The sequence below is a fragment of the Mesoplodon bidens genome (genome assembly GCF_964165515.1).
Source record: "Mesoplodon bidens genome assembly, chromosome: 1".
Lineage (NCBI taxonomy): Eukaryota > Metazoa > Chordata > Mammalia > Artiodactyla > Ziphiidae > Mesoplodon > Mesoplodon bidens.
The window spans coordinates 229348992-229409939 of NC_138176.1; the positions used below are offsets into that span (position 1 = coordinate 229348992).

General features: G+C 37.2%; 2 protein-coding genes across 4 annotated transcripts; one reads left to right on the plus strand and one right to left on the minus strand.

Moving 5' to 3' along the window:
* Positions 1 to 31459: 31459 nt before the first annotated feature.
* On the minus strand, positions 31460 to 49824 carry PLRG1 (pleiotropic regulator 1). Of its 3 annotated transcripts, none has more exons than XM_081240871.1 (16): positions 49662 to 49824; positions 44921 to 45721; positions 43440 to 43546; positions 42268 to 42410; positions 41516 to 41569; positions 40556 to 40649; positions 40260 to 40341; positions 38807 to 38905; positions 37976 to 38068; positions 35737 to 35886; positions 35545 to 35646; positions 34945 to 35047; positions 34114 to 34222; positions 32978 to 33117; positions 32310 to 32503; positions 31460 to 31736 (listed from the first exon to the last, which is right to left on the minus strand). In XM_081240871.1, the coding sequence occupies exons 2-16, from the start codon at positions 44927 to 44929 to the stop codon at positions 31677 to 31679; spliced, it is 1539 nt and encodes a 512-aa protein (XP_081096997.1). In that variant the 5' UTR covers positions 44930 to 45721; positions 49662 to 49824; the 3' UTR covers positions 31460 to 31676. The 3 variants fall into 3 exon arrangements, with proteins under 3 accessions (XP_081096997.1, XP_081096996.1, XP_081096995.1); XM_081240870.1 differs by having other exon boundaries at positions 49230 to 49824; XM_081240869.1 differs by lacking the exon at positions 49662 to 49824 and having other exon boundaries at positions 44921 to 46467.
* A 2774-nt stretch (positions 49825 to 52598) lies between these two features.
* Positions 52599 to 60270, plus strand: FGB (fibrinogen beta chain). Its single transcript, XM_081224778.1, has 8 exons — positions 52599 to 52722; positions 55362 to 55553; positions 56033 to 56216; positions 57158 to 57385; positions 57916 to 58029; positions 58377 to 58502; positions 58720 to 59005; positions 59612 to 60270. The coding sequence occupies exons 1-8, from the start codon at positions 52618 to 52620 to the stop codon at positions 59841 to 59843; spliced, it is 1467 nt and encodes a 488-aa protein (XP_081080904.1). The 5' UTR covers positions 52599 to 52617; the 3' UTR covers positions 59844 to 60270.
* The last annotated feature ends 678 nt before the right edge of the window (positions 60271 to 60948 follow it).

The window sequence follows — 60948 nt, forward strand, 5'->3', positions numbered from 1 at the left end:
TCAAAATCTATTAAAGTTAAGCTCTTCACTTTAAAGTGTTGGGCAGGGTTTCCATTATTTCAAAATGACTTTGAAAATTATGATGTGTGTTCTAAGTGAACAAAACAGGTGAATGGATGACCCTTAAAAAAAAGATTATCAAAGTCCTAAAAAAATAATTAGACTCTCTCATATGGTTTATTTAAAAATTTGGCTTGTCAAAGGGGTTCAGGTTCTCAGTCCTGAAAAAAAGAAAAAAAAAATCAAAGGCCAAATGGACAATGCAAAATTCCTTGGGGGTTGTTAAAGGCCTATTACTGAAGGAAACAAGGGAGGGAATTCACATTTACAGTGAACCTATTATTGCCAGGTGTCATCATAAAATTCCTTTTTCTCTGGAATTGAAAATAGCGCAGATGGGACTTCCCTTGTGGTGCAGTGGTTAAGAATCTGCCTGCCAGGACTTCCGGGTAAGATGGCGGAAGAGTAAGACGCGGAGATCACCTTCCTCCCCACGGATACACCAGAAATACAGCTACACGTGGAACAACTCCTACAGAACACCTACTGAACGCTGGCAGAAGACCCCAGACCTCCCAAAAGGCAAGAAACTCCCCACATACCTGGGTAGGGCAAAGCGGAGAGATTCCCGCACAGAGGATCGGTGCCGAGCGGCACTCACCAGCCCGAGGGGCTTGTCTGCTCGCCTGCCGGGGCGGGCGGCGCTGGAAGCTGAGGCTCGGGCTTCGGTCAGAGCGCAGGGAGAGGACTGGGGCTGGCGGCGAGAACTCAGCCTGAAGGGGGCTAATGTGCCACAGCTAGCCGGCAGGGAGTCCGGGAAAACTCTGGAGCTGCCGAAGAGGCAAGAGACTTTTTCTTCCCTCTTGGTTTCCTGGTGCGCGAGGAGAGGGGATTAAGAGCGCTGCTTAAAGGGGCTCCACAGACGGGCGCGAGTCGCGACTGAAAGCGCGGAGCCCAGTGACGGGCGTGGGACGCTGGGGCTGCTGCTGCTGCCGCCAAGAAGCCTGTGTGCGAGCGCAGGTCACTGCCCACACCGCCCTTCCGGGAGCCCGTGCAGCCCGCCACTGCCGGAGTCCCGGGATCCAGGGGCGGCTTCCCAGGGAGAACGCACGGTGCGCCTCGGGCTGGTGCAACGTCACGCCGACCTCTGCCGCTGCAGGCTCGCCCCGCACTCCGTGCCCCTCCCTCCCGCCCGGCCTGAGTGAGCAAGAGTCCCCGAAGCGGCTGCTCCTTTAACCCTGTCCTGTCTGAGCGACGAACAGACTCCCTCCGGCGACCTACACGCAGAGGTGGGGCCAAATCCAAAGCTGAGACCCAGGAACTGTGAGAACAAAGAAGAGAAAGGGAAACCTCTCCCAGCAGCCTCAGAAGCAGCGGATTAAAGCTCCACAATCAACTTGATGTACCCTGCATCTGTGGAATACATGAATAGAAAACACATCATCCCAAATTGAGGAGCCTGGAGTCAGTGCTGTGCGTCTGAGGTGGGAGAGCCAACTTCAGGACACTGGTCCACAAGAGACCTCCCAGCTCCACATAATATCAAACGGCAAAAATCTTCCAGAGATCTCCATCTCAACATCAGCACCCAGCTTCACTCAACGACCAGCAAGCTACAATGCTGGACACTCTATGCCAAACAACTAGCAAGACAGGAACACAACGCCACCCATTAGCAGAGAGGTGGCCTAAAATCATAAAAAGTCCGCAGACACCCCAAAACACACCACCAGACGTGGACCTGCCCACCAGAAAGACAAGATCCAGCCTCATCCACCAGAACACAGGCACTAGTCCCCTCCACCAGGAAGCCTACACAACCCACTAAGCCAACCTTAGCCACTGGGGACAGACACCAAAAACAACGGGAACTACGAACCGGCAGCCTGCAAAAAGGAGACCCCAAACACAGTAACATAAGCAAAATGAGAAGACAGAAAAACACACAGCAGGAGAAGGAGCAAGGTAAAACCCCACCAGATCTAACAAATGAAGAGGTAATAGGCAGTCTACCTGAAAAAGAATTCAGAATAATGATGGTAAAGATGATCCAAGATTCTATTTCCCAGATCCAAAATCTTGGAAATAGAATAGACAAAATGCAAGAAACAGTTAACAAGGACCTAGAAGAACTAAAGATGAATCAAGCATCGATTAAAAACACAATACATGAAATAAAAAATACTCTAGATGGGATCAATAGCAGAATAACTGAGGCAGAAGAACGGATAAGTGAGGTGGAGGATAAAATAGTGGAAATAACTGCTGCAGAGCAAAATAAAGAAAAAAGAATGAAAAGAACAGAGGACAGTCTCAGAGACCTCTGGGACAACATTAAACGCACCAACATTCGAATTATAGGGGTTCCAGAAGAAGAAGAGAAAAAGAAAGGGACTGAGAAAATATTTGAAGAGATTATAGTTGAAAACTTCCCTAATATGGGAAAGGAAATAGTTAATCAAGTCCAGGAGGCACAGAGAGTCCCATACAGAATAAATCCAAGGAGAAATACGCCAAGACACATATTAATCAAACTGTCAAAAATTAAACACAAAGAAATCATATTAAAAGCAGCAAGGCAAAAACAACAAATAACACACAAGGGAATCCCCATCAGGATAACAGCTGATCTCTCAGCAGAAACTCTACAAGCCAGAAGGGAGTGGCAGGACATAATTAAAGTGATGAAGGAGAAAAACCTGCAACCAAGATTACTCTACCCAGCAAGGATCTCATTCAGATTTGATGGAGAAATTAAAACGTTTACAGACAAGCAAAAGCTGAGAGAGTTCAGCACCACCAAACCAGCTTTACAACAAATGCTAAAGGAACTTCTCTAGGCAAGAAACACAACAGAAGTAAAAGACCTACAATAACGAACCCAAAACAATTAAGAAAATGGGAATAGGGACATACATATCGATAATTACCTTAAATGTAAATGGACTAAATGCTCCCACCAAAAGATACAGATTGGCTGAATGGATACAAAAACAAGACCCATATATATGCTGTCTACAAGAGACCCACTTCAGACCTAGAGACACATACAGACTGAAAGTAAGGGGATGGAAAAAGATATTCCATGCAAATGGAAATCAAAAGAAAGCCGGAGTAGCAATTCTCATATCAGACAAAATAGACTTTAAAATAAAGACTACTAGAAGAGACAAAGAAGGACACTACCTAATGATCAAGGGATCGATCCAAGAAGAAGATATAACAATTGTAAATATATATGCACCAAACATAGGAGCACCTCAATACATAAGGCAAATACTAACAGCCATAAAAGGAGAAATCGACAGTAACACAATCATAGTAGGGGACTTTAACACCCCACTTTCACCAATGGACAGATCATCCAAAATGAAAATAAATAAGGAAACACAAGCTTTAAATGATACATTAAACAAGATGGACTTAATTGATATTTATAGGACATTCCATCCAAAAACAACAGAATACACATTTATCTCAACTGCTCATGGAACATTCTCCAGGATAGATCATATCTTGGGTCACATATCAAGCCTTGGTAAATTTAAGAAAATTGAAATTGTATCAAGTATCTTTTCCGACCACGATGCTATGAGACTAGATATCAATTACAGGAAAAGAGCTGTAAAAAATACAAACACATGGAGGCTAATCAATACACTACTTAATAACGAAGTGATCACTGAAGAAATCAAAGAGGAAATTAAAAAATACCTAGAAACAAATGACAATGGAGACACGACGACCCAAAACCTATGGGATGCAGCAAAAGCAGTTCTAAGAGGGAAGTTTATAGCAATACAATCCCACCTTAAGAAACAGGAAACATCTCGAATAAACAACCTAACCTTGCACCTAAAGCAATTAGAGAAAGAAGAACAAAAACATCCCAAAGTTAGCAGAAGGAAAGAAATCATAAAAATCAGATCAGAAATAAATGAAAAAGAAATGAAGGAAACGATAGCAAAGATCAATAAAACTAAAAGCTGGTTCTTTGAGAAGATAAACAAAATTGATAAACCATTAGCCAGACTCATCAAGAAAAAAAGGGAGAAGACTCAAATCAATAGAATTAGAAATGAAAAAGGAGAAGTAACAACTGACACTGCAGAAATACAAAAGATCATGAGAGATTACTATAAGCAACTCTATGCCAATAAAATGGACAACCTGGAAGAAATGGACAAATTCTTAGAAATGCACAACCTGCCGAGACTGAACCAGGAAGAAAGAGAAAATATGAACAGACCAATCACAACCACTGAAATTGAAACTGTGATAAAAAATCTTCCAACAAACAAAAGCCCAGGACCAGATGGCTTCACAGGCGAATTCTATCAAGCATTTAGAGAAGAGCTAACACCTATCCTTCTGAAACTCTTCCAAAATATAGCAGAGGGAGGAACACTCCCAAACTCATTCTACGAGGCCACCATCACCTTGATACCAAAAACAGACAAGGGTGTCACAAAGAAAGAAAACTACAGGCCAATATCACTGATGAACATAGATGCAAAAATCCTCAACAAAATACTAGCAAACAGAATCCAACAGCACATTAAAAGGATCATACACCATGATCAAGTGGGGTTTATTCCAGGAATGCAAGGATTCTTCAATATACGCAAATCAATCAACGTGATACACCATATTAACAAATTGAAGGAGAAAACCATATGATCATCTCAATAGATGCAGAGAAAGCTTTCGACAAAATTCAACACCCATTTATGATAAAAACCCTGCAGAAAGTAGGCATAGAGGGAACTTTCCTCAACATAATAAAGGCCATATATGACAAACCCACAGCCAGCATCGTCCTCAATGGTGAAAAACTGAAACCATTTCCACTAAGATCAGGAACAAGACAAGGTTGCCCACTCTCACCACTCTTATTCAACCTAGTCTTGGAAGTTTTAGCCACAGCAATCAGAGAAGAAAAGGAAATAAAAGGAATCCAAATTGGAAAAGAAGAAGTAAAGCTGTCACTGTTTGCAGATGACATGATACTATACATAGAGAATCCTAAAGATGCTACCAGAAAACTACTAGAGCTAATCAATGAATTTGGTAAAGTTGCAGGATACAAAATTAATGCACAGAAATCTCTTGCATTCCTATATACTAATGATGAAAAATCTGAAAGTGAAATCAAGGAAACACTCCCATTTACCATTGCAACAAAAAGAATAAAATATCTAGGAATAAACCTACCTAAGGAGACAAAAGACCTGTATGCAGAAAATTATAAGACACTGATGAAAGAAATTAAAGATGATACAAATAGATGGAGAGATGTATCATATTCTTGGATTGGAAGAATCAACATTGTGAAAATGACTCTACTACCCAAAGCAATCTACAGATTCAATGCAATCCCTATCAAACTACCACTGGCATTTTTCACAGAACTAGAACAAAAAATTTCACAATTTGTATGGAAACACAAAAGACCCCAAATAGCCAAAGCAATCTTGAGAACGAAAAATGGAGCTGGAGGAATCAGGCTCCCTGACTTCAGACTATACTACAAAGCTACAGTAATCAAGACAGTATGGTACTGGCACAAAAACAGAAAGATAGATCAATGGAACAGGATAGAAAGCCCAGAGTTAAACACACGGACATATGGTCACCTTATCTTTGATAAAGGAGGCAGGTATGTACAGTGGAGAAAGGACAGTCTCTTCAATAAGTGGTGCTGGGAAAACTGGATAGGGACATGTAAAAGTATGAGATTAGATCACTCCCTAACACCGTACACAAAAAATAAGCTCAAAATGGATTAAAGACCTAAATGTAAGGCCATACACTATCAAACTCTTAGAGGAAAACATAGGCAGAACACTCTATGACATAAATCACAGCAAGATCCTTTTTGACCCACCTCCTAGAGAAATGGAAATAAAGACAAAAATAAACACATGGGACCTAATGAAACTTAAAAGCTTTTGCACAGCAAAGGAAACCATAAACAAGACCAAAAGACAACCCTCAGAATGGGAGAAAATATTTGCAAATGAAGCAACTGACAAAGGATTAATCTCCAAAATTTATAAGCAGCTCATGCAGCTCAATAACAAAAAAACAAACAACGCAATCCAAAAATGGGCAGAAGACCTAAATAGATATTTCTCCACAGAAGATATACAGACTGCCAACAAACACATGAAAGGATGCTCAACATCTTTACTCATTAGAGAAATGCAAATCAAAACTACAATGAGATATCATCTCACACCAGTCAGAATGGCCATCATCAAAAAATCTAGAAACAATAAATGCTGGAGAGGGTGTGGAAAAAAAGGAACACTCTTGCACTGCTGGTGGGAATGTGAATTGGTACAGCCGCTATGGAGAACGGTATGGAGGTTCCTTAAAAAACTACAAATAGAACTACCATATGACCCAGCAATCCCACTACTAGGCATATACCCTGAGAAAACCATAATTCAAAAAGAGACATGTACCAAAATGTTCATAGCAGCCCTATTTACAATAGCCCGGAGATGGAAACAACCTAAGTGTCCATCATCGGATGAATGGATAAAGAAGATGTGGCACATATATACAATGGAATATTACTCAGCCATAAAAAGAAATGAAATTGAGCTATTTGTAATGAGGTGGATAGACCTAGAGTCTTTCATACAGAGTGAAGTAAGTCAGAAAGAGAAAGACAAATACTGTATGCTAACACATATATATGGAATTTAAGAAAAAAAATGTCATGAAGAACATAGGGATAAGACAGGAATAAAGACACAGACCTACTAGAGAATGGACTTGAGGATATGGGGAGAGGGAAGGGTAAGCTGTGACAAAGTGAAAGAGCGGCATGGACATATATACACTACCAAATGTAAGGTAGATATCTAGTGGGAAGCAGCCGCATAGCACAGGGAGATCAGCTCGGTGCTTTGTGACCGCCTGGAGGGGTGGGATAGGGAGGGTGGGAGGGAGGGAGATGCAAGAGGGAAGAGATATGGAAACATATGTATATGTATAACTGATTAAATTTGTTATAAAGCAAAAAATTAAAAAAACCAAACCAAAACAAAACAAAACAAACAACAACAAAAAAAAGAATCTGCCTGCCAGTGCAGGGGACATTGGTTTGATCCCTGGTCCAGGAAAATCCCACATGCCACAGAGCAACTAAGCTTATGTGCCACAACCACTGAGCCTGCACTCTAGAGCCCATGAGCCACAACTACTGAGCCCATGTGCCACAGCTACTGAAGCCCGCGTGCCTAGAGCCCATGCTCTGAAACAAGAGAAGCCCCCACAATGAGAAGCCCGCACACCACAACGAAGAGTAGCCCCTGCTTGCCACAACTAGAGAAAGCCCGTGCACAGCAACAAAGACTCAATGCAGCCAAAAACAAATAAATAAATAAATTTTTTTAAAAAGAAAAAGGTCTCACACTTCCTAATTTCAAAACTTACTACAGGGCTTCCCTGGTGGCTCAGTGGTTGAGAGTCCGCCTGCCGATGCAGGGGACACGGGTTCGTGCCCCTGTCTGGGAAGATCCCACATGCTGTGGAGTGGCTGGGCCCGTGAGCCATGGCCGCTGGGCCTGTGCGTCCGGAGCCTGTGCTCCGCAATGGGTGAGGCCACAACAGTGAGAGGCCCACATACCACAAAAACAAAACAAAACAAAACAAAACAAAAATCGCTACAGAAATCAAAACAACGGTATCGGCATAAAGACATACACCAGTGAAATAGAATAGACATCAGAAATAAACCCTTCCATATATGGTCAAATGATTTTCAACAAAGCTGTCAAGATAATTAATGGGGAAAACATAGTCTTTCACAAATGGTATTAAGAAAACTGCATCTCCAAAAGCAAAAGAAAGAATTTGGACCCTTATCTTATACTACACACAAAAATTAACTAAACATGGATTAAAGACTTAAACATAAGAGTTAAAACTTTAAATCTCTTAGAAGTAAACACAGGGGAAAATCTTCATGACATTGGATCTGGCAATGATTTCTTGGATATGACACCAAACACACAGGCAACAAAAGTAGAAATAAATAATTTAGACTACATCAAAATTAAAAACTTCTGTATATCAAAGGACACAATCAACCGAATGAAAAGGCAATAACTGGAATGAGAGAAAATGTTTGCAAATCATGTATCTGATAAAGGGTTAATATTAAGAATATACAAAGAACTCCTCAAAAACGAAAAAAATGCCAACAATACAATTTAAAAATGGACAAAGAACTTGAATAGACATTTCTCTGAAGAAGATATACAAATAGCCAACAAGCACATGAAAAAATGCTCAACAGCACTAATAATTAGGGAAACACAAATTAAAACCATAATGAGATACCACCTCACACCCACTAGGACAACTACTATAAAAATAAAAATAAAAGCAGAAAATAAGTGTTGGCAAGGCTGTGGAGAAATTGCAACCCTGGTGCACTGCTCATAGGAATATAAAATGGTGCAGTCACCAGGGAAAATAGTATGGCAGTTCCTCAAAAAAGCAAAAATAAAATTACCATATTACCCAACAATTCAGCTTCTAGGTATATACCCAAAATAAATGAAAGAAGGATCTCGACAAGATATTTGCACACCCACGTTCATAGCAGCAGTGTTCACAACAGCCAAAAGGTAGAAACAATCCAAATGTCCAAATGACCATTGACAGATCAATGGCTAAACAAAATGTGGTATTACACACACTGTTAAGGTCAAATACAAAAATGACCAAATTTGAAAATTCCCTGAGCAGACAAAAACCATTTAAAACACATAAGTGAAACAATTTAGCTTATTCTTTAAAATGAGCTTTACTTGTGCTGCTTCTTGTAAATGTCACTGAACATCATAATCAAAACTTAAGCTGTTCCCCAAAATTGACATGAGGCAACGACTTTTAACGAGTCCCCTATCACCAGGAAAACTCTAATGTTATAACCGATTATTGTAAGGAATAAACAGCCTCTGCATTTTCACTATATATAAGCTGTCTGTAACAATATATCTCTGAGCTTCTTTCCACTCTTGGTTTGAGAACACCCAGTCTGTGAACTGTTTTATATGCACAATAAACTCTTACTAAATACTATTGTATTGATTGGGTGGCTTAATTTAGCTATTTTTGGGTTTTTGACAATACATGGCATATTGTTCAGCCTTAAAGAGAGAGGAACTTCTAACACATTCTACAACATGGATGAAACTTGAGGGTATAATGCTAAGTGAAATAACCCGGTTACAAAAAGCCAAACACTGCATAATTCCAATTGTATCAGGTATCTAGAATAGCCAAATTCATAGAGACAGAATTTAGAAGGGTGGCTGCTGGGGGCTTGGGGAGAAAAGAAATGAGGAGTCATTGGTTAATGGGTACAGAGTTTCCATTTTTCAAGATAAAATGAGTTCTGGAAATTGGTTACACAAAAATGTGAGTGTACTTAATACTATTGATGTGTATACTTAAAGGTGATTAAGATGGTAAACTTTATGTTTATTGTGTATTTTATCACAATTAAAAGAAAATTAGAATAAATGAAAATTTGTGGGGAAATACAGGATGTTAGTGACAGGAGGCCCTGGCTTTTGAAAACAAAAATAAAGCACTGTCCTAAATATCCCCAGGGGAACAAAACCTTGAGCACAGTCAGTAGGATCCTGATCCATGTGAGTTAAAGCAAGTCTAGTGTGAGGTAAAGGCTCTGGAGACTGAAAACGGTGTCAGGTGTCTCCAGCTGATACTGATTTCAATACAAGAACAGAAGTTACAAGATTTGATTCCCAAGTCTTTCTCCCATTTACTTACTTTACAATCATAAATAATATATATTAAATTTTTACCTATCATATAAAAATAAAGCAACCAGCATATTTAAAATTTGTTACTTGAAAAAGAGCAACTTGAGGAGGAAATGAATGAGAACCAGGACTTGAAAGCAAAAGAAGGGATTCACCTTGTTATAAAGCAGAAACTGACACACCATTGTAAAGCAATTATACTCCAATAAAGATGTTAAATTTAAAAAATTTTAAAAAGGGAGTTTAAGTAGGGGTTTATCTACCAGGTCCTGGGAAGTCCAAGGACGTTGAGGATACAGAGAAAGTTACAGCAAACGACATGAGGATAGAAAACCTTTGAAGAAAAGAAGTTTCATTAAAGTGTTAGAAAGATTTTTTTTAATGTTTTTCACTTTGTTCTGAGAAGAGTGTGAAATTTTTGCTGATGATTCTATAAGGTTGGCTGGGAATTTTTTTAAAAGTAAAGCTGGTGTCAGGCTTTGCTTTGGATATTTTCACCTATATATGTTTTTCTGCCTTTAATAAAGTAGTATGTATATTTTATTTCAAGAGATAGCAAAGATCACATTTTTATGGGTTAGTGTGACCAAATCAGAAGAATGTTGTGGTTTATTCAACTTGTCTCCTTATTTAAGGTAAAACAGTTAATCCCAGAGAAGTTAGATCTCTATTCACTGCCTGGGTTTTGATGGAAGGATGAGGGAGATGAGGATTCTGCAGGACGGGCAGGAGCTGGCGGAATGAGCATTCACTGCCCTGTGCGCACCCTGCCCACAGACAGGCCTCTGCGGGCTTTACACCTTTTGTGTGAGGAGAATTCCCAGATGCCCACTTCCACTCCCCAGGCTGCCCCAGGACTGGAAGAATGGAAACCCTGCAGTGCATGCAAGAACCAGGGGAATTCGTAAACTGGTTATCCTGAGAAAGTTGATTTTGTCCACAAGTGACTTCCACCCTGTGCTGGGCGTGGGACAGGGACAGGGAACAATGGCAGGTGGCATTTATATTTTTCTCTGTTTACCAGGAGACTTATAAATGGAACTCTTCCTTTCTTATATGCCATTGTTAATAAGTACAGACCTCGGAGATTTAAAATCAGCTACCTGTGAAATTAAACTAGAATGAATTTTTTATTACTATGTCAAATCCAAGCCTCACTTAAAAAGTATTTAACAGAAAATACTTAAAGGAATATCTTACCATTTTCATCCCTGATTCAAATCAAATTATAGAATAATACTAACCCATTCACTCTCTCCTTCATACATATTTATCAACAAGGCAATTTTATTATCAAAAATTGATTTGTCTTAGTACCAAGCAATTTACAAACAGACTAAATGTGAAAAGCCTTCTGCACTCTGATCATTCGTTGACAGGCAAGTGACTAGATTCCACAAGTAAATGACAATGTGTGACTAGATTCCACAAGTAAATGACAATGTACCCATCCAAGTTTAAGTTTAGAATCCAATATAAAGCTACAATTATGGTCAAGTGCTTGAAGAATTTTTCCACTGATATGAGTTTCTAACCCATGTATCTCACTCTTCTGTTACTATGCTTGATAAAAAAAAATTCTTGCTCACTAGAATGGACTAATACTTAGGAAGTTCCATCCCTGGTTGCATAATTTAATAAATTAAGAATTGATAAAATGAGCTAGAAAAATTAATAATATTACAAAGCAGTAAAATTTAAAATTAAGTCTATGGCACATTTGAAAATCAAGTATAATTTTTTTGCCCACACTGTAATTCCTATACACCCGAATAGTAATGTATGTTACATTGTAGCCAAACTTCTGTTTTTCATAAATGATTTTTCAAAATTCAGCAATGATTGGAAATAAATATGTACATATATATGCACATTTTGCATACAGTTCCAGAGGTTTCCCAGCTGAAATGACTAAAAGAAATAAAAACAGAGGAAACTCTTGTCTGTGCTGAAAGGAAGGAAGGAGGACAAGTCAAGAAATGTTTGCTGATGAATGAGTGAATCATGAGAAGATCTACTGTCTTATTAAAATAGGTAGTAGATAACTTGCAATAGTCAGACCCAGAAATAAGATAGTTACTTCATTCCATCTGGAGTACATGCCTGCAGCTCTTTCTACTAGTGTTTGAAGTTTTGTTGATCATAAGTGAATATCAAATTTGTCAAACACCAGCGGAGAGCAAAAAGGGGGTGGCGCTCTGACCCCAGTAAGAGTGAACTCTGGTCCTTTCTCCCAGTCACAGACTCATTCTTAGAATCTTGTTTCTTTTTCCTCACCAATACTCCCAATCATGTCACTGCTTGAGACTTTTACTCCATCCTGCGTTCTTATAGCTGTTGTGGTATCCCCACCATCTCATGGACACTCTCCACATTTTGTTCTTTTAACATTCCCAATATAAGGGGTTGGTTGTAAAACATCTCCACTTTACACCCTGTAAGAGTGAAATGAAAAATTCTACTACTAGTTCCGTATGGAAAGCAATAGTTTCACTCACTTCCAATGCCACCAAAGGCATTGGAAGCAGTGTGACTGCAAATAGCTTTTAAGAGGATGGGAGACATCAAAGCTGTATATTCAAATCTCTGGTTTTCATACATAAAATGGTGTATTAAAAGTTGATAATGTCATACTTACTTTTTGGCAAGATCTATTGATACTATATTCATGAGTTCTCCTTTTGAGAATTTTCTTTTGAAGTAGGCATGCTCAATACAGAACAATACTTCTTAGGGGATTTGATGGATATTTTTCTTTTGTTAGTATTTTTTAAAGTAAACAGAAACTACACTGTTAGTGATTTCCTTGAGCAAATGTGTTTTCATATTACCACAGTGTTAGGAGATATCCTGGTGGCAGGTACTTGTAGTGAGATAATATCATAAATTTTTAATTTCTGTGTTTTTCTTCCCTTGCGTCCTGACCTTTCAACCATCACTCAGAGGCAATCATATTGCCCAGAGGAGAATTAAGATTGTTAGAGCAGAATTTCAAAGAGAAAGAAACTATTTGTAATATTATTTTTGACTCCCAAACTAGGATTTTAGATTTAAAAGAGAAACAGAGAAGGAAACAGGGGAACAGAGCAGAGTGTTTACAACATTTTCAAGGGAGAGAGTCAACCAAATGCCAGCTGTAGTCCCTGGCAGCATCAGGAAGCCAAGCCAACACTGGGGACCATCCCTCGTCATTCCTGTGAGCTCATCATCTTGCCCCTGGGAGAGAAGTTACAACTTCCTTTCACTGTGGTCTGCACCTTGACCATGGGTCATTCAACAAAAGACCCACCCACCTCCCTGCCCTGAGACTTTGATGAGCTCCCATCTGTATTGCCCCAGATGAGGACCCACTTCTCCTATATCTGTTAAGATTCAATAAGGCTATATATAATAGAAAAGCTGAAGAAAGAGTAGTTTAAGGAAGATAGAAGTTTATTTCTCTATCATATAATAGAAGTCTAGAGGTAAGCAGTCCAGGGCTGATATAGCTGCCTGTGGTCATAAAAACCTCAGGCTTCTTCTGCTGCATTGTCTTAGCTCTGGCTACCATCTTCAAGGTCACCTCTTATTCCAAGATGGTGGCTGGAGTTGCAACTATCACATTGCATTTCTGATGGAGAAAGGGTGAAAAATCCACCCCTCCCAACTGAGTCAACAACTTTTAATCATCCTTTCTGGAAGTCCCACACATTTCTTATTAAATCTCACTGGCTAAGACTTTCCGCTGTGACTGCACATAGTTGCAAGAAAATCTGAGATGTGATGAATTATCCCTTCTCCCCACAAAAAAAATAAGGGTTCTCTTACAAAGAAAGAGAAGAGAATGGATACTGGATATTAACTCACAGTCTCTATCATATGCCTTTCCCCTCAAAAACAAACAAACAAAAAAACAGGGTCTTTGAAAGGGAATTGGTTAGAATCGAATGTAGAGGTACATACCTGTGTAAGAGGCTGTATAGTGTGGAAATTCAACCTTGTTTCATCATAAATAACCAAGTAAATAAGTTTCCATTAATATCTTTAAATAATTAAACAGCAATTAGCAAAGTCAAAGATTTGAAGTGTATTATATATTTATGTATTTTACATATGTATATGTATATATATATATATATAATATATATATATATACACATATGTCTATATGTGTAGATTAGCATATTCTGTAGCATCTATCAGTATAAAGGAATAACAGCTACCTTTCTCATTTCCAAATAAATGTAAATGAAATGTACATTTTTGGAAAGCTTTAAATTTTTTTTCCAAGTGATTTTTTTCTTTTTGTAGGAGTCTTATTTTTGATGTAAGAAAAAAATCTTAATTAACATCAATCTTGGATGGAATTGCAGCACTAAATAGACAATTCAAATTGCTATAGTCTTATTTAATGGAAGAATAAATTCCTGTGAGTGGCATAAAAAATGTGCTAATCTATACAGTATAAATGTATATATATACATATATACACATATGTAAAAATATATATATATATACACATATGTAAAATATATACACACTGTGTGGAAGAAAAAAAGCATGTGGTGTGGAAAGACACTGAAACACATTTTGTAGGGAAGCCTGTAAGTAGCCCGGATGCCTCTTCCAAGACTGTGGATGGTGTTGTACAGGGACATCTTGATTTGTGTCTAAGCAAAAAGAGCTGCTTTGCCAATGGCCTTGGGAGAGATAAATGTCCTGGCGTCCAGAACTAATTTACCAGCTCCAGCGAGAAGTTGGAGTGAAGAACCTGCAACATTTTTTAGGCAATTATAAAAGACGTAAGCAGCAGTGACTAAGAATCATGGATATCACTGTATCCAGGAATTAATAAATAATACTTATAGAGTGTTTACTATTTGCCTGGCCCTGTTATGACCACTTGACTATTTAATAGGCCCAGCAACTCTATAGGAAGGTACTATTATCACCTCTCTTTTATCAGATAGGAAACTGAGAAACAGAAAAGTTCAGTAACTTGCCCATGGTATGTTGCACAGTTAATCTTGGCAGGGCCAAGCATCAAACCAGGTGGGTGCTCTGTGGGCTGTGCTCTGAACCACTGTCTTCTCATCTTCCTGACACAATCATCAGGATGGTGCTGAAAGTGGAAAAACTGAAATGTCTGAAAGTTTTAAAGAAATTCTTAAGCATTATTTTAAAATGATGTCAGAGAGACCAACCAAATACTGCTTTTCTGAGTGGTGGTCCATTTCTATTACAGTTTCAGAAATTTCCAGTTGCTTCAATGAGATATATGAACCCCCATGTTTATGGCAGTACTCTTCACAATAACCAAGATATGGACACAACCCAAATGCCCGTCAACAAATGAATGGATAAAAAAGATGTGGTATATATACACAATGGAATATTACTCAGCAGTGAGAAAGGAAGAAATTCTACCACTTACAACAACATGGATTAACCTTGAGCACATTATGCTAATCGAGATAAGTCAGACAGAGAGAAACAAGTAAGTACTGTATGAGCTTACTTATATGTGGAATCTAAAAAAATCAAACTTGTTAAAAAAATGAAACCAGAGAGTAAAATGGTGGTCACCAAGGAAGGGGGGGGGGATAAAACTGATGTTGTTTAAGCATACAAACCAGCAATGAGTACTAAAATAGGCATAGAAATTTAATGTACTGTTTATTGAACATAGACAATAATATTGTACTATAAGTATGTAATGTGATGAATATCATTACGATAGTAATTATATTACAATATATAAATATATCAAAGTAACACAGTGTACACACCTGAAATTTATACAATGTTATGTGTCAAATTTATCTAATAAATAAATTAAAATGGGAGGGTCACAATTTAAAATCAGGTAGAAAGCACACCCATTCCCACATCATAAGAAGGATTCAGTAAACTTCAATTTTTACCAAATTAAACTACAAGGTATGACTCTTACGTATCAATATTTCTATTTTGACACGTTAATATAATTACTAACCAAATGCCAATATAATTTTTCAAAACAGATTTGTATTATAAATTTCATAGAACTTACAAAGGAACCCTGCATGCCCTGCTTCATCAAACTCTGTGGAATGCTCCAAGGTGTTTTTCAAGGATGTGAATGCAAGTGTGTGCATGGACATTTTTTCTGTATCTTCTAAAACGAAAGAGATCAGTTCACATATGGCAACAAATAGCACACAGCAGAAGTTTAAACGTATTAAAGAAAAATTTGCTCAGCATTTAACATTTCTACACATGGGCCTGAAAAAAAAAAGTAAGAGCAAAGTTGAGAGAAGAAATCTTGGCCTTCTGTTAGATGGTAAGCATGCATCCAACTTAGGAAGAGTTATTATGGATCCAGTGGTTTTTGTGAGAAAATAGAGACAAAAATTCTTGGTCACTATTATAGCCCCACTGCCATCAGCCTTGACTGTAACAGAATAAGTTGTCAAAGAACGCTTGTTGATAAAGGTACTAGAAAGCCTGTTTCACTGTGAAAAATTCTGAGATGGACAACAAGAAGAATACTATTGATTCAACAAAGCAATGATATCCTTAGTGGAATCTGTGTGGACATGCGTTGGTGCCTTCCAAGACATTCCTTTGCTAAAACAGCTTCCAAACCATTGGAAAGGAAAATTTGGTAGAGAATTCTGGAGCTAAGATTTGTCTTTTGTTGTCCACACTCCTCATCCATTCACTTTCATCTCTAATTTATCTCCCTCCACCTTTAAATCGAGACCTTCAGAAGAAAACAGTTTTCATACTGCATCATGCTATGGATTTCTTAAAATTCATTTTCTGCCAAATTTATGAAAATTTTAAAAAGGTTCCAGCAGTTTTGCTCCTGGCAAGTAAATGAAAATACCCAAATTTGAATCTTAACATTTTCCAAAATAGTTTCAGGAGACCCCAGCTAATTCCATAATGCTGGATATTGGGATATCTGGTAGTAAATCCTAAAGCATGTGACAAAAAGAACGCTCCAGAAACCTTTTCTATTCATCCACTCCTAGAGAGCCCATAACCCGAGGGTGCCTAGGTGAGGCCCATTTGGGTGAGGCATGAAAAGAACACAGAAATACCATTCAGACCACAACCTGCTCCAAACACAAAATGAAGGCAATGGTATTTTAAGAAACATAGATGATGAACCCACCATGACCCCAACACCAAAACCAGAAAAAGGTGTCACAAAGAAAGAAAACTACAGGCCAATATCACTGAGGAATATAGATGCAAAAATCCTCAACCAAATACTAGCAAACAGAACCCAAAAGCACATTAAAAGGATCATACACCATGATCAAGTGGGGTTTATCCCAGGAATGCAAGGATTCTTCAATATAAGCAAATCAATCGTGATACACCATATTAACAAACTGAAGAATAAAAGCTATATGCTCATCTCAATAGATTCAGAAAAAACTTTTGACAAAATTCAACACCCATTTATGATAAAAACCCTGCAGAAAGTAGGCATAGAGGGAACTTTCCTCAACATAATAAAGGCCATATATGACAAACCCACAGCCAGCATCGTCCTCAATGGTGAAAAACTGAAATCATTTCCACTAAGATCAGGAACAAGACAAGGTTGCCCACTCTTACCACTATTATTCAACATAGTTATGGAAGTTGTAGCCACAGCAATCAGAGAAGAAAAAGCAATAAAAAGAATACAAATCAGAAAAGAAGTAAAGCTGTCACTGTTTGCAGATGATACGATACTATACATAGAGAATCCTAAAGATGCTACCAGAAAAGTACTAGAGCTAATCAATGAATTTGATAAAGTAGCAGGATACAAAATTAATGCACAGAAATCTTGCATTCCTATACAGTAATGATGAAAAATATGGAAGTGAAATTAAGGAAACACTCCCATTTACCAGTGCAACAAAAAGAATAAAATACCTAGGAATAAACCTACCTAAGGAGACAAAGGACCTGTATGCAGAAAACTATAAGACACTGATGAAAGAAATTAAAGATGATACAAATAGCTGGAGAGACGTACCATGTTCTTGGATTGGAAGAATGAACATTGTGAAAATGACTATATTACCCAAAGCAATCTACAGATTCAATGCAAGCCCTATCAAACTACCACTGGCATTTTTCACAGAACTAGAACAAAAAATTTCACAATTTGTATGGAAACACAAAAGACCCCAAATAGCCAAAGCAATCTTGAGAAAGAAAAACGGAGCTGGAGGAATCAGGCTCCTGCACTTCAGACTGTACTACAAAGTTACAGTAATCAAGACAGTATGGTACTGGCACAGAAACAGAAATATAGATCAATGGAACAGGATAGAAAGTCCAGGGATAAACCCACACACCTATGGTCACATTATTTTTGTTAAAGGAGGCAAGAATATACAATGGAGAAAAGACAGCCTCTTCAATAATTGGTGCTGGGAAAACTGGACAACTATGTGTCAAAGAATGAAATTAGAACACTCCCTAACACCATACACAAAAATAAACTCAAAATGGATTAAAGACCTAAATGTGAGGCCAGACAGTATAAAACTCTTAGAGGAAAACATAGGCAGAACACTCTATGACATAAATCACAGCAAGATCCTTTTTGACCCACCTCCTAGAGAAATGGATATAAAAGCAAAAATAAACAAATGGTACCTAATAAAACTTAAAAGCTTTTGCACAGCAAAGGAAACAATAAACAAGATGAAAACACAACCTTCCAAATGGGGGAAAATATTTGCAAACTAAGCAACTGACAAAAGATTAATCTCCAAAATGTACAAGCAGCTCATGCAGCTCAGTATAAAAAAAAAAAAAAAAACCAATCCAAAAATGGGCAGAAGACCTAAATAGACATTTCTCCAAAGAAGGTATACAGATGGCCAACAAACACATGAAAGGATGTTCAACATCACTAATCTTTAGAGAAATGCAAATCAAAACTACAATGAGGTATTACCTCATACCAGTCAGAATGGTCATCATCAAAAAATCTAGAAACAATAAATGCTGGAGAGGGTGTGGAGAAAAGGGAACCCTGTTGCACGGTTAGTGGGAAAATAAATTGATACAGCCACTATGGAGAACAGTATGGAGGTTCCTTAAAAAACTAAAAATAGAACTATCATACGATCCAGCAATCCCACTACTGGGCATATACCCTGAGAAAACCATAATTCAAAAAGAGTCATGTACCACAATGTTCATTGCAGCTCTATTTACAATAGCTAGGACATGGAAGCAACTTAAGTGTCCATTGACAGAGGAATGGATAAAGAAAATGTGGCACATACATACAATGGAATATTACCCAGCCATAAAAAGAAACGAAATTGAGTTATTTGTAGTGAGGTGGATGGACCTAGAGTCTGTCATACAGAGTGAAGTAAGTCAGAAAGGGAAAAACAAATACCATATGCTAACACATATATATGGAATCTAAAAAAAAAAAAAAAATTCTGAAGAACCTAGCGGCAGGACAGGAATAAAGACACAGACCTATTAGAGAATGGACTTGAGGACACAGGGATGGGGAAGGGTAAGCTGGGACAAAGTGAAAGAGTGATATGGACATATATACACTACCAAATATAAAACCGATAGTTAGTGGGAAGCAGCCCCATAGCACAGTGCTTTGTGACCACCTGGAGGGGTGAGATAGGGAGAGTTGGAGGGAGGGATATGCAAGAAGGAAGAGTTATGGGGATATATGTATATGTATAGCTGATTCACTTTGTTATACAGCAGAAACTAACACACCATTGTAAAGCAATTATACTCCAATAAAGATGTTAAAAACAAACAAACATAGATGACTAAGGAGTCCTGTCATAGCCCTTTTTATTCATATTGCTTCTCATATTAGCCAACCAGTTATGCTGAAAATGGTAAAACACAGAAGGAAAGGGAAAGGTTGGGCAACTCGTGGTTCCTTTTCCTTTCAGGCCTTCCCTACTCATCAATAAGCCAAAGACAGAATGTTGGTAAGATGTGCATGTATTAAGAAATGGAAGGAAAACAATTGAGTTAGGTTTGTTCAGTTTCCACTGTTTGGTAAGAACAAAATATCTATGCACATATGAGTTATGAAGTAGGAACTGTAATTTTGGAGATTTGTCATATGAGTTAAATGCTCTTATATTTGCAGTTAAAATGGGCACAGTAAAATATAAAGGTGAAGGCTAAAATTTATCTTAATAATTTAAATTTTTATTTTTTACTTAGAATGACATTAAGTAGCAAAATTTAAAAACAAATTATAAGAAAGAAAAAAGCTTTATATTTTAGTATCTATTATTAATGGCACTTTCTTCCTGTTTTTTAAACAGCAGGATCTGCATTTTCACTTTGTTCTGGGCTCCACAAATTACATAGCTGACTGTGGTCTTAAGGATTATGAGTTAATGTATATAAAATCACTTGGACTAATTCCAGGCTATATACAAGTATTTTATGAGTGTTTGCTTTTACTCTCATTAATGTTTAAAAGACACAGACATTGAGATAATTTCTTTTTACAAAGGTAAAATTCATCCCCACGCTGCTTATAAAAGTATTACCTGTAATAAAATGCTGAAAGAGGGCTTATTTTAATAAATGCAAATATTTCCTAGTTATTTGTATTTCTTGAATGGCTATTTTGATATACTATAATATCCCTTGCATGTAACTTCATGTGTTTGCCCATTTTCTGGAAGTCATATATTTCTTTTACCATTTTGTTTCCTAATTTCTAACTTATAAACATCCCTGCTTTGTACCTTTTGTAATACAGAAATGTTGGAATGGCTCAAATGTACAACAACTGGAAATTTAAGGATTCTAAAATAACTTATGATCTTTCCTCTAAACATGTTAGCTATCCTTGAGCAAATATTTATTAAGGTTTCTGAAAATAGAGAAGTTTTTTCACCCAAATGTCTATTAACTGATGGATGGAAAAGTGTATTTCTGTACAATGTAATAGTATTCAACAGTAAAAATAAATGAAGTGCTGACAACTGCTACATCATGATTAAAATGTTTTAAAATTGATTGTGGTGATGATTGCACAACTCTGTGAATATGCTAAAAAACACTGTATTGTATATTTTAAGTAGAGGTATTGTATGGTATATGAATTACATCCCAATGATGCTGTTTTAAAAAGGGTAATTCAGCAAAAGAAGGCCCATATTAACTTTTCCCAATCCTACATTTCATCACGCATGATCAGTATTTCAAAATTATCAATCAAAAATATTGTCAGGGCTTCCCTGGTGGCACAGTGGTTGAGAGCCCGCCTGCCGATTTAGGGGACATGGGTTCGTGCCCCGGTCCAGGAGGATCCCACATGCCCTGGAGTGGCTATGCCCATGAGCCATGGCCACTGAGCCTGCAAGTCCGGAGCCTGTGCTCCACAACGGGAGAGACCACAACAGTGAGAGGCCCGTGTACCACACACACACACACAAAAAAAAGAAAAAAAAAATTGTCAAACAAGCAGAATAGTATTAAAAATTTTTGATATTTTAAAGAAAAGATAACTCTAAAATAAACCCTTCTGTTTCCTGAAATGTTTCAAGTGTCCTCAAATTGTTGGACATTTAGGTTTTTCCAACAGATTCTCCTACTGTTAGATATTAAGGATGTTCCACATAATCTCCTTTTGCGGAGGGGGAGAAATTTACACTGTTGCACCTTAACTCATTTACAAACTAAAGAGAAGGAATAACTGGATTCAAAGAAATTAAGATACAGGGTTTCCCTGGTGGTGCAGTGGTTGAGAGTCCACCTGCCGATGCAGGGGACACGGCTTCGTGCCCCAGTCTGGGAAGATCCCACATGCCGTGGAGCCGCTAGGCCTGTGAGCCATGGCTGCTGAGCCTGCGTGTCTGGAGCCTGTGCTCCACAACGGGAGAGGCCACAACAGTGAGAGGCCTGCGTACGGCAAAAAAAAAAGAAAAAGAAGAAATTAAGATACAAATGCAACATAAATTTTTGAAGACTTTGCTGTCATTTGGCTGTCTACATGAAAATGGGGGGATCTATATATATGACCTAGTAATTTTATTTCTAGCTATTATCTTATAGAAATACTCATTATGTACACAAAATCAATGATATGAATTCCAGGACAGCTTGTAGTAACCAATTAAAAAAGAAAAAAATATATTTCTTCAAGTAGTGTAATATTTAAATGAATAATGACACGCTCACACTATAGAATACAAGATCATTAAAAACAATGCAGTAATGTACAAATACAGGGTGGGAGAAGAACCTTAAGTACCTTAACCTTGGTTAAGAAAACAAAGCATACCTCAATAGGTATAGTGTGATGTAGAAATCATGTCAGTTTCAGTTTGGGCCACTGTAATGAAAATACTATAGACCTGGTGACTTAAACAACATTTATTTCTCACAGTTCTGGAAGGTAGGAAATCCAAGATCAAAACACAGTGTACGGTGATGGCCTGCTTAGTTGTTGGTTCATAGATGGCCATCTTCTTGCTGTGTCCTCACCAGAAAGTTCTCAGAGGTCTCTTTACAAGGACACTAATCCTTTTCATAAGGGCTCCACCCTCAGAACCCAATCACCTCCCAAAGGCCCCATCTCCTAACACTATCACATCCTGATAGAATTAGAGGGGGGTTAGAATTTTGACATATTAATTTTGGGGCACTCATTCAGTCCATAACATTCTGCCTAAATACAGGTGTACCAATAAAGCATATATATATATATATATATATACATATATACACACACACACACACACACACATACATACACACAAGAATAGAAAAAATAGGCACATCAAATTGCAATGAAATTGCATTGCCAAATTGTTCATGAAATAACTTTAACCATTTACTTCCATAGCTTATGAGTGTGGCATTAATATAATTTGACAAGCAAAACATTTTTGGATTATATATATTTTGCTTTAGGGAGAAAAGTTTATTATTTTTTTCAAAATACTAGAAGAAAGGTTGACAAAATTGGGTTTGGCTGGGGTAAGCAGAAGAAAGCAGTGGTTTACAGTAAGTGTCATAAAGATCCCCCAGGGTAGGCATCTGTGAGTATTCATCTGTTTATCAATAAGGGCCATGGGTTCTACAAGGTTGAGACCCACATCTCTATTCTTGCTTCCTGAGAAATCTCATCCATTAATCTGGCCTCAAATACACTTGGTTCACATCTAACTTTTTCTTTGGTTTCAGTGTCTTTGAATGATTTCCCATTGCTTATGCATTATATGGCAGAATAAAAACCAAGTTCTTAACTGAGTATTCAAGGCCCTCCTCCAACAAGGTGCTCTTCCCACAGGACCAGACTCAATCCCGCCTCCACACATCATCTTTACTCAGGTGCACCCCCCAACCTAGGCTACTCTCAGATTACACTGCACACTTCCTCACTTCTGGTTTTGATTTCATTGTCCATCTGGGAATGTCTTTCCCTTTCTTCCTCTTTCATTGTGCAAATGAAGTCCCATTCGAATGCCACTCATTCTGTAAAGGGCCCCTGATCAGAATGAACAGTCCTTCTTTCACATTCCTATGGCATTTCCAAGTGGACCTCCAGTGTGGTACTTGTTTTAGGACACCTCACATTCACTTATCATTGCTTTTTCTTGCCCACTCCCAAAAGAAGCAGTGAAAATGTTTGAGCGCCAAAGTAGGCAACCAAAAGCATGGATAGAAAGAAATTAACCAAGATGCACCTTCGTATTTATAGGTATCTTAAGCTAAAATTCTACATCGTTCATATAAGAGGTTGCTGGTTATTTACTTACAATCCGTTATCCCCAGACCCCTCAATCTATCCTTTGCTCTGTAACTGTGACTAGGGGCCAAAAAAGCCAACATTTCCTAGGCTTTTTTGCCAACTGGCTTCCAGCTAAGAGAACACACTGTTAGGAACTCACAGGACAGGGAGATGGGAGGAGCCAGTGTTTATTCTCTCTACACCTCTCTCCTTCCTTTGTAGAGAAGCATTCCTGGCGGGGGGAGGTGTCCATTCCAAGTAAGGTTGCCCGATTTAGCAAATGAAAGACAGCCAACTAAATCTGAAATTAAGGTAAGCAATGGATGCTTTTTTATTATAGATATATCCCATATGATATTTGGAACACTCTTATACTGAAAAGTTATTGTTTATTTGAAATTCATGCTTATCTGGGTGTCTTGTATTTTACCTGTCAACTCTAATGACAAGGCCACAGCATTTTGTGTAATTATCTTCCTTTACCTTAGTTTCTGGTTCGATACTGTCCATTTCTGAGCCTTTGAGGATTGATTCTGCTGCATGAAGTAGGTTTCCCTTTTTAGCTTCCCTCATTGACCGCTTAAGATTCAGCTTTCTCCAGTGTGTTGGTTACCACTTGTCTACATGCCTTCTGATTTCCAAAATTTTATTCCTGTTTTTTCTCTTTGCTTATTCCTATCCTTGTGGTTTTATGCCTAAAACAAACAAAAACAATTCTACTGTCATTTTAATGAGGTTTTGGGAAGAAGTAAAAGTAGATGTATATATTCAATCAACCACCTTTATATTTATTTAATAGATTCTTGTGTTTTTTTTTTCTATTTTGGCCATTTTTCTTATATCAGCATGTTTAAATCTACTTCATTTTTTAAATGGCAGCATAGTAGTCCCTGTGCCACCATCTCCATGCACTAGAAGTTACTACTATACTAATTTTTATTGAATGAACTTCGAGCTCTCTTTGAGAGCTGGGAGATAAAGACACATGTAGAAACACTTTCTATGAATGTGTCTGGGTGTGGAACAGTTATGTATGAGTGAGGAAATAACTAATGGATGTGATTATCTGGTTGATAGTTTCTATTTTGACTGGAAGTAGTAGTTACTTCCAATGAAATGGAAAGTAAAAGATTTACCTTAGCTTCTACTTTATACTCCTGTTAAAGGTTTAATGGATGTCATTCTAGATTTATATCAATACCTATGTTTTATTAAGATCATGCTATATATTCTGTTCCTCACTTCCCCAATACTCTGTGCCTATCTTTCTACATCAACATTAATGTGTACTACATTCTTTTAAAAAAAAGGCATGTTATTTCTTTGGTACTGAAAAATGTGTTAACCAATCCTCTATTCATGGGAAGATGCTCTGTGTACCAAAGAATGTACATTAAAAGAGTGTATCATCTAGCATCAAAAAGAATAAAATAAAATATTAGAAATGCATTTAACCAAGGAGATGAAAGATCTGTACACTGAGAACTATAAAACATGGATGAAATAAATTGAAGAAGACAAAAACAAATGGAAAGTTATACCATGTTTAAGGATCAGAAGAATTAATATTGTTAAAATATCCATACTACCCAAAGTGATATACAGATTCAATGCAATCCCTATCAAAAGTCCAATGGCGCTTTTCACAGAAATAGAAAAAAACAATTCTAAAACTCATATGGAACCACAAAAGACCCCAAATAGCCAAAGCAATCTTGAAAAAGTAGAACAGAGTTAGAGGGCTCACACTTCCTGATTTCAAATCATGTATTAGTCAAAATTATATGGTATTGGCATAAAAACAGACACAGAGACCAATGGAAGATAATAGAGCCCAGAAATAAACTGAAATGTATACAGTCAACTATTCTCAACAAGGGTGCCAAAAATACACCACAGGGAAAGGACAGTGTCTTGAATAAATGATGCTGGGAAAACTAGGTATCCACATGAAAAGAATGAAATTGGTTCTTTATCTTATACCATACACAAGAAAAGGTAACTGTGAGGAGATGATACGTGAAGTACCTGACTGAGGTAGTTATTTCACTATGTATATGTATATATACATAAAATCATCATATTGTATGCTTTAAAAAAGAAAGAGTGTATCATCTACCCAAGACCCTATTCCATTTCAGAAGGTATCAGTGTTTAGTTTCTTAAATGTCCTTCAACATACATGTCATAGAATTTATATTAATAAATTTTACATTTAGATAAGTGTAAATAAATCTTAGACTAGTGCCCAGCTTTTTTTTTTTTTTTTTTTTTTTTTGCGGTAGGCGGGCCTCTCACTGCCGTGGCCTCTCCCCTTGCAGAGCACAGGCTCCGGATGCGCAGGCTCAGCAGCCATGGCTCACGGGCCCAGCCGCTCCGCGGCATGTGGGATCTTCCCAGACCGGGGCACGAACCCGTGTCCCCTGCATCGGCAGGCGGACTCTCAACCACTGCGCCACCAGGGAAGCCCCCAGCTTTTTAAATTTTAATAAAATACTGGGATTTTTCGATATCAGAGCCCTACTAAGTTTCCATATATAACTATATCTGTTTCTGGGCTATCTATTCAGTTCTCTTGACTTGAATTTTTATTCCTGCATTAATAAACAACTCTGACATAACTATATGTTTTTTATACCTGGTGCCCCCACCTCTCGTGATTCTGATCTTTTGAAAATTTCTTAAATATTATATTATTTACAATATAAACTTGACCATCAATTTGTCAAGTTCTTCCAACAAAACTCATTGAAAGTTTGATTGGGATCATATTAAATTTATGTGTTAATTTTCATGGAAACAGCATAGTTAAAAGTTTGTGTCTTTTCCTCCACGATCAAGGTGTGTCTTTCCATTTAAAAACCTTCAATCGAGTTTTACAGTTTTTCGTTCCTTTACATAGAGTTTCCACATTTCCTATTAAAGCTACTCTTAAATATTTTATAGGTTTTGTTCATAGTGTGAAAGTGGTTATTTTGTAGACAATATGAAACAGCTAGCTCACTGCTGTTGTCAAGAAATACTAATTTTCAGGTCCCATATTCATCTTGTATGGAATCATCTTATAGGGCATTTCCACGTTTTAACAGATTTTCTCTCTGCTTCCTTTATATGCCTTACCTACAAATCATTATAGCTTGACTTTTCTTATCCTGTTAAAACTCCCCGAAACATACTGAATTAAAAAATGAGTGCAGATATCCCTTTATTATTCCTGTGCCTGCCTCTGTGTTCCACCACAAAGAATAATTTAGTATATTAAATACTTCCTAATAATTACTCTTTAAGAAATTTTGACATATCTCCTCATTCTTTTTCTCAGGCCTGGTATTTTTCTTGAATTCTGTCAAATGACTTTTCTGCATATATTGGCTGATAATCTTGTTTATCTGAATTATTTACAATAAAATGTTGTCTGACATTTATCCAGTTTTCAGATAATTCTTTTTCCAGATACATAATTGAGTCATCTGCTAGTAAGTTTATTTCCTACTTCCCATTTATTATACTTCAATTTCTTACTTAAATCTAAATGTAGTGGAAAGTTATTTTTAAAAAAGTTAAAAGTAGTGATGACGGACATACTTGTCTTGTTTCTGATGCTAGTAGGAATGCTTCTAGTGTTTCCCAATTAACAACTGAGGTAGTTAGACTTCATCAAGTTTTAAAAGTATCCATCTGTTCCTATGTTTAGTAAGCCTTTTAGTTAATGAAGAATGGATTTTAAATACTGAAATGTCTCTATCTTCTATGAAGACGCTGATTTTTCTCCTTATATAAAACAATGTGGTGAATTACATTAATTTGTTTCCCAACAGGAAATTTTTCTAATGAAACCTTCCTTGCACTATTAGAATAACTTCCACTCAGATATGTGAAGCTTGATTTTTTTATTAGACTTTACTATGATTTTTGCATCAATATTCATAAACAAAATCATAATTTCCTTTGTGCTTTATGGAATTTGGGTATCTTTGTTATACTTACATTTTAAAACATGAAAGCTTTCCTTCTTTATCTAGGTCCTAGAAAAAATTAAAGTGCATTGTAATTAGAATTTCATTCTGAATCCCCATGAGATTTGTGATGTATGCAGGTGGTTTTGGTAGGAGTTGACAATTCTATTTCTTCTATGGTAATCTGTGTTGGGTTTTTTGCGTGTTCTGCAGTCAGTCATAGGAATTTATAAAAATAAATTTAAGAAAACTTAATCATTTTATTTGACTCTGTAAATATAATGGCATGGATTTGGACATAATTGTCTCCCCTCTCCCCTTTATCATTTTTATTAGGATATCTATTATTCTTCTGTTTCTTAATTGGTTTTTATCTACTTTATTTTTGCACCAAAAAATTAACATTTAGCTTTATATACTAACCCTACATCTTTTTTTATTTCACGATTTCTTATCAACTTTTATACTAACTTTTGAAGTTTCTTCTCTTCATTTTTTTTGCGGTATGCGGGCCTCTCACTGTTGTGGCCTTGCCCGTTGTGGAGCACAGGCTCCGGACGCTCAGGTTCAGCAGCTATGGCTCATGGGCCCAGCTGCTCTGCGGCATGTGGGATCTTCCCGGACCGGGGCACGAACCCGTGTCCCCTGCATGGGCAGGCGGACTCTCAACCACTGCGCCACCAGGGAAGCCCCTTCTCTTTTTATAAGACTTATGTTTAACACACTTATTTTCATTACTTTTGGATTAGTCAGTTAAGAGAAAGGGAAGTGAGGAGTCAGAGATGAGGTTAGAAGGTTATAAAAGGGAACAGAAAAATGGTGCATACCTAGAAGGGAACATTACATTTGGTGATTTTTTTTTAAAGACAGTCATACTTAAAAACATATATTAAATACTTATTTAAATACAACATATTTGTTGATGAGAATCATTTGGCAAAAAGGGAAGGAATTTACGGTGCAGAAAAGAAAGGGGTTAATTGTGGAAGCAAAGTTCTTGAGTAGGCGAGAGTATAAGGCTATGATTGTACACATACTCAGCAAAGTTGTTCTTAGGTTGGTAGTTCATCCTTTGCTAACAGGAGGCAGAAGGCGTAACTGTGGAAATGTGTGTGGTCACTGTTGATGGCTTACCTGAGGTGTGTGCTCATTAAACGAAAAATGAGTCCAGTTAGCACAGCTGTCTTTCTCTAACATTATTTTACAGCTTGAGTGTACTCAAGGCATAGGTAGAGTAAGAAATTTAGGTTGGGGTTCTGCCAAGTAAACTAAAAAAAGGCACATGAATGAAATTCTGCTTAAAATTTCACGGGGTTCATGACCATACACAGTGGATGAACTTTTTGCAAGAGGATTCAAGAACACCATAATACAGGACAGCATGAAGCAGGGAAATGGAGTTTTTCATGCTCTTCAGAATTTGATACTTCAGAATTTGATATGTGTCTAATGAACATAATAGGTGAAGTTCTGCTAGGAAGGATAACAGGAGCTATCATTCTCACCACCTTGTGCTAGTAATTTCTCCTTGGCCTTTGGACTAGGCTTTGGGATACTATTCACCTCTGATTTTTCTTCTTTTAGAAGGCATATTAGAATCTCCCAGGGATGCAAGTCCAGTGGGGTTTTCTTCTTTAAGTTTACAAAATACATGCTTATAGAAAATTAAAACATTATAGAAATATATAAAGCCAATCATGAAAGTCCTCCCATAATCCCACTCTCACAAAGCCGCTGATAACAATGTGGTGTTACTTCTCCAGTATTTTTTAGAGCATTAACAAGTTACTCTACCAAAAAAAAAAAAAAAAAAAAAAAAAAAAAGCTTGCAGAGCTTCCTTTTTTATATAAGGGTAAAATTTGGACATCTTATTATTCCAGAGATATTTCTTACTCTTAATGGAAACTGCATGAAGATACCATAATCTATTACACCAGTCCCTTATTGTTAGGACAATGGGTTAGTTTTAATTAAAGACAAAGGTGAAATAAGTATGCTGTGTACAGTTGTCATATTATTCCCATTAGGCAGTTTCCTAGTAATTTCATTTCTAATGAGGAGTTAGCAAAAGATTCCAAGCATCTTCAATATACTCTGGAAAACTACCCTCCTAAAGGTTGTAACAACTACACTCCCACCTACAGCATGCAAGATGGTTTATGCATATTTGGAAATGCTTATTCAAAATTATGGTATAATTTCTTAATTTGAAACAAATTTTAAACTGATTGTTCCTGTAATTTTGTTTTCTAACTGTAGAAAGTGAAGTGTGACAAATTTTCTTGCCTGATAGGGAATCAGGATCCTAAGGACAGGGTTTGTAAAACTCGGTATATGCCAGAAAGAGGCACAGGCATCAGAAACTTAGGTAACACTTTTCTCTGAAGTCTTCACAAGAGACTGCAGCCCTTGTTATAGCTTCAAATACGTCCATTGGTATCTGCAGTTATTTCTCCAGGGTTTGATAGCTATATTGGTAACCTGCCGCTTGTGGAATACAATTGAAACTCAAAACATAAGCGTTCCCTGCCACCACCAGCTGTTCTCACTCAGCTGCAGCAGACAACTCTGTACTCGTGGGACACACAGCTCTCACGTGCGTTGTCACCTCACGCGTCACCTTAGAGGGCCCTTTTTCTTCTCTGACCTCTTTCAAGGCTTAGCTCAAACACCGCTGACTCTTGAGAGGTCTTCCATAATCCTCCTCAGGGAAAATAAATGGGCTTTTCCTGTGTGTTACCCTGGCTTTTCGCCGGTACCTCTATGACAGCATTTCTGTAATAAGCTACGAAAGTGGAAGTCTTAAAGCAGCGGTCCCCGACCTTTTTGGCACCAGGGACCAGTTTCAAGGAAGACAATTTTTCCACGGACTGGGATGGGGTCAGAAGGACAGTTTTGGGATGATTCAAGCGCATTACATTTATTGTGTACTTTATTTCTATTATTACTACATTGTAATATATAATAATTATACAAGTCAGTGGGAACCCTGAGCCTGTTTTCACTTGCCACTCACTGATAGGGTTTTTTTTTTTTTTTTAGTGGTACGAGGGCCTCTCGCTGTTGTGGCCTCTCCCGTTGCGGAGCACAGGCTCCGGACGCGCAGGCTCAGCGGCCACGGCTCACGGGCCCAGCCGCTCCGCGGCACGTGGGATCTTCCCGGAACGGGGCACGAACCCGTGTCCCCTGCATCGGCAGGCGGACTCTCAACCACTGCGCCACCAGGGAAGGCCTACTGATAGGGTTTTGATACGAGTCTGCAAGCAATTGATTTATTGTCTCCGTGCAGTCAAACCTCTCTGCTAATGATCGTCTGTATTTGCAGCCGCTCCCCAGCGCCAGCATCTCCCCCTCAGCTCCACCTCAGATCACCAGGCATTAGATTCTCATAGCACGCAACCTAGATCCCTTGTACCCGCAGTTCACGGTAGGGTTCGCGCTTCTATGAGAATCTAATGCCGCCGCTGATCTGACAGGAGGTGGAGCTCAGGCAGTAACGCCAGTGACAGGGAGCGGCTGTAAATACACATGAAGCTTCACTGGCTTGCCCGCCGCTCACCTCCTATGCAGCCTGGTTCCTAACAGGCCGTGGACCTGTACCGGTCCGTGGCCCAGGGGTTGGGGACCCCTGTCTTAAAAGACAGACACATCTCACCTGTCTACTTCCTGAACAGTATCTAGTGCAGAACTTTACAGAACATGCACTCACAAACTGTTTGTGGAATAAACATACAGAAGTTAACGCTTCAAATCCTTTAATCCCAAATTATCAGTCACTATCAGTCACAGACACCAGTTTTTAAAGGATTAAAAAGAAAGACTGCTCCCCTCAAAACATGTCCTACTACAGTAAGCAGTTCTGTAAGTTAAAAAAAAAAAAAAAAATGTGCTTTAGTAAAAGTGATAAGTCATTCTATCTTTAGGATAGTTATGTTCAACAAACCCACATATGCTTGATATCTGCATCTTACCTCCTAGAATCTCAAACTGTTTATTTTAGAAATAAAAACATGGGGAGAGGACAGTTCATTGTAAAATATGAAAAAGCAATGATTCAAGCATGTGAGTTTTTGCTTTATATTCCTAGCCGGAGCACAAATGACTGGATATTCTCATCAACACCAAGCTAAAAAAGAAACAAAAAACAAAACTGGAACCACCATGAAGACAACGCCACATTAAAATCTCTTTCTCTTGATAATTTCTGGCTTCCAGCTGACTGGATGAGTTTCTTCTGTCTAAAAATAGAAAAGTAAGTAAGTTAAAACAAAGTATTTCTGGTCTGCTTCATATTTAATAGGCTTCTTTCTAACAAAAATACGGCACTTATTCAAAATTATATTACTTGGCATTATATATTTAGCAGTTCTTTAACAATTTTAAGATAAGTGACAAACTTTTGGCATTATCTGAATCTAATAAAGGATGAATGCATTCGCTACAAATTCAGTTTACGGTTCTTCATTTTAAATAAAATTGCTATTTAGACATTCTAGTAACACCAAAGCTTATGATTCTAGAATTTGCATAGTAATCAACTTATTTGCTGTGATTCTTAGTGTAAGATTTTCCCAATAACTCTAATAAGGAACGCTGAGATAAAATCAAAACTATGGATTTGCTGTCATCAATGAAACCAATAAGGAAATCTATGAGCAGACACTATTCAAGATGACAAATACTTTAATGTTATGAAGATTACTTTCCCTTCTGATAATTTCAGTAACTTTAAAATGAGAAAACGCTTGCAAAGCTGGCACGGCTGATTTATTCGATTATACTTTACAATGTGTATGAAACAGAGATCTTACCGCTGTGTCATCCTCTCTGTACACTTTAATGGTTTTATCAGCTTCAGCTGTTAATAACCGACTTTCAGACTGATCAAAAGCACAAGCAAATATTCCTGACTCACTGTCCAAAGACCCAGGCTGCACTGCTGCATGAACTCTCTGGAAATTGTAGCCAGTTCTCCAGTCCCAAAGATGCATAGTGCCATTGTCAGCTTAAAGGGAGAGATATAGTTAAACCTGGTGTCCTCTCAACAATTCAGCTTGACAAATGTTTATTAAGCACCACAGTAGTAACTGCAGTCACTACTACAAAGATATATAAAATGCAGGCACTCAAGCTCCTCTTAATATCAGTTTGTCTACTTTCATTTGTACTTAATTCAGAATTTATTATAGATCTCAAAAAGCACCACAAAACGACATTCAACTCCAGAACACACAACCAAACTTTAGGCGATTTCTGGCATAAACCCCTTAGATTTATCAATGTGGGAACTTAAAGAGAGCTAAACTATGAAATATGCTATGTGCATTATGAATATGCATGAACACATGTGAACATTCAAACAAACGTTAAAACAGGCAAGTTCTGCTAGAATACTTAGGTGTGATGACTTAGAAATTTTACTCACTAAAAGATAAAAATGACAGACTAAAACATATTTATCATAAAAATCTTATTTTACCTCCAGATACAAGCACTCCATCAGAATTTACTGTCAGTGTATTAATAATAGCATTGTGACCAGAAAGATTTTGAATGAAACTTCCGTCGGGGAATTTCCACTGTTTTATGTTATCTGGAGAACCAGATGCAAATGTGTAACTGAAATAAGATAAAGAATAAAGTAAACCAAGTTAAATACAATGGCGGATTTTTAAAAATCTGATTATGGTTGTATTTTGCATGTGTAGTCAGGATCTATGCAGTTTTAGCAAAATATTATCATCATACCAAGAGATAAAAATATCAAGATATTTGTTCCAAGTTACATCAGATTTTTAAATTATTTTAAATGTACGTTAAGTCCTACGCTGAAGTTTTATTTTCCTCTCATTTCCCCGATGCTCTACACTAAGCTAAAGCAATAAACATACAAACCCCTAAACTCACATAAAGGGCAAGGGCTGATGTAGCTATTTTCAAGAAAGAGAGAAAGCCAGAGAGAGGAGAGAGAGACAGAACAAGAAGGGAGAAAACGAAAGAAACAGAGGCAAGAGGAAGAGAGAAAGGGAGGCGGAGGAATAAAGGGAATGAGGAAGACAGGTAAAGGGAGGCAGGACAAGAGTGAAAATAAAGGTAAGGGAGAGTGGGAAAGAGAGGAGGAGAAGCAAGATATGACTGTGACCAGGAAAGTGCCAGGTGATATAGTTTCATAGACAACAGGTTGTGGTACTATGCTCCATTTCTCAGGATACTCTGACTATAATGTTCATGATTACTACTATTTTTTCCGATTATATTAACTTCCTCCTTCAGAATTAACTATTCTATGTATAGCTCAGTGCCTAATAATATTTATGTCCATAACATTAAATAGCGCTACTATTAGCTTCGATTATGACATGCGACTTTTAACCATGATTTATTCGTATTATCTCATTTGACATCATTTTCACCATGTAGAAAGCTTTCCTTGTCTTATAGAGGCCATGAAGCAAATACTACACAAGGAAAATAAAAGAAATGCATGTTCATACGTGGCACAGGTGAAAAAATGACAGTGGCTAAATGACTACCAAAGTAGTATTCATGTTGATATTTCTGTATTATACTAAGAACTGAAGAAAGAAGAGAGGCTGCTTAGGAAAACACACTTACTGTCTTGGATGTAAAACCACAGCCCTGACTGATTTTTTGTGATTTGTTAATGTGACTCTTGTTTTTCCAGCCACCAAATCCCATAATCGTATTGTAGTGTCATGGCTTCCTGTAAGGAGAATACACACACATCCCCAAGATACACACAGATCAGAAAAAAAGAACGTGAAAGTTAAATATAATAAAATTGGAAGCATTCTTCCACAGACATATATATATGAAATAAAAGTCATATTAACTCTTGGCTAATTGTTTTCTATAGTTCCAAAATATTTGGTTGATTTTAAGTTTAATTATTAAAAGAATGTAATAAACACTTGTTGCACCGTCATCTGAATAACTAGAAAAAATCTGAATAACAAATAAAACAAATACATGATGTCATCCCCTAGTGGAGAGAAAGGAAAAAACTCTAATAATCATTTAGTTAATAAAACACACAGGAAGGAATTATTTTCTAGTCTTGAAGATTCAATGTTATTAACCGTACTTTAAGCAAAACAAGACTCAAACCAGCTCTAAAAGTCTGAGAGTATTTTGTCTTCTAACTTTAATTTCCTAGACCGGTAATTTTGATACTATAAAACAATGCTTAGTTGTATCTAATAGCACTATTTTCTAGTCAGACATTACCTGATACAAAGATTCTATGATATGTAAAAAGTATGAGATAAAAACAATGGGATGAAATGTTACCACAAAAAATTTCAAGTGCACACAGAAACACTGTATATACAACACAAAGCAAGAGTCATAGTAAATATGAAAAGTATATAATCATAATGCACTCTGATATGAATATACTGTAAACTTGAAAAGTATCAATCATACCAGTAATAATTTGTGGTTCCGCAGCTTGACACCTCACTGTAGCCACTGCATTAGTATGTCCAGATAACGTGTGTACACTGGCTTTAGTTCTCACATCCCAAATCTATCAAAACACAACAGACATACCATCAAAGAGAACAGGTATTCATATCTCAGGCAGGTAACTAGATCAATGCAAGCCTGGGAATCTACTCGACAACTTTGTGTGCCTGCCTTGAATATAATGAAGAAAGTGAGTAAATGAAATAATCACCTGTAAGCTGGCTGGGGAATGCAGATAGGAGGCAGCCAATGGGGAAAAAAGCTACAAGATCAGGGGACCTACTGACTAGAATGGGTATAATGGGGCTACTGAATGAAACAGCTAATGCACCCCAGCTGTGGTGATAGACTGGCATGTGAGAGGTTGCATGTCAGGGGCGGGGCCTCCCAATCATAGACATAGTGGGGCCACGGAACTCAGAAGATGAAGACTACGTAGGGCATTGATGTGTCAAGGCAACTATCTTTAAATTCTCTATCAAAAAATACATGACTTCAGGACCAAATAAGCATACTGTAAGATGCAATATATGTACAGATCAGCTCTATTCCATTTACCCGTGCAGTTGAGTCTCGGCTACAGGTCACCAGCACATCGATTGTTGGGTGCAGATCTAAACCATACACTGCACTCAGATGTCCATGATAGTGCCTTATAACCTAAAAAATAAAGAAAGAAAGTTAAAATTTCTACAATTAGGAAGATAAACAGGGGCTCATAAAGTCTCCAATCCTTAACTTCATGCTTACCTTATTATACTCAAGATCCCAGCATTTGACTTGTTTGTCTTCTCCACAGGAGAACAGGTACGGGCTCCTCGTGCTCACTATCACACCACGCACCGTACTGATGTGCCCAGTTAATGACAGTTTTAACTTGCCACTAGCCAAGTCCCAGATCTGCAATAAAAAAGTATTTAGTTTTTCTTCTTGTTTATTATTCCAAAGCAAATTTTTAGAATCTTAATGTTAAAATTGTCTTCAAAAAGTGAAAGATAAAAACACATAAAAATATAAAAGTTTGCAAAATGACCCCATCACCAAAAATAAAATCAGGGAAAAGAGAATTAAAGGGCAAGATCAAACTGGGAAAATATTTGCGTAGATGACAAAAAGTTAATATTCTTAATATATAAAGGATATCACTGATAGTAAAAGTATGAATACTGAGGTATTAAATTAGTCAAGGATGGCATCAACTTAAAAAAAAAACCCTAAAAGTAGCAAATAAAGGTATCAAAAACTTCAACATCACTATAAATTTTATATACACAGTTTTTGAAAGATAAGATATGCACTTCTGCTTATCACAATAGTAAATATATTTTAAAAGACACAAGCAATGTGCTGAAAAGGATCCTCTCGCATGCTGCAAGTATCAATTCACCCATTTTGGAAAATAATTTTTAACTTTGGGTGTCAACTTCAAGAATGTCTGACCTTTAATACTTTTTTCTGGGAAACTATCATAACAAAACACTTTAAAATACAGAAGAAGCGCTTTAGGCACATATTAATTACAGCATTACTTTTGTTAGTGAAAAATCAGGAAACTAAAAAACTTTAATGCCTAACAAAAGGAAAACAGATTATAGAATATCTAAATGATATAATACTATGGAACCATTTAAAAAAATGTTCAGGAGAGGAATGGATTGGGAGTTTGGGATTAGCAGATGCAAACCACAATATATAGAATGAATATGTAACAAGGTCCTACTGTATAGCACAGGGAACTATATTCAATAACCTGTGATAAACCATAACGGAAAAGAATATGAGAAAGAATGTATATATATGCATAACTGAATCACTTTGCTGTACAACAGCAATTAACATATTGTAAATCAACTATACTTAAAATAAATTTTTAAAAAAGATGTTCAGTTTTTGACAGGAATGTGCCTTTGACACAATATTAACTGAAAAAAAGCTGGGAACAAAATTACATATCAATCATGATTTTTAAAAGATACACATTTATATACACAGGAAAAACAATCAGAAGAAAATGCAGATACACATACACAGAAATAAATGTTAAAAAGAAAATTCAAATATCTATGACAGTGGTAGGTTATGTATGGGTCTATATTCTTTTTCTTTTCTTTCTTTCTTTCTTTCTTTCTTTTTGGCTGCGTTGGGTCTTCATTGCTGCGCGCAGGCTTTCTCTAGTTGCAGCGAGTGGGGGCTACTCTTTGTTGTAGCATAGGGGCTTAGTTGCTCTGAGGCATGTGGGATCTTCCTGGACCAGGGCTCGAACCCAGGTCCCCTGCAATGGCAGGCGGACTCTTAACCACTGCGCCACCAGGGAAGCCCTGGGTCTATATTCTTTTATACTCCTTTACATTTTCCACATTTTTTATAGATAAGCATGCTTTAACTGTGTAACCAGAAGGAGAAAAATACATGAAGGAATTAGTTATAAATAGTCAGTATGTACTATTTGGAAAAAAACTGTTGCTTAAATACCACTTTTCAAACAGATATTTGAGACTTTTTTAAAATTTTATTTATTTTATTTATTTTTGGCTGCGTTGAGTCTTCATTGCTGCACGCCGGCTTTCTCTAGTTGCGGTGAGCAGGGGCTGCTCTTCATTGTGGTGCGTGGGCTTCTCACTGCGGTGGCTTCTCTTGTTGCAGAGCATGGGCTCTAGGCGCGCGGGCTCAGTAGTTGTGGCTCACGGGCTCTAGAGCGCAGGCTTAGTAGTTGTGGCACAGAGACTTAGTTGCTCCACAGCATGTGGAATCTTCCCGGACCAGGGCTCAAACCGAATGTCCCCTGCATTGGCAGGTGGATTCTTAACCAATGCACCACCAGGGAAGCCCTATTTGGGACTTTTAACTGGTATAGATAATAAATTTTACTCCACACTCAGGTCTAAGAAATCAGAGAACTATAACAGCAATTCCCACCAGAGGAAATAAAACATTAAAATTACATGGCAAACACAAAATCGTGTTAACATTTTTCTTCCTTCCTTATTACCTTTATAGTTCTGTCAGCAGATCCAGTAACAAACCACTGGTTTCCAGGTTCCACAGCAATACATCGAACCCAGCCAAGATGCCCACTGATCACCTGTATTTAAAAAGGTAGAATGAGCAGGCTCACTACACAGAAGCTAAAGTTTATTCAATTTCAACTCATCACACTTATGTTAAATATGATACAACTGAAGAGCACAACTACAGTGATCGAAAAAAGATGAATGGTTGGCAGGGGTGAGAAAGGACATAAGAAAACAGCACAGGGGTGTTTTTGAATCAATGGAACTTCTATTATCCAGATTGTGGTAGTGGTTACCCAAATTTATATATCTATTAAGATTTATTAGATCTATACACCAAAAGAAAGTCTATTCTAAGGTATGATAATTTGTCTAGCTGTATGTTTCCTACTATTTACATTTTATTTTAGATTTGGTACATTTTGAATCATTTCAATTTACTATAATTCAAAAGGTAATTGGTAGGGCCACAGAAATGTCCTGATGTATGGATTTTCTCCTTGGCCTTCACATAGAACACCTTGAACACTTTCCTAAATTTATTTTGTCTGCTCTCCATTTAGTAGCCTTCTATCAATATTTTAGACTGTAGTTTATACAAAGTACAAGTATAGCTTCCATTTAATGAAGTCTCCTTCCCAAGGTATCTTTTAAGATACTGTCTAAGCCCCTCCCTCCACCCCACCTCAGATCACTCTACCAGCCCTCATATTCACTCTGTTTCCTCCTTATTCCATTCCTCGGCTCTTGTTTAACTGGAAAGCAGTGATCATGTTTCATGTAGTGGAATAATATACAGATTCACTCACTCTGTAGAGTTTCCACGGTGGGTGCCACTGAGGTTTCGGCATCGTAGGGGCTTTTTTAGCCATCAGTGCGGAGTTCTTGGCATTGCCGTCCATAACCACCTAGATATAGAATAGATTAATTATTAAAGATATCTTACCTAAGGTTTCATGTTATCAATTCAAAAATGGAAAGTCAAAGGATTTATGACGGTTTTTTTCCTTAAGTAAAGAAAAAAAGGTATCTGAAAAATATCTGCATACCTAGAAAATGAGTCTAAGACTTCCGATCAGAACTATATTTTCCATCTGTTAATTTTAACTTTAAAAAACAATTAAAAAATCTCAGAGAGGCAGAACCTTGAGAGCACATATCACTGTGCACGGGTTCAAAACCCAACTCTGTCCATTACTAGCTAATGACCTTGGGTATAAATTATGTAACCTCTGTGCCTCATCAGTAAAATGGAAATAACAGCAACTACCTCATACAGTTATCATGAAGACTGTCACAGAGTAGTAAAGGCTAAATGTAAGCTCCCATTATTATCTAAGTGAATATATGTGGATTAATGCCGTTGCTTCTGTCATATTTTAACATTATTGACTTCATACTACAAAGGAGAGACTGAAAGTTCCTTCTATTTATCTCCCACAAAAGTATTTCAATACTATCTTACAGGGTATCCTAGCTGATATAACCATATAGTGCTAGCATCCACCTATCCATCCGTCTAAAAAACACTGAAGCCTGTAAAGTTACTGCCCTCAAGTAGCTTATGTTATATCCTAAGGAGGCAGAAAGCCTGGGCAGATGCTGTGAATGGAGGCTAAAGACCCTGGGAGGAGGACGACAAATTCATTCACTTCACGACGCAACTGCATAATAAACTGAGGAAGTACAGACTGCACGTAACAGCATAATAAGGCAAACTGCTTACTTTCAGTTATTCTTTCTCTAACTACTGTCACCAATAACAACAGTAGCTGCCATTTTCTCACAAATAATATATTTCTACATGTTCATTTATAAGATATTACTTGTATAGCCTGTCAATATCACGATACCAATAGCACTCAACTCTAACCGTACAAACCAACGGAGAGTTTAATAAAAAAAACACTTCCGTACCTAACACGTACTAATACAAGCTTCAGAATAATCGTGCCTGCATTTTGAATAGTGGGTAACAAAGAGCATCATCACATTAGCTTCATCAAAATAAATGTTATGTCCAACGTGCAAGTAGACACAGAATTAACAGAACTTTAAATTATTTTGTCAATTCACTAGCAACTTAAATTTTAGGGCTATGAAATATTAGCAACTAGCTCAGGCCGCTATTCACTTGAACAAGTCCAAGGAAAATGTTCAGTTATTTAATATTTAAGGTAAGAATCTTGGAATAAAGGGAAATAGGCAAAATGTTAAAGTCAGAAACCCACAGTGTGATGTGATTTGACACAGACAACTTACTGCCCCTGCAGGCTGTGACCGGTCAGAAGCCCCAGGGTGTCGGTATTCACCTCCAGCAGGTGCACTACGGTTTGCATCGACCCTGAGGCAAAAGAAACACCATATTCTAAGTAATTAATGTCTCCAGTCAGGTGTTCTGGAGGACTGACTCTATATTTTAAGTTTTTGTAAGCACTGGTAAAGGAAAATGTCATATAATATGTAACTACAAAAAACAAACTTAAAAATGAGAAAAAATGTGAACAGTAAACTATGCTTTCAAAATCTTTGTTATTTAGAAGCATAATATCTCCTACCTAGCTTGAGAAGTAGGTAATGCCACAGCTAAGGACTGTGCAGCTGATTCACTTGGCATTCTTTGGATCTTAGTGTCCGCTGTCAAAGCAACCCCTGTTGAAATAAAAAAAATCAACTCCTTTTGGTATCTATCTTGGCTTCCATTTACATGCATTTACAATAAAATAGTGGAGGAAAACATAACAAGTAGGTAATGGTGATTATCTCTAGGTGGTGATATTACAAAAATTTTTATTACATTTTGTAGGTCTTTTGTTTCTTATTCTTTTACAATAAATATTGCCCAACAACATATATCTCAAATTTATCTCATATATTTAATCAAAACAGCTTAATACTAACATAGCCCAAGATAGTAAAGTTAAATTTCTATTATTTGGGATATTACCTTCAAATATAAAAATTAAGCAGTTCCCCAAATACTAACAGAATGTTTCGAAGGGTAAATGTAAATTCCTACAACAAGAAGCACCAATTCATCTATACTTCGAATATGGTGAACTCCGTCCTCTAAAATTACTAGAACCTGGATATGCTAAGCTTTTTGTCCTCCACCCTGTTATACTGGCCACTCCATTTGTGTGCTAATTCCTCTTCACATACAACACACTCAGGATATGTTTCTATCATACCTGCTTCTATACTAACACTTCTAACTTTTATAAGCTTCGTGATATTTATGTGTCCGACTCAACTTCCAGGTAATAAGCTTGTCTTAGCCTGGAGCAGTCTTATTGTCTTTGAATTCTTAGTACAGTGCCTGAAAAAAAATAGGTGCTTAAGAACATTTGCTGAATGAAGGCATGTGAAGCTTAGTTAATTATTATCTAAACAGCTATGCCTGGATGCCTGGTTATTGAGCTTATCTTATATTTTACAGGCAATGGGAATCATATTATTGGCTCAGTCATGGAAATGTAAGTGACAATAAGACATTTTCAAATATGACAGCTACATACCAGGTCCTGGTGGATATGGATGTGTACCTGTCACCAAATATTCAACTTCTTGTCCTATTAAAAAAAGAGAGAGAGACAAAAAGAAAATTCATCTGTGGCAAAATTATCTTATATACAAGTATCACGTCTTTTAATGAATTAAATAATATTAAATTATCAACTGGATATCTCAAATGTTCCCAACTAAGCCCAAGCCTCAGAAATAAGGTAAGTTGATCATTTTTGTTTTGCCTTCTGAAGACCATGTACACAGGTAGTTCCTTGATCATTTGCTGATATGATGTCAAGAAAGCTTGTACATTTGCTATATAGCAATGGTGTGTAGAGAGGTCATCTTATCAAGTAATAATGCACTCAGGTTTATCTTCCAAACAAATGGTTTCCCTGTGGAACCTTGGATTATCTTTATTCACTACAATTTTAGTACTTAATATGATCTTTCTGAATTATAACCAAAACAGATAGATGAAAGAAAAATTCCCCACAGGTTAGGAATTTTTCCTTTAGTCTCCACTATGACTATCTCTATATCCTAAGAATTTCTGCCATCGTTATACCACTGTTTTAATTTCCTATAAGGGAAAAATTCACCAACCAATAATCTCACTCACTACTCCAATGAGGAAATCAAGCTGTTAAACAGGGTATGGTTCTAATAAGTCCTTCCAGAAGAAGCACTAATAAGACATTTCATTTTTCTATTTTTAAAATTCACATATAAATCCTGACATTTCTGACAATGCCATACTCACCTTGATTGGCAGGATATTGTTTGTGTCCATATGAATCTGATGCATTCTGAGGGCCTTTCTCTTTAAGATTTTCTTTTGAAGTAGGCATATGCAACACAGGACCATACTCATTCCGCAGCTTGATTGCCATTTTTCGTTTGTGACTATTTAAAAATTATAAACATAAAAATGTATCTTTGAGTACTTTAAATATATTCACCAATGTAAATATATTCACAGATAGCCAGGAAACAAGTTTTTACGTAGCTTAAGTTTGCCTAATCATGTAGAAAAAGTTACTATTAAGGTTTTAAAGTTAAAGAACATTTTAAAAAATTTCCAAGTGCATTTCCACACTTTTGTTCACAATCTACCACACAGCATCCATTAAGTCAAGTAATAGGTTAGTTTGTTAACCAATTATATAAAAACTTTCATGTTGACTTATCAAAGGTCTAACTGATTTTAAAATATACAGAAACTAATATATCCTTTAAAAAACCTCAAAGTCAGTATACTTTCCTTCAAAGTCTAAATATAAAAATACAGTAAAAGCTTCTATAGTAACCTTTCCTGGATATACCTAGAAAAATTAGTTCAAACTAATCCAAGTACTTAATTCAGCATTTTAGAAACAAATGCACTTATTATGCTACTTCTAAGGATAGTCCACTTGGTAAATTAAATATAAATGCTTGTTTGAGGAATTGGGTAGATTTTAAAAGAAGCGTAAAGGACAAAGAAGGAACACTGCACATAATGCAATCCCAGACTGGAGCTGGAGATGTAGAACCAAAAATATGCCACCACTCAAAAATCTTCATCATACTAACGAGAAAAGATGGGAGTGGAGGTACTGGCCAGGTACAATTTCAGCTCAGCAAGGCTCTGAGAGCAGCAGGAAGCTGAAAGCACATACAAAGTGATTGATTATAAAATATAACGCCTAAAAGGGAACTCTCCTAATTACTGGGTATTTGTAAAATGCAATTAATTAATGGGACTTTTACTGTAAAAGGCCAAAAAAATAAAGTTAAATCAGCTTAAATTATGCCCAAACACCACTCATTACTGAATAGATATCCTATGAGTTAGTATTACTTACTAATCTTTAAACCTTCCCCTCTCCCTGCTCTCTTCCCCCAATATTATAAGCCGAAATATTCTAGCAATTGAAAAGGAACTATCCCTACCTCTCTTCATCCAAAGGCACAGGTTTTCCATTATCAGCCACAAACATGTCATGGGTTCTCTTCAATGACCTGAACACAAGTGTGTGCACAGAATGTTTCTGTACCTCCTAGAACAAAAGAGTATAATTACATATCTAGCTAACCTAAACTAAAGTCAAATTAGTTATACACTTTACATGTTTAAATATGTAAAAAGCTTTGTACCACTCACCACAGCTATCTGTAGCAAGCTATAGGAGTCAAGTTCAGAGAAGAGGCTGGCTCCTCTTGGGCCAGGGCCCCAGGTATACCAGCTGAGTGATGCCTGAGATTAGTCATTTACTCAATAAATATTTACTGAACTCCTACTAATTGAGTGGCAGGTATTGTGCTAGAAACTAACAACAGAAGGATGAAAGGCAGCCACGGTCCCTGTGCTCAAGAGGAAACAGGCAAATAAAAATAAACAAAGTAACTCCACATTTTAATAAGTGCTATGAAGGAAACAAGCAGGGGGCTGAGACAGAGGACAGAAGAAGACCTTAGGGTGGTAATGAAAGATCTCTCTGAGGCAGCTAAGCAGAGAGGGAGTTAGCCTTGCACAAAATAGAGGTAAGAACAATCCAGGCAGAGAGAAAAGGCCATGTAAATACAAAGGCGTTCGGTAACCGAAATAATGCCAGAACCTTCATTCAGTACAGCTGTGTATGTTCGGTGAAAGGGTGGCTTGATGATGCAAGATGAGGTTGTAAGGATAGACAAGGTCTAGATGAGTTTTTTTTTATACCATTGCAACGGTCTGTATTTTTGCTCTAGATACACGGGGCCACTAAAGGGTCTTAAGCAAGAAAAGCTCGAACATCCTACGTTTTAAACTGATCAATTTACTGGGGTGGGGGAGGGGTGACAGAAACAGAAGCAAGGAGACCACCTAAGAGCTAATGCATCAGCGTTGGTGGAAGATGATATGGTCTGAATTCATGTGATGGCAGTGGGCCTGGACAAGAGTCAAGAATTCTGAGATAAAACGTACAAGGTTTGCTAATAGTTGTTCAAGCTAGAGGAAAATGCAAAAATTCAAGAATGGCAGGTTTTCCCGGGGAAGAGCTTTAGTAAGACAAAAAATGAAGACCAGAGAGAAGACCGCCAGTTTTTTAAGACACAGAATCACTGACTCGACCCAGCAGGCAGAGAGTACCACTGGTCGAACATCGACAGAAACCCCGCCTCAGAGGACAGTGCCCAGCTCAAGTGCCCAAGGGCCAAATGAAACTGGAGGAATTATCTCAGGCTTCCCGCCCAGACAGAACCTCCAACTTGTGCTCTCATCCGGCTTCTGTGCCTCCCTAAAAACCTTAAGAGACTACCCGGCCTCGGCCAAACAGCCTCCCCTCGCAGCCGCTACTCTCCCATGACTCCCAGCACCCTCGATCCCTCACGCCCGCCGCCAAAGAAAAATAATCCAGAACAGATGGCCCCTGGGCACCCAAGTGTCACTTTACCTCGACCATGACGCCGCGATCTACCCAGTCGCTCCGGCAAGGAAGAAACACCAACCAACAGAACGGAAACCGCCGCCACAACTACTCGGCCCCTTCCTGAATCGGGCGTCCTGGCGCCGGATGTGACGTAAGACTCTGCGCACGCGCGTTGGTGGCCCGCAGGCAGTCTGGGGCCAAAGGGCGGGCTTTTCTCCTCGGGGGCCGCCTGTGGGGCGGAGCTTCGGGACTGCGGGGCGGAAGCTCCCGGAATCGCGGTAGTAAAGGTTTTACTCGCTTCTGCAGAAGTCTTGAGATAATATCGTTTTCTGCCTTACTCTCAGCCTTAAATATTTTGGTTTAGGGCTGTGGTTGTTTGCACTCTGTTCTCTGGAATCTTAATACTTTTTTTTTTTTTCAGGCAACCTCAGCAGTCAGTTCTAGGGAAGGTCCGGAGAGAGCGCGAAGGCTCTTACCCCTCCTTGCCTTCTTCGGGGGTCGCCTCCGTGATTTTTGTCGCCTGATTCCGCTACTTGGCTCAATTTGGCTGGAAGCATTTAGAAATCTTTGTAGTCTTGGTGCCTAAAAACAATTCCACTTACACTGTCCATTAAACACTTGTTGAGTGAATATTGCGGAATGGTTTCAATTTGAGAAATTTTGCAAAAGATTCTGGCTTTAACAGCATATGGCAAAATCTCAAATTTATTTTCAGCCAGCATAATTTTTTTTCCAATATCCCAACAATGGCATAACTCTTGGCCCTTTCCTCGTTGTCTGATGATGAATGTGGCTTCAACAATGCCAGGGTACAGTTTGTCAAAGCTGGTGGAAGAAAAACACAACTGAAGACTTTAGCCATTTTTGTGTGTATACAGACTGGTGCCAAAGGATTGGCATTTTGTTTTATACCCAGATAAAATCTGCAGTTTGTGATCAGTCATGCCTATTTTTCCACATAAGAAGGAAAATTGATGGAACTGGACATTTGCAAACTTGAATAGACAAGCATTTTACTGGCTCTGCTTGTTCTTTAACCTTAGTCAGTTTCCACAGATCTTGTCACCAAAGCATGTTGTGTATACTTTGAGAGAGAGAAAAATCTATCAAAAGTATAGCAATGTGAATTGATCATCTCATTTAGGAATTAATTTTTAATTCATTACAAAAATTAAGGCCATCCTTCTATTTGAAAATACAATCATCTCTGAATTTGAGTGTAAGTTTGGCCTTAAGAACTGATTTTCTATAGCAGTGACCACTGATGGTAGGCCTTGCAAGGAAATACCATAATTATAAAATATGTACTTGGGAAAATAAATCAGAGTATACCTTACCTATAGATAGAAATAACTATCCAAAAGAACATGACCAGCAAAGGGCAATAAAATTATAGAAAGGTAAGCAAGATTCTAATATATCTATGGCAATATAGATAAAGATGTGGTACATGTATACAGTGGAATATTACTCAGCCATAAGAACACAAAATAATGCCATTTGCATCAACATGGATTGTCATATTGAGTGAAGTAAGTCAGAGAAAAACAAATATCGTATGATATCGCTTATATATGGAATCTGAAAAAAAAGGATACAAATGAACTTATCTACAAAACAGAAATAGAGTTACAGATGTAGAAAATAAACTTATGGTTACCAGGGAAGGGGGAGGGATAAATTGGAAGATGGGATTGACATATACACACTACTATATATAAAATATATAACTAATAAGGACCTACTGTATAGTACAGTGAACTCTACTCAATACTCTGTAATGGCCTATATGGGAAAAGAATCTTAAAAAGAGTGGTTATATGTATATTTATAACAGATTCACTTTGTTGTACACCTGAAACTAACACAACATTGTGAATCAACTATACTCCAATAAAAATTAAAAAAAAAAAAAAAAAAAAAGAATCCCTGTCCTGGCTGACACCTAGAGCTGCCTTATTTGAGCAGTAGGGGTCACTGCTGCTCTTCATAAGCGTAGGAGGATTGTTCCCAAAAGCACACATGGTGAATACTTTATTAATATATATTGTTAAGTCTGTTTGGGTGAAACCAATAGTACAAATCTTAAGGAAAGTCTCCTTTAGTTAGCTAAGCTAATTTTTTTTTTACTCACCAATATAGGACATCTCTTTATTCTCTTTCAAAAATCAATAGCTTTTATGTATGCAGTTAAAACATATAATGGGGGAAAATCTCATAACAATAAATGAAAAGTATGCAAGTCATATGAAAAAAGCTTAAGGGACATAAAGAAGAAGATTTGAATCAATGAAAATGCATACCTTATTCTTGGATCAGAAGACTCAAAATTATAAATGTCTGTTATGTCATTAATCTAATCTTGGGCATACTTTATAGAAAATACTGTTAATTTAATTCAAGACATTTTTATTAAATAGTGTAAGATTTTTTAAATGAATGTTATAAAATACTCCAAATAAAAAGTTTTCATTTTCTACAGAGTTTTACTACTGGTACTATATACTTAATCACCTTAAGTGCTTTATTGCATTGTGTGAAAATACAGCTTCTGTTTCCAATGTGTGATTTATGCTTTTTTAAAAAACTCAGTTTGATTCCCAAACATTTGATCTTAACTTTCCCTTTGAAATAGTTCAGCAAACCCCAGAAGCTATCTCAGCCATTAATTAACTTACCTTTTAGAGGTTTATTTATTTATTTTATTTATTTATTTTTGGCTGCGTTGGGTCTTTGTTTTCTTTGTTGTTGTTTGTTTTTTGTTTTGTTTTGTTTTATTTTAACATCTTTATTGGGGTATAATTGCTTTACAATGGTGTGTTAGTTTCTGCTTTATAACAAAGTGAATCAGCTGCACATATACATATATCCCCATATCTCCTCCCTCCTGCATCTCCCTCCCACCCTCCCTATCCCACCCCTCTAGGTGGTCACAAAGCACCGAGCTGACCTCCCTGTGCTATGCGGCTGCTTCCCACTAGCTATCTTACATTTGTTAGTATATATAAGTCCATGCCACTCTCTCACTTCATCCCAGCTTACCCTTCCCCCTCCCTGTGTCCTCAAGTCCATTCTCTACATCTGCCTCTTTATTCCTTTCCTGCCCCTAGGTTCTTCAGAACCTTTTTTTTTTCTAGATGCCATATATATGTGTTAGCATACGGTATTTATTTTTCTCTTTCTGACTTACTTCACTCTGTATAACAGTCTCTAGGTCCATCCACCTCACTACAAATAACTCAATTTCATTTCCTTTTATGGCTGAGTAATATTCCATTGTATATATGTGCCACATCTTCTTTATCCAATCAAATGTTGATGGACACTTAGGTTGCTTCCATCTCCTGGCTATTGTAAATAGAGCTGCAATGAACATTGTGGTACATGACTCGTGTTGCTGTGTGCGGGCTTTCTCTAGTTGTGACGAGCGGGGGCTACTCTTCATTGTGGTGCGCGGGCTTCTCATTGCGGTGGCTTCTCTTGTTGCAGAGCATGGGCTCTAGGCGCCTGGGCTTCAGGAGTTGTGGCTCGTGGGCTCTGGAGCTCAGGCTCAGTAATTGTGGCGCACAGGCTTAGTTGCTCCGCGGCATGTGGGATCTTCCCGGACCAGGGCTCGAACCCGTGTCCCCTGAATTGGCAGGAGGATTCTTAACCACTGCACCACCAGGGAAGCCCTGACTTACCTTTTAAATAGTACTCCCCTGTCATTAACTTACCAAAAAATAATGGGGGGTACTATTTAAAAGAACAACCAGGTGTCTCAGATTTGGCAGAAGAATCAAATGATCAAGTTTGGAAGTTTTGGTGGCTCCTGCTGCTGAAGTTGGTAGGCTTTCTCTCTAGAATGCTGCCATGAATATGACATCAGGCCAATCAACCTAATTATTTCCTTTGCTTATTTCCTTTGCAAACATAAAACTGGGGGAGAGAAGCTGATAGGGCTTAGCTTGGGATCTAACCCTACTCACTCACCTGTGGCTAGAGGGTCAGGGTATCACAATACTAACAGGACTGCAGGAGCCCCACTCCTGCATTTTAGGGGTCATTCCAAGAGAAGGGAGCAGCACTCCAACTGGTGTTGGTCACACCCTTTGTGGTTTTGAGTCTAATGTGACAGAAGCAAAAGAGCATCTCTGTCTTTTCTCTAGCTCCTGTGATTGGCATTGGGTTGAAGGAGAAAATGTCCTATTTTTCTCCTTATTTCCATGGTATCAGGTTCCGTAAGAAAAGCAAACTGATATCTACCAAGTCAATAGAAGGAGACTTTCCATAAGAGACAGAGCTAGCCCTACCCTTCTTCCCTGCAATGTGCTTTCCCATTTCAGATGCTAACCAGTTATGGCTGTCACTGTCACATTAGTCTCAGGTTTGCCCATCAAGCTCTGGTCCAAGCTGGCTTCCAACTCTTCAGTATTAATTTCCCCGTGGATAGTGGTTCTCATACTGTGCTTCAGGGTAAGACAAAAAGAAAAAAAAAAAAAAAACATACAGAGACTAACAATGATTTAATATGGTTCTCAAAACCTATACCCTCTTAGACAAAGAGAATCAGTATTTCATTTTATTTATTCAATCATTCACTCATTCTATGTTCACAAACTCGTTCAACAGATATTCGTGAAGTACCTATCATGTGGCCGGTATCTGATGTAAACCACACCGTCATTCAAACCACACGTTTCAAGTCCAAAAGCCTTTTCCTTTCTAGTCATTTTTCCGCTGGAAGGAGGTTAGGGTCCCTAAGTTACTGTTCCCAAAGCCTCACCTTTCCTGGTTCAGCACAGGGTCTTAGGTTCAGCACATATACGTAGTTTTTATTTTCTGGCTTCCCTTCTAGACACGAAGCTTCATGAGGACAGGGCTTTTGTCTCTCTTGGTGACCAAAGTATCCTTGGCCTCTAGCACAAAGTAGGTGTTCTTTAAATCTGTGATGAACACAGAGCGCCTTGTGCGCTATAACTGGGCCTGACTTGAGTAGTAAACGTAGCAACAACACATGCTTGACCATCAGTGCTAACAAGTCTGCACTTCTTGCCAGAGAGCTGCTGGGCAGGACAGATAATTTCTGTTGTTTTCTGTCACTGATTTACTGCCCTTGACTTACATAAGGGGATGAGCTAATGCGAAGAACCCTGCACTATTGATCTAAAAACGTAACTGAACAAATAGTCCTCCCTTTCTCCTCCACCAATGACAGCAACATTTTTAAAAAATTAAGTATTCTAGCGAGCAGAATCTCTGTAAATGCATTTCTTCTCATGGTAATTTACTTTGTCATATTAGGCACTGTAAAATGTTCGTAGAGCTGTATATAACTCTATAAAAAAATCTAGCAAGAAGTAGAGTTAAAGAAACTCATAGTTATTATTCACTGCATCAACCATGCCTCTCACACAGACATGAATATCCAACCCACACCCACATATTACAGTGAAAATGTAAGTGAAAATAAAGGCTGAGGATGGGAGTGCCTGTCTGAGACACTGTAGTCTTAAGAAAAAGAGCTGACCAAAACAACGACAACAGCAAACCAAAAAGGTACAGGTCAATTCTTTATCATGTTTGCATTTTGTTGGGCAATATGGTCTAACAGGCACAGAGCATGAACTGTCTGGTCAGACAGACATGGGTCAAGTCCTGCTACCAGTACTTACTACTTGTATGCCTTGAGTACTTTACCTAACCTCTCTGAGACTCTGTTTCATCATCTGTAAAACTTAAAGCAGATAAATGATTATCAGAGCTTGGAATCCGAGACCTGTTTCAATGAAGGCTAGTTCACCCATTCATTCTACGATTTTTTATCAAATGCCTACTATGGTCTGTCTTATTCACCAATGTATCCCCAGCTTCTAGCACACTCCCTGTCACATAGGAGGCCCTCAAGAACTATTTGTGGAATGAATGTTTAGTCTCTGGTGTTATGGAGTATAAATTCCAGTGATTTCCTTCCACCTTCCTGTTGATGGTGGCAAGAATGCCTGTCAGAGTAGAAAAGCAGTGAGACTTATGAGGGAACTTTCACGTTAATGTTGTACAAGTTACTATAATATGCTAGAAGAAACAAAACATTAACAAACTTCTGGGAATTAAATAATGGTTCTATTGCTAGTTGATGTAATGTCAGTGCTTGGAAATGAAGATAATATAATGTTACCTCAAAAGAAAAAGAATTTTTTAGTTGTCTTAACGTTGTCTGTCTTTTTAAATCAGCAAGAACCTGATATCATTAAACTAAAACCCTGCCCAGATGATTAAAATAAACTTTTCCTCAGTTACATTTTGAAGGGAAATATTATTGCACCTTCTTTTAATTGACACATGCATACACACATATTTGCTTTCTCAGTCAGAGTATGTATTCTTCTAAGAAAAAATAAAACTAAGCTAATCATAATGTATAGTATTTACCCAGTACTAATGAATGAGATAAATTTGGAAAAATCCAATCAACTATTTTACTTAATTTAAACTCAACACTTTGCTTCTATAAATCTGAGTTAAAAGGATTTGGGAATGCAACTTATGTTACCCAGAGAAGAAAGAAATTTAGTGTGTTTCATACCGTTATCAAGAGACTGCTTCAAAGTATTGTTTAAAACATATTCTCCTGATCCAAACCTGGATAGCCTGCTATCTTTTTAAGAAAATCACTTAAAAAAATTAACTACAGATGTTTCGCTTTGCATACCAAAAAAACCCAGGAAAATGCTATAAAGAGCACACTTGCTGGGATTTTTGTTTTGGCTTTGGTTTTGCTATTGATTCTTGTAAGAGTTGTTAATCCTGATTGCAAAAAACAATGAAAAGACGACAGAGATGTACTTGTTAGCTTATAGGAAATTATGAAAGGAAATGGTGTCTGAGCTTCTATTTGAAATAGATATATGGAGGCTTCACTAATGTTAAAATAACATTGTTTTTATAAATATTAGTAATATAATATAAAATATAATATAAAAATAAAGTGTTAAATATGTATCCAATCACCATAATAATGATTTTGATTTAGGAATCTGTAATCTACTAATTATTTTAATAATGTTTAGAATTATTTAAACATTTTAACATATTAGTAAAGAACAAAATATGGAAAGTGGTCAGAGCAAAAAAAGAAGACTACATTTTCTTTTTCGTGTTAGTCTATCATAGCATAAGGCATGAATATTATTGATAATTTTGTTATTCTAATTAATGTCTGAAAGATCATATGAACACATGGTAATATTATTCTTGAGTTTAATGGCCTTTTTAAAAACTGAATTACAGGATTACCTCAAAATAACACTTATGGTAAACCTCTAGTGAGTTCACAATGTTAGTGGGTGCCTTGTAAGTAGGTCGAATTTTTTTGTGCTTGGATTAAAAATATTTTTTTCCTCACACATTCTTTGGGAGCCTGTGTAGCATCCACATTAATTTACAGGAAATGTGATACACAGCTCTTTTAGGAATGTCCCAATTTCCCATCATATTGTCCGATTAAATGAATTAAGGAACTTCGGTGTTGTTACTAAACTCGGCCAACAGGGAACAGTTGTATGACAAGTAAATAAGTCTTGCTGGGAACATGTTGCTTAAGGGATAAAATGGTTCAGCCAACAAGTGAACCAAAAAATTAAATGTTAACTAAGGAAGGTAATCACTTGGAAAGGCATAGCTAACAGAGGATTCAGGTATATATAGGATTGAAGATCTTTCAGTTAAGTCTATAGCAAAGGATGGTTTCTTGGAACTTCCAAAAATTTAAAACCATGAAACATCTACTGCTGCTACTATTGTGTGTTTTTATAGTTAAGGCCCAAGCTACTGATGACTACGATGAGGTGACTTTTAAATATTATTGTATTCTTACTAATATTATTAATATAAAATATAACCAAAACATAATCATATGTGAATATTTATTATAATGATATTAACATTGATTTTAATTATGAAATTGAATTGTTAATCTCTAAGACCTATTTTATTTAAAGAATGTTGCATAGTATTTCTTATATAAAAACAAAATAATAATTTCTCATTTTCTGGTTTATCACCTTTATTTTCCCAGGAAGAAGATGTCAGAGCTAATGTAAAATGTGTTTTTCCAGTTGTTGCTATCCTGAGTACTATCATTTTCATTGAGTTCTAACAATATGTTATTACAATTTGAGAACAAATATCTGAAAATTTCCCAGACTATAAAATAATAAAAGAGCAGCATTTTAAAAGAAAATAGCTGTAGTAGCTAGATGGCTCTTTGGTGAAGGAGGGTAATATAAAGCTCCTGAAATTACAGGCTATTTATGAATGAAAATTGTAAACTAAATGTAAAAGCAGAATAGATCAAGTACGGTAATAGAAGATTAAAAATTATTTTTTTCAAATGAGAAATTTATTTATTGTTATTATTAGTGGTTATCAAATATATCACTCCATTTAATTTATTCATTCGTAGAACAGTTTTTTCCTCAAGTACTATCTTTGCTGATTTACTCCTACTGGTTTGAAGATGTCAAAAATACAAAAATGCATTTAGAGAAATGAATATTTAAATAATTAAAATTTTATTATCAGATAACTCCAGATCAAATTTCTTGTATATAGCATAGTATCACCATACTAGGAATAAAAGTACACAGTAATACATAAATTAAGTGATTCATTTTGGATCACTTGTTGAATTTGAAGGGAACCTAAGTGTTTTAATTATCAAACTATACATATAAAAAGATAGTTATTTGGTTAATTGAATTAGATAAGAAAAATGTAAAGAATGTGTAAGAGTAAACTTTTATAAAGTACTTGGCTAAGCACTTTTAAATTCCTGCTCACCAACTAATCTACATAGAGACAGTTTACTAGTTTAGCCTTCCAATTGGATTTTCTAGTTTTATTTATTTCAATAAGTGGTCTTCAAAAACTTCATATAATTTCTTTTAAGATGTTTAACATTTTTCATTTACTTTTCTCTAGTAAAGCTAGATCACCAACACTACCTCTTTAATTATATTCTAAAATAAAAAGGAAATATTTTTCTTGTGTTATAATTTGACTTGTAGTAAACAGATGAATCACATTTCATAAAATTTCTGTCTGGCTGGGACCATGTCTTTGACACAAAATATGTATATTTCCTACAAATCTTCATACATTATTATTTTTCTTGCAGTCACACATAACATATACTATAGTTTAATTTCAGCAGTTAAGCAGGGGAATCTTGATCCAACTTGCCTGGGTTTAAAGCCTAGCACTCTACCACTTAATGTTAAATATTATTCTAACTTACTGAATAAATGACAGTGAAATTCCAAACAGTCATTCGATGACTTCTAGGCCCACAAAATAGCTAGAGAGCCTAGTCTCTGCAGCAAATCTAGTCATTTGTTAATTTGTAATTAATTGCCAAAAGGTGTAAGTACTGACAAAGGTCATATGATGATAATATAGGTAATCTAAGCCAGCACTTTTGTATTGCATTGCATATTTTCCACTTCACTATCTTTTAATGTAATATTTTTTCAATTAGCAAATAATTTTAATTGCAATGCACATACCTTGAGAATTATTTTAAATATGAGAAAATCATGGTATTTGATAAAGGAAATCAAGTAGAAAATTTCATGAGAATAATTTAACAATTTTGTTGATAGAAGATAAGGTTGAAGTTAGTAGTGGAAAAGCCACTTACACTGTAGTATCTGTTATGTGTGATTGCAATAAAAAAAATAATAATAACTCAATATGTGCCAGGTATTCTTCTAAGGGTGTCATATGCAATAAGTCATTTAATCCTAACAGTCATCTTATATGGCAGATACTTTTATCATTCCTATTTTACAGATGTAGTAACTTGCCGAAGATCTTTATAGCTAGTAAGTGGTGGTAGTCAAGACTTGAAACCAAGCAGTCTGTCTTCAGAATACCTTATTCCTCTTCAAACATGTTAGAGCCAATAGTTGTCTTATTACAAATAAATCCTAAGTAAATTTTGCTTTTAATAAATCTGTATTACCTCTTAAATATTATTATATAGGAGTTAGCCAAATTAATCGTCAATTCATAAAAATTGAAAGTAAAAAAATAATTAACAATAATTACAGGAATTTAGTAATCCAGTGCCTTGAGAACATTTATTCCTCCTGACGGTATAGATTTCTTACTATTTTGTGTGTTCCAAAGTATAGGTTTCAGGAATCTGAGGCCATTACCTTTCATTATCTGATGCAACATTTTTTAAAGTCTCTTTTTAAAAACTACCCCAGGCGCGATAGCTTTTTGCACTGTTTTTCTTTCTACTGTTACTGAAGAGACCTAAGGAACCTATTGACTTACGAACAACAACTAGCTAGTTGATGGACCTTAAGCAAATCCTCAGTCATTTGATAACCTAAGTTATAGGATGAGGGTGTTGGAATAGCTACATCTAAACTATCCTATAACACTCTACATTTTATTTCTGCCTGGTTCCCTGAAGTTTCGTTTGGATGCCCGTGGTCATCGACCCTATGACAAGAAGAGGGAAGAGGCTCCCAGCCTGAGACCCGTTGCCCCTCCCATCAGCGGAGGTGGCTATCAGCCTCGTCCAGCCAAAGCACCTATCGGCCAGAAGAAAGTGGAGAGAAAACCCCCTGATGCTGACGGTTGCCTGCACGCTGACCCAGACCTGGTGGGTGGGCCTCCCATGCGAAGAAGGCCTGTATTCATCATGTCTTCCTGATGTTGTGTTGACCCACATTACCATCATTTTTATTTTGTTTGTTTCTTTTGGATGTAAATACAAAACATAAACTTATTGGGCCCTGGGCTAAGGGTGCTTTTCTAATTTTCTTTGGTCTGGGCCCAAGATTACAAATTAGGACACATGAAACATCATGAAACATCATCTCCTTTGTACTTTGCCCACTTTGTCTGTTCAGATGGTAACATTTTCATAGCCTAATTACCTTTGTTCTGTGGTAAAGATTATTTTTAATCTTCAGAGGAATATAATGATGAGTCTAGAATTTCTGGTCTCACATAAAGAAAATCAAATTGCAAGTTTTTATATTGGTGAATGATATCACTGAATTTTCACTATGTGCTATTTTCACAAATATCCATAACCCCAATCCTTCATTTAATGTTGGCTATTTTCTTTGTTTGCAGGGCGTGTTGTGTCCTACAGGATGTCAGTTGCAAGATACTTTGGTAAAAGAGGAAAGGCCAATCAGAAAGAATGTAGAAGAGTTAATTACTAATATAAAGTCTGTTTCCCAGACCTCTTCTTCCACCTTTCAGTATATAACTCTGCTAAGAAACCTGTGGAAAGAGAGGCAGAAGCAAGTAAACGGTAGATGTCCTTGTGTTTCCTGTTTGATTCTATTATAAAATTGAAACTGTCAGAGTGCCATGGGAATGCACAACTCTGAGAAGATTCATGTTTCTAGATGAGTCCGAGTAGTTCAGTATGAGCCTGATTACCCCAAGGTCCTCACTTAGGCATCTTCACCTGCCACTTGTCTGACAAGCACTATGCAACCCTTATTCCCAGTCTGGCATCAGCAAGGATGTTTCTCTATGAACATTTTCACTGTGAGTCCTTATTTTTAGTCTATAAAAAAACTTGTGACTCTGAAGACAGTATATTCACAGAGTAAAAATTTAGCATTTATAGATTTAACATTTGAGGTTTTGAATATAACTGTGTCCAGGATATACTCAACTGAATTGAAGATAATGATCTTACCCTTTGAATCCTGAGATCTGAACTTTGAGTGCTATTGGCTTGGTGGTTAGGAATCAGCTAGTAAGCCAGCATGGCATAGGTGTTTCAGGGAGTAGCAAACCCAAGTTTGGACATTTTTCAAAGGAATCATGGCATTTCTCTTGTGTATTTCAAGGCTCTGCTGTACTTAAGTAAGATGAATAAATAAATCAAGTGTATCTACTCCATAAGATGTTGCACTTCTGAGATGGAAAGCCTAAGTCCTACTTTCTCCTCTTTTCCTCACCAAAGTAATAAACAACTTATTGTATTTATTATTAGGCATAATTTTTAGCTTAATCTAAGGTAAGTTACTATTATAGTAGCTAGATTATATGTTAATTTGTGTATGCCATGGGGCAAATAATTTCCCCTAAGTACAATTACATATCATGACTGCCCGATGTTCATTCTGGGTCTATTAGTTTATTCTCAGAAAATCAGAATCACAATTGTGTGGTTGAATATGTTTAGTTTTTTTATCGAGAGAAAATGCTAACCATTCCTACGTAATTTCATTTTTACAGATAATGAAAATGTAATAAATGAGTACTCCTCACAGCTGGAAAAGCACCAGTTATATATAGATGAGACTGTGAACAGTAATATCCCAACTAAACTTCGTGTGCTCCGTTCAATTCTGGAAAATTTGAGAAGCAAAATACAAAAATTAGAATCGGCTGTCTCAACTCAGATGGAATACTGCCGCAGCCCGTGTACTGTCACTTGCAATATTCCTGTGGTGTCTGGCAGAGGTAGCTAGTTAAGACACATATTTCTAGTAGGTTCCAGAAGAACTCACACTCTCTAAAAATAAGAGAACTAAAAGAAGTCCAGTGGATTTCCCCAACAGATCCTAATGACATCTTAGCACATCATGAAGATATCCCTAGCATGCCTAATGCATTTGCCAGTTTTTGATGAGTAGGAAGCAGTGTAATGATGGTGGTAGCTCCATGGGTGTAATGTACATGCTTGCTTGAAAAGATGGTGGAATCATGGATAGATGTAAGGATTTCTCCATCACGTGGGTTCTGGAAGTTTATGGATATCACAGGACACAAAAGGTAGAGAAGAGCTTTTTCATCCCCTTGGCAGATAGAATTCCTTGAAACTGAGTTTGATTTTTAGTAAAAGGAAGATTCAGTTTCTACAACATATTCTCAAATGTCTAAAATAAAATGTTCCTTAGTATCTATGTAATCAGTTATCTTACAAAATTAGTGACTAAAAACAAGGTAATGATGTTGTAGTCCCTAAATATAATGTTATCTTATGGTTGCAGAATGTGAGGAAATTATCAGGAATGGAGGTGAAACATCTGAAATGTATCTCATTCAGCCTGACAGTTCTATCAAACCATATAGAGTATACTGTGATATGAAAACAGAAAGAGGAGGTAAGTGTTGGATAGCTTTTGACATATTATGCTGAAATTATTTTGACACCATAAAATGTCAGGAAGTAAAACCTAGCTTTAACGTAGCTAACAATGAGCCATTTGATTTGGAATTCAATCTTATGTTTTAGAATATCTCTGATTCACAATTTAGGGTAAGATAAGGCACTTGCAGCTTCCAAAGATTTTGTGAGTTTTCCTCTCACATTTATTTCCTTATTATATCTATTTTGGAGCACTAAATATCAATGGGCATGAATTAAATGGACAAGGAATTCAGACATTGCCCTCACAGCGACATTATTTGTTAGTGGTAATGTGTGTTATTTTGTTTCTTTCAACCAAAGGATGGACAGTAATTCAGAACCGTCAAGATGGTAGTGTTGACTTTGGCAGGAAATGGGATCCATATAAGGAAGGATTTGGAAATATTGCAACCAATGCAGATGGGAAAAAATACTGTGGTGTACCAGGTAAAAGCTGGGAGTACAAAATAAAATCATTCTTTTTTAGATGTTTTCTTTTTTTTTTTTTCAATTTAAAAAACATAGTGTTGGTAGTATGTTTTTAGGAGTTTTAGGAGGTTAAGAAGAATTTACAAAAAGAGTAGAAAAGCTAATGATGAGGGAAAAAAGCCAGTTTTTTTAAAGGTTTTATTTTTGGTGAGATGTTATTTTATTTTTCCTTTAGGTGAGTATTGGCTTGGAAATGACAAAATTAGCCAGCTTACCAGGTTGGGACCCACAAAGCTTTTTATTGAAATGGAGGACTGGAAAGGAGACAAGGTGACGGCACTCTATGAAGGATTCACTGTACAGAATGAGGCCAACAAATATCAGCTCTCAGTGAGCAAATACAAGGGCACAGCTGGCAATGCCCTCGTAGAAGGAGCTTCTCAACTGGTGGGAGAAAACCGGACTATGACCATCCACAACAGCATGTTCTTCAGCACATACGACAGAGACAACGACGGCTGGTACGTGCTGCTTCTTCCCTCCTGCTTTTAGCACCGCTGCTAACATTGCTGCTTGGAGTCATTAATGATCGCTAATGTGATTAGTGACTCTCATTTCTTGGGTACTTCCTGTGTGCCAGCCACTGTACTAAGCTCTTTCTGGGTCACTCTAAAGCACTCCAGCTATAAGGTTGCCATGACTATCCTCATTTTACAAATGAAGATTAGAGAGATAAAGTAATTTACACAAAATCACTAACCATAAAGGATACAACTGGAATTTGAGCACAGTTACAGAGTAGTGCATACTTAGATAGATTTCCCTATCTCTAAATTGGACTGTGTATATCAAAACCTCCGTTTTATTTTCCAGGGATCTGTAACACTAAGGGATCTGAAAGCTGTCATTTCAGGATAAAGTAACAAGCATAGATTAATTTGCCACATAGGCCCAGTTCTCTCCCTTTCTTTCTATAGGGCAGAGAAGACCTTTGTTGTGTAATTGTGACTTTACATATAGAAGCAGAGGGACGGAATATTGCACCCAGCACTTCTCTGTGTGTATTTTGCAAAGAATTAACTTGAGAGCACTGCAGTTCTAATAACCCTGAATAAATTTCCTTTCAGGAAAACTACAGATCCCAGAAAGCAGTGTTCTAAAGAGGATGGTGGTGGATGGTGGTATAATAGATGTCATGCGGCCAATCCAAATGGCAGATACTACTGGGGTGGCCCTTATACCTGGGACATGGCAAAGCACGGCACAGACGATGGAGTGGTGTGGATGAACTGGCAGGGGTCCTGGTACTCGATGAAGAAGATGTCCATGAAGATCAGGCCCTACTTCCCAGAGCAATAGTCCTCCACACATAGATTATTATTCTTCCCTATGTGACAACATTTTTACATATCATATCATCAGAATTTTTTTCATACCTTATATCCCTCTAAAACTATCAAAATGTAGTAAGTGTGACTTTTTGGAAACAGTATTTAGGCAAATGACATTTAAAACAGCACATGATTTTCTTTCATATTCATCATTTCTATTGCATACCAAGATGTAACTAAAAGGATGACTGTGGATAGTCAGTGTTCATAATTTCAGTGGATTATGAAAAGTTTCAAATTAGTAAGAGAAATTTTCTATCCTTGTGGAAAACTGTGAGGTGAGCTAAAAACCTGTGTTTAAAAGTCCACTTTTAAACCTCTCTTTATTTATGTAAGATCTGTCACAGAAAACTCAAAAAAGATTTATTCATTAAACTGGTTTCTGTTACAATAAACTAATGTTTTCTTATTTTGTACTCCACATGGCCACTGAGTTAGGCTTTGAACTTGTGAGAAAAGAGAAGCATTCACAACCTCAAGTAGCTAATGAAGTGGCAGTGAACCCCTGAAGGTTCAACATCTCCCTCTGCACCATGAAAATCCACTGCTCTGCAGGGAACTAGACTTGCGGATCAGAGATCCCAAGAGGACAGTCACGGTCCAGTCTTCACCATTTGCTTTTTGAGGGAAACAGCAAGGGAGGAAGCAGCATTTGCCTGTTGCCTCTGGAAATTTGGCCTATTGGCCTCAACTGGGTTTTTGTTTTTCACATGGTCACACCAGAGCTGAAGTAGAAGTGAATTTCTCTTCTTTCTACTTCTCCTCGGCAAATGAGTATATCAACTCAACTTCCTTTTACTCTGTATTCTCCATCTGCCCTGTGCAACCCTCTGACCCTTAGTCCTCCTTCCCTCTTGTAGCGCCATTGCCACTGATTATCGTGGGAACATTGTCCTGATGCTCATCTTCTTAACCTTTGCATCTAAGCAAATGTTACTCATTTCTATCACGGAAATACCACCACTCCCTTAATTCCTCATCATAGCCAACTTCAACTTTTACCCGGTTTCCCTGCCGTAGGTTCTGTCCCACCTATATTCAATTTGTCTGTTACTCTGCCATCACATATACCG

What these genes read in the sequence shown, in the direction of transcription:
- FGB (XM_081224778.1), top strand. Translation starts at nt 52,618, where the DNA reads ATGGTTTCTTGGAACTTCCAAAAATTTAAAACCATGAAACATCTACTG. An exon ending in TATGAAAACAGAAAGAGGAG is followed by an intron (nt 58,030 to 58,376) that starts GTAAGTGTTGGA and finishes TTTCAACCAAAG; the next exon opens with GATGGACAGTAATTCAGAAC. An exon ending in AAAATACTGTGGTGTACCAG is followed by an intron (nt 58,503 to 58,719) that starts GTAAAAGCTGGG and finishes TTTTTCCTTTAG; the next exon opens with GTGAGTATTGGCTTGGAAAT.
- PLRG1 (XM_081240871.1), bottom strand. An exon ending in CTGCTGACAGAACTATAAAG is followed by an intron (nt 35,887 to 37,975) that starts GTAATAAGGAAG and finishes TTTTTATTGCAG; the next exon opens with ATCTGGGACTTGGCTAGTGG. An exon ending in GCCGAGACTCAACTGCACGG is followed by an intron (nt 35,048 to 35,544) that starts GTAAATGGAATA and finishes GTGTTTTGATAG; the next exon opens with ATTTGGGATGTGAGAACTAA.